Consider the following 52,557-nt stretch of genomic DNA (forward strand, 5'->3'; position numbering starts at 1 on the left):
TTAGATTTAATTATCTAAGAGGTTTTTTCAAACCTAAAAAATTAGGTGATTCTATCAATGGATGGTTAAGAATCAAGGGGTCAGAAATGTTGTTTTCACGTTTGAAACAGGAAAATATTTGAAATTCTCCATCTCTATCTGAATTATAAAGTTCTGTGATATTTGACAATGATCTAAGAAATTCAGGATGAAAATACATGACATATTTCAGTTATGAAGAATAAAACTGAGAAAAATGATGGATAGCTCTTATGTCAAGAGATAAAAAGAGGGAACAGTAGCAGAGACTAGCTCCTGGCAGTACTGACAAGTAGCATCCTCTTGGCTCACAATGCCTGAATGGCAGCCTTGCGTTGCATGGTGGGCTTTGTACATGTTCACTCTTCACATATGCCATCTTTATCAGCTGAACTCAAGTTGTGTGTTGAGATGCTGATCTGGGACTTAGAAAATCACAGGCAGCTGGCTTGAGATATCCCTTTGAAGTGGCCAAAATCTTCTCATGAAGGTCAGGCATTGCTGAATTCTGCTATTCCCATGACCAAGGACTTAATAAATTGTCACTGTCTGTGCTGTGAAGATTTTTTGTAAGAAGGGAAATGCTTTTCTTAATGATGCCATATATGCAGGTGATGTGGTCAGGACCCTTGAGAACAGCCTGTGCCTAAACCCAGCATCGAGAAGCCCAAATTAGAAGCTTAATCACACAGCCTGCCAATTTAATCAGTGAGAGAGACAGACGCCTCCAGAGAACGGTATAAATCTTAGTGCAAGCACATCCTAAAAATAGTTGTGAAGAATCACACCTGAGCCTGCTGTATGTAAGAGTAGCTTTTCTGAACTGGACAAAAGGAAATGTAGTGAGGAACTTAAAAACACAAGAAATTAAAATGACAAAAAGTTACTGCATATGCTGGGAACAAAATAATAGCATATTCAGAACATCCCCCCCCCCCCCCCCCCATTTTTATCTCTTAAGTAAATCCATGCATAAAATTTGGGGGAATTTAAATTTACAGAGTGATAACTGCAGAGTGGTATAATATAAATACACAGACCATAACAAAGGAATAATAATTTACTTTATTTTGAATTTAAGAAGTAATGAAGTATGACAGCTGTACTAAAAATGGGTGAACACCAGAGAATAACTAGGATATATATATACCAATGATAAGTTTCTGTGTGAGGATTTATGTGTGTGTATGAATGTTCAATCCTTTCTTCCTTCCTCACAAGATAACAAAGCAGTGAGGTAACTTTGAATACCAAACATACCTAGAAGAAGGCAGAATATAGCTGTACATGTGGCTGCAGATCCTTATAATCTTATGGCCATATTTCAGATACCTTATCCAGGTGAAGTGATTCTTTGAAGTCATAGGCTTTTGAGTTTCAAGAGGAAGTTTGGATAGATTTTTTTGACATAAAGCCCTCAGAATTTAGCACATTTTCCTTCTATTAAGTATAGAAGAATATTTTTATGTGCAAGTAGTGATGGTTGCAGACAAGCTAAGGCACTTAAAAGGGAATAACAGCAAGGTGCAATGAGCCTCAGGAAACCAGTGGTTTCATGTACACAGTTTTTGTGTTCTTGGAACATTTCTGTTTCATTTCCAGTCCTGGATTTCTTTTTTGTTATGTCAGTTAGTAAGCTGTTCTCAATCTATTATCTCTGTGCAGCCTTGAAAAGTAATGTTTTAAATTAGAATAGGGAAGGAGGGAAAGTATAAATGTCATCTGGTAGTGCAAATCTCCTGCTAATAAAGAGAATCTTTTCAAGTAAAAGGAGCACACTGCTTTGATATTTTTATTCTGAATGAGGTGTCAAGTCTGTGGCTGACAATAATACAGGAAGTTTCTTAAGGCTTGCGTGGGCTTCACAGTATTCAGGGAGTTAAGAAAGAGGAAGAAAAAATGCCATGTCATCAATGATGCATCTGACATTTGTTTATGCATTCCTGTGTCCAGTTTGCATGCAGAAAAGCTCAATATTCATTAAATAGCTTTTCATCTTACTGTCACTATTTCATCAGAGGCAATTTTAATGACCTATACATACATATATTTTTTTATTGTAAATAAGGAAATTATATAAACTTCTCTGACATGTTTTATAAATTCTTGAAATTTTCACACCTGTTGGAATTAAATAAAGCTGGATGAAGCTGTTCTATTTATCCTGTGTGTTTGTATTTTGTTCCTGAACTTCATCAGGGTTACAAAAACCCTTGAAGTATCAAGATAAGCAAGGAAATTTTAGGGAGTCAGAAAGAAAAATGCCACCTTGTTTTCCTTCAAAACTAAGATTTTCATATTTTTCTTGTAATACTGGTCTTCAAAATTGAAAATTATATTAACTAGGAGCTAATTAATTGCACCTGGACTTCATTTCTACATCAAGAAGATGAGGGTGAGGCAGAACAAAAACCATTGCCCTGGAAAAGCACATTCAGGGCTTATAAAATGAGCACAATCTAAAGCCAGGTGGCAGTATGGTGAGAGCATAGTGGAGGAAATCCAGCTATAGTTTGGGGATGTGGTGAGTCTGGCCAAGCCCCAGCAAAGCCTTGCCCTTTGGTACACAGCCTGGAACCTTGTTTTTGTTCAATGTCCCTCCTGTTAAAGGTTCATCCTGTTGTTAAAGGCATTGACTGTTGCTGTAGGGCCCTCATGAGAAGAACCCACTCAGTGGATTCCTTGCCCAGGCACCTGTGATCCCCAATGACACAGGAAGACTTTCCTCTAACACACAAAAATGTCACAAGAAAAGGAGGGAGCAAAGGCAGGGCCAAGCTTTCATGATTTTGAATGGCGTTTCACTTTTCTATTGGTACTGTGTTGGGTAGAGTCATTTGCATCCTCTCTCAGTTGTGTCCTTTCAACCAAAGTATCCTGATTTAGTCAGTATTTCCTTTCCTATTCCAAAGCTCTTAGGAAGCTTTCCTATCTTCCATCATTTCAGTCATCCTTTCCTCTACACTTGCCTCTTATTTTCAAGAGGAAGTGACAAAAGCTATGTGCAGTGTTCAGGAGAAATTTAAGAGATTTTCCTCCTTTTCTTCTCAATTATTTCTACAATAATTCCTCATCATCTGTTTCCAGAATGCTGCTTTGTTTGAGGAACTTATCTCAAATCATTGATAGATTTCCCTGATTAGAAATAGTAACTCATTAGAGTTCATTATGGTATGTTTATAATTACAGCTACAGAGAAACCGTTCCAGTCTGTCTGAACTTTTGTCAACTCCTCTAACATTCTTGTGCATCCCACCCAGACATGGTCTTCTTTACTGTTTAAACCAATCTTCTTTACGTGGTTTAAGACAGGGATTTAAATAGCTGATGTACATTATGTTTGGACAGAAACATTTATTCTGTAGTAAGGTTATAAGACAGGATCAATAGAATGCCAGTACTCTCTTGGTACCCTGAGGTAATTCCACAGAAAAAGGAAAATAATTTTCCAAGTCCTCTCAAAAACAGTCTAGAGAATCTTAATACACAGAACCAATGTCTAATCTGTCAGACTCTCATTTGCTAATGCAGAAAATAAAGGACACAGTTATTAGACAGGACTGTGCAATAGGCATCCATGTGAGCTAAGCTGGATACTTAGATTTGTGTGCCAAAAACAGATCCTGCAATTTAACAGCTCAACATATTAAAGAGTATTTTAAGCTGCCTTGGTAACTGTCTAGCTGTCTAGATGTAATTCATTGAATACCTGGTGTCTTTATCTTTTATTTAGAGAGTTTCAGTCTGAATAAATATCAAACATATCTCTGTAATCTATTATTTTAAGTCATGAACACTGTCCAATGATATGTGTTTTTGTGTGTTGTGGTTTTTTGTTTGTTTTTTAAGAAGGAATTGTTTTTCTCTTGATAGACCTCACCTGGGGTTTACTTTGGCTTTATGCAGAGCTCCTATTTGTGTAGTGGTATCATCTTTAAAACAAGAATTGAGCATTGCTTTGAACATGGGTTTATATCTTGCCTTAGATTTTATGATGACATCCAAAGTTTTTAAAGGGAAGTGAGATCCAGGCTATGGAATCAAATGACGAGATTTTTACAATGATGTCATGAGGCATGCTTGGAAGATTTTGTTGATGCAACCTCCTGTGGAATATTGGACTGTCATTATTGCAAGTGCATCAGTGAGCAGATACTAACTGCAGTTCTGTTCCCCTCCAGATTGGAAGAAGAGCAGGGCATCAGTCTGGCACCTCAAGACAAGTTTTCCAGGAATTTATGCGGCAAATGGGTGCAGACAAACATCTACCATGATGCTTAGGAGGAGTCAGGCACTTAACACCTTGTCTTAAAAGTACAGGTATAGGCAAATCTGGAAAGATCAGTAGGTCTTCAAACCTTTAAAATCCAGTCCTTGCTTGGTGTGTTTCACCCGTATCTGTGCAAGGGGGCGGTGACACCTTCCCACCTCTGGAGAGTAAGTGGCTTGAGAGGCCTTTTCAGTCTTTAAACTGGATAGACAGTGGAACATGGCATTGCAATACAAGATCAGCTCTCACATGCACCTGGCTCCAGCAGGTTTTTATCAATGTCTGTTTCCTTTACTAAGATCTGGGAGCAATCACTGACACTTACATTGAAACTGTGGATTTTGTGAAAGTTTTTGCATAAAATTTTCCTTTGTATTTTATGCAAATATATCCACACCTCTTCCAGCAGTTGAACACAATTCCCCTTATGAAAATCTTTTAACATAAAAACATGCACTATTCTTCTTCTCACTAGATGGAGGTCCAGTGCCATATAAACTGTAGCTTTCTTGATTTTTCCTGTTCTTGAGATTGAAATAATTGCCACCATGATCTAGATGAAGCCTTACAGTGTAACTGTGTTGTCAAGAGGGGACACTGATAAAGGAATGTATATTTATAAATACCTTAAAGCATAGAATATGCTCTGGTAATATATCATTTAGAAAAGAGAATGTAAAAAATGCCATAAAGTTGTGAAGATTTAGATGCAGATGTTTAGATGCAATGACGATTTTATAAAATCCAGTTGTACTGAATTAATTCATTTGGCAAAAGCAGAACTTTAAAATAGATCACATCACAGCCAGCACAGCCTGGCTGCTGCTGCTGCGTTAATTGTGACAGTAAATTGCTGTAACTAAACTGTTTTAATTAGGAAAAGTAAGGGCTGCCATTTCTTTTGCTTTTCAATTCTTTTACCAATCATTCTGCCGTGCCAGTGCATTTAACACTCATCAGTTCTGGTACTAGAACTAAAGGAAGTAAGACCTTTCTTGAGTGGTACTTCCCAATTGCACAAAAGACTCCCATTTAACCTCCTCCAATCTTCTTTTCAAGCTTTGTCTTTCACTTCCCAAAACATCTGTATCCCTTTTGTTCTCTTTAAACCTCTTTAATATAATGGTAGACTTCTCTGAGAATCATTTCCAAGACAGATAATGTAAAATCAAAATAAAGAATCAAACAAGTAGGGATTGGGTTGGTATTGTTACGATACTGTTTTTCAGGCTAGTGTGCTGTAAGGTTGGATGGGCCAGTGGTTTAGGTGATTTGAGAGAGAGGTCCAATTGCTTCCTTTTCTCCAGATGTTCTTTATGACAAATCAAATAGTTTTGGCTCAGGGATACAGATCTTCCTTAGCTTGTCAGTGATGAAGCCTAGTCTTATAAAATTCTTCATGTCTACACTCTCAGTGTGGGCAGTATCTTCCTGGTGAATGCTGGGTGAAACATGCACACTTCATGCCCAAACCCTAAAAATTTCACAACTTTGGAGTCCTTTGGTACTTTTTCTAATGTTCCTGCCTATTCTGGACTTAATTTTTTTTAGAAGATGTTTGAATCTCATCTATGCAGAGATTCCTGGTCTTTGTGAATTCCCCCATCTATGGTGGGACATAGGTACATAAACGTAGGTTCCAAGTGCCACTAAAGATGGCCTTGGTTACCAAGATGTCAATGTGGGGCAGAGGGATACAGCACAGTAGGTTTGGAGGTGTGTGTTTTCCTGGAGTGGCATCTGGAGACAAGGTGGGGTACCCTAACACATTTAAATGCACACTGTCTACCCCGGTGTGGGCACTTAAATTGCTCACCTTTGCAGAACAAAGTAATCAAGGACCTGATGAAGAATCACATCTCTTTAGGCACTAGGCATCTGAAAACTTACTGCGACGGGGCTAAAAGATTTTTTAGTCATCTCCCTTGGTGGAGGTAACTTCAACAAGTATCTTATGTGTAAACTAGGAGCCTCTGTGCTTCACAGAGATGAAAATAAAGAACTTGCAGTTTATGAGGTGCTGAACTACTTAAGAAATATTGGCTGAGTAAATATTGTCATTGAAACAACCTAGGCAGGCAGCTCCACATTTCTATCCAAGACATTTCAACCCCACTGAGTCCTGTGGGGCTTGCAACAGACTCAGACCTCACTGCAAGTCAGGGTTCAAGCTATGACCTGTGAAAAACTTGTTTACTTTAGAAATTAATCAACATCTCATTTTTCTGCATTTGGGATGGATAAATAAACCAACAATAATAAAACAGAGCATGAATGCTTCAACTTATAATCCTTTTAGACCTGAATTCCTAGAAAAGAAAGAAAGAATGAAAAAAAAAAGACTTTTATATAATTTTCACATTGGTCCTTTTGCCAAGTCTGTTCTCCCTCATTATTTGTGATGTTGGATAGTTTTAACTGGTTTTGAAAAATAGTGGAGTACTCAGAGATGTTTTTCTACTAGTCTAATGGAAACAAATATCAGAATAAAAGAGAAATTTATGACTCCTCTGAGGAAGGCACAGCTCAGTCATTGTATTCCTATTTCATAGCAACCTCCTGGCTAATAAGGCATGCACGTAACAGGTTGAACTATCCACATGGACCCTGCTCCAGATGAGTCATATTAACTGATATCTGTTTCCCAGAGCATGTGGATGAGCTGGGGTGAAAAGAAGGATGGGGGGGTAAGAGACACAATACAGATTGATATTTCCAGGCCTCTTGTGTCTCTCTATTCACGTAGCATTTTCTTTTGTTATTGCTTCAGCAATTACTCTCATAAATTTTCTCTCTCGCTGATTATACTGTATTTACTTATCAACAGTGAATGTTTTCAATGATTTAAAATGTAAATTTACTCTCAAAAATGCAAATGATGAAGCAACTACTTGATTATGAAGGCAGGCTCAGAGTTTTTCTAAGTAATAGCACAGTTATCCTTAGTGCTATATGAATTAGTTTTACCTGACATATACCACACACATGCCTTTAAAATAGAAAAATTCAGAAGTTTTTTTACAAATAATCAAGGCATATTAGCTTTTATGACCCATTTTCAAATGCGAAGATTTTTTTCAAAATTTTCCTGAGCTCATTATGTCCTTTTTCCAGATTTATAATGTAGCCAAGGAATATGAATTATAAAACTGTTTTTATTAAATAAATTAGTCATATTTTCCCAGCCATTAATTAAAAATAATCAAAATTTATGCAAATCAAAGCCTTCATTGTATTTGACTCAGCTAAATGAATCAGTTACTCAAATATGTGGGGTAGGACATTATTAGGATTAATATTAAAAGGACCACCTTAAACAAAAGTGGAAAAAAAAATCTGTGTAGTAAAGCAGATGCTGATTACTCCAAATATGAGAGTACAAGATTACTAATTTTAAAGATAAATTTTCAAAATCTCTTTAGGATATGCACCTAATCTGAGGTGTCCAAAAATTATTAGAACCATCCCAAAACTCAGATAAAATGCATGATAAAAAAGGGAGTTATTTCATCAAAGGCCATCTGAGATAAATACACCTACCACCATGAAACATTCTCCATATATAGAGTTAATAATAACAACCTTAAAAGGAGTTTTTTTGCACAAGAAGTCATTGCAGGGCACACACGTGGAACTTACATCACCATTTTCTACTGAGATCTGAAGGCCAACAGAAAAAATAAATAATGTAACTCATATTTCTGGAAAGCAAATGAATTTTCTTTCTGGCTTCTTTATGGCAAAGTTCAGCAGAGTGTTATGAAGCTAGAGGGAATTGCCAGAACGGTGAGTGGAATCCAGTCTGGAAACCCACACAGTAGCAATGGAGAAAAGGGAGATGTTTTTCTTTAGAAAGATAGTGCTATTATTTTGGCATAATTTTTGTCACAAAAAGGGGAAATCTAGAGTCTGGTCCCTAGTTTTGGAGTCTAGGTTTTCAGTACCCTTTAGCACACTCTTTGACAGATTAAATTCTCTTCATTAAACATTGTACATTTAAATGGATAAAAGAATGAAACAAGAAAAAAATTACTGGGGCTTTAACATACAAAAATTTTCTTGCTGTCAAGTAAACCTCCATATCCTGTGTTCCTTCAACCACTTACCAGGGAAATGCTAAAGCTGGAAAACCACAAAAAAAATTGCATTCAGATTTCCCTCATGCCTCTTACAATGTGATGAGAGTTACAGTAAAAAACAATGAAACACTTCATTAAAAAAAAAGAAGCTATGTGATTTACATAGAAAGAATCTTTTCATTATATGTTCTGTCATGCTGCTTCCTACTCTTCTTCAGTTCACTTTAGGCCAGAAAGGTTTAATTTTCTCTGTTGACACAGAAAGGGAGCCAGCCTGTCAATGAATGTGCAGGGTGAATCTCCAGAGGAGAAAATGCAATCATGCTGAGTAACACTGGTTTACTTTATTTGTAATAAATAGGAAGGTTTATAATGCCAAAGGACTGTGTTACAGTTGTGTAAAGATTGAGTATGAATGATAAAAGAAGTAGAAAATATAGCTGAGCTATATTCTGAGCCTCTGTTTTTCCCCAGTTGCTATAGTAATGTTTAGCACCTTAGTTAGCTATTCCAGCATGCTACGTCCCTGGGAGATTTGTCAGTTCTGGAAGACTGAAAATGATGAGCCTGCCTTGGATCTGGAGATACACCTCATTTGTTTCGAGGGTTAGACACAATACCTGATGCTGGCACACAAACATGGAGAGGAATCCCAGAATGCTTTAAATGAGGCCACCTGGCTGGGATATTGGATTGCTCTTGGCACTCCAAGGACAGGTGGTTGTAAGGCTGGTGGGTGACTCTGCTGAAGCTGTCCCACTAATAATAGCTGTTCATTTGTAAGTGCAGATCAACCAGCTCAAAGCCTTCTAGAACTCAAGGGAGGTTGCCTTGATACTCAGAGGACAACAAAAAACCTAAGTACCACTGAGGTTGCACTTTGGTACCAAATCAAGTCTTTGGGACATTTTTGCTCTGGCAAGTGTAACTTGCAGAGGAATTAAAAAGGAGCTGCTCTTTGCAGCTGTTGGTTCTTTCCTTTTGTCTGTTCACTGTCAACTAAACCATGAGAGTTTCCATGACTTTCTGGGAGGAGTGAGAGAAGTGGAATCAGTACTGCCACAATTCCCCATTTTCCTACCTGGCTTGCGGTGTATATTTTTCCTTATTAACCATATTTTTTGTTGATTCAGTGAGAGTATCAGATCTTTTACAAAAGATAAGACACATTTCAGAGTCTCTGTGCTATAGACAAGTATCCTCCCAACTGGAATCAAACTACTGGAGACTTTGAAAGCTGAATACTAACAAAGGCTACAGTAGTAACAAAAAGATCTTTTAGTTCTTCCTGTTGTTTTTAACTCTTTTTAATCTCATTACTGAGGTCTTACAATTCTGGACTCTTTGACATTGACGATATTTCTAAGATTTATATTTTTTTAGGTTCCTTGGCAAATTGACAGGAAGATCAATGAGGTAAAAGGCATTTTGAAACCCCTGCTGTCAGACCTGGCTGCAGTTCACTGCTTTCCCCAAAAACTTCCATCTGCTTTTAAAATTACTTGTGTGTACACAAACCTGCCTGAAGTCCTAGTAAATTTCTTGAGAAAAGCTGAAGTGTGAGGAAGTAGAACTCCATAATCAGACACAGTTATTAAGCACTCAGTCGCTCACGACACTGAACTTGAAAACCAATGCCCCTTTACAAATCAACTTCCAAAATGTGATTTCTTGTTGCACAGCCTGTTTAAAAGAGAAACCCATTTGGCAACTGAATGCTTCACATGTGTTGGATTCAGCTAACTCTGAAGATTCCTAACACCCGTTTGGAAGTTGGATTCTACATGACTTGGAGAGCATTCAAGAAAATGCAGGAGAAACAATGGATGGTTAGATATGGAAAGATATAGGAAGCTTAAGAACACCTGAGAGTGAGACTGGAGGAAGATGTGAGAGGAGGGCCAGAGAACTTTGGTGGATAATCAGAGCTGTCAAGGCTTTAGGATGAAAGTATCCAGTGTAGTCTGCCGCATTTGGTATAATTCAGCTGTATTGCTCTTCAATTTGTCTGAATGTTTTAGGAAGCCCATACATCTGGAAGGATGTGCATTCGTTCAGTAGAGCTGAATAAGGTACAGAATATCTTGTTTGACTGAAATAAGATTTTATGTTCTATTTAGATGTTTCCCTAGAAAAATGGTGACAGCACAAGCCTCATTTTTTTGTCCCAAACTAATAGTGTTTGGAAATGGATTGTAATGATATTGTCCCCAATCCCAAATCAAAATCCAGTTTAAAAACTTGGAAACACTCATAGGAACAAATGTTCTCATATAGAGAAGAACATGAATAAGTATTTTTCATTTTATTTTAGGTGTATTTAAAATACATTTTTATCGTGGCATTTTGTTGCATCTTTTATTAAGAACTTTCTAATAGAGCTCCTTTATTAAATTAGAGGAAATATCATTGTAGGTTAAAAGGCAAAATTCTTTGATTAAGTGGCTTTAAAATGTTCTTCATTAATTTTAGTGTGAACTGAACATCATTTGCCACTGTGAGTCTTGCCTGGAGCTTGGTTATTCTTGTCTTACACATTTTTCTCCTTGATTGTATTAAACTTACTTTACAATTTTCAGATATTAGTCACCATCTTCCAATTGTTATCATTTTCTTATTGTAACAATTATCTGATATTTGGGGTTTTTTTTTTGTTGTTTCTCTGGATGCTGGAAAAGACTTAATTACATTAGACTTTGAAGGGGGAAAACATAGACCTCAGATTTTAAGATAAGTATACCATTGCACTGCAACAGGTTTTTTTCTTTAGGTAATCTTTCTTATTCTTGATGAGAATGCCATATTGCATTGTGGGATGGTCATACTGGCTCTAGAAAAGGCCTTTTCCACTGTATTAGCTATGAACTCACAACTGACAGCTAGACCATGTTCTATTGCCTGCTGTAGAACTTTTCTGCTTTTTTTCAAAACATCTGGACTATTGGTTTAATGAGAGAGACACTGGACTTTACTGTTCTAGTAAACACAGGATTAACCACAGGACACTTATTTTGGTGATGATGTAGTCATTTTTCCTTTAGTGAGTACTTGGGTCCAACAAGAGTCCATTTTTCATATCTACTTTTCCAGTATATTGTGGGTGTTTTGGCTAAGTACAGGTACTTCTTGGTGTTAGTTCCATCATTCACCAGGCCTCAGATGTTTATTTCCCTGCAGTTTTACTTGGGATATAGCAGTGGCTCCAGGCTGTGGTTTAAGTCGGATCCAGCCAGACAATGGGAAATTTCTTTTGCTTTAGTAAATACTGGGGTTTGTTTACTCAATACCACATAAACTGCATCCAAGCAAAACTTAATTAGATGTTCTGCCAGGAAAAAGCTATGAGAAGAGAGGAATGGAGAACAGCTGTTTTAGTCATGTACTTCAGTCCTCAGACCTTCAAAGGTAAGAGTAGTGTGACTGGCTTATTTCCATCAAGGGAGTAAGTAGGTGAACAAGCATGGGTCTTTCACTCATTTTATCTTATCTAGTAAAACAGGAGGGAAGACGAGCCTGTTTGCTGGTAAGCCAAATTGAAGCTCATATGCTGGATCTAAATCCCTTGCAATGTTATTATATCAACAGATTTCTGATCACAGAATTTCTCCTATGTCTAGGACATTTATTTTTAAAATAAAATGTCTTGACATAAATATATTTACTAAATGGGGTTTTATTATTTGGGGTGTTGTTGTTCATGCAGGCCTAAGATGCATTGTATTATGGGGTGCTCATTTTTTGCTACTTCTGCTTTACATTTTTTTACTCTATTTGGAGCTTGATGACTGTTTAAAAGAGCTGTTTATATTTCAACTCCCTTTCCTCTTCTTCCCCAAAACTTACAATGGCAGCTGCTACTGTGACTTTTTTTTTTCCATGGGGACACATTTTTCCTGCCACCCCACCCATTGTTACTGCCATGGATAGCTGTCATTTGGCTCTTGCTATGTCGTACTGATCAGGTTTGTGATGATGTGTGAGACAGAGGATGACCAGCAAAGTGCCAGCTGGGCTTTTTCTCAATGGCAATTTATCACCCGTGGAATACTACAGCTTTCTGTCCCGTCCTAATTTACCATTACCTCACACATGAGTATTCCTTGTCACCCAAAGGAAGAGGTTGTATGCTGAGCTTGCTTCAGCCAGTTCCTTCACCACAGTAGAAAGCGAATGTCTAAACCAGGGAGAAGCTGTATGAAGAGCAGATGAGGTCATTTGGTCTGTTCAGCCTGGAGGAGACTGAGGGGAGACCTCACTTCAGTTTTCAAAATCCTCATATTGGGAAGAGGAGGGGCAGGCACTGATGTCTTCTCTGTGGTTATCAGTGACAGGACCCAAGGGAATGGCCTGAAGCTGTTACAGGGGTGGTTTAGGTTGGATTCTAGGAAAATCTACTTCAGCCAGAGGGTAGCTGGGCACTGGAATAGGCTCCCTAGGGAAGTTGTCACAGCATCAAGCCTGTAAGAGTTCAAGAAGCATCTGGACGATGCTCTCAGGCACATGGTGTGATTCTTGCAGCTGTCCTGTGCCAGGCCAAGAGCTGGACTTTGATAATCCCTGTGAGTCCCTTCCAATTCAGGATATTCTGTGATTCTATTAACTGTTTCCTCCTTTTTATTTATTCATCATGTCCTGGGTTGAAGTATATTCTATCACCATCTTCAAGAACTGTTGAAACCAGGTGAGGCAGTGCTCCCTGCCTCCTCCACTCTGGCTTATCTTCTGTTAATGGGCCATCAGCACCTTTGCTACACAGCTCACAGATAACCCCCTCCTGGGCTATCTCCTGTTAATGGGCCCATCAGGCCTTATCACATGACTCACCATCCCATTGTGGGATGCTCCGCCCAGAGGGAGAAACCAAGCATTCCAGCCTGGATATAAGCTGAGACTCTGAACACCAGAGGGGCGCTTACCCACTGGATTCCCAGAGGACCCGAGCTACCAGACCTTTCTACAGGATCACTGCTTCAGGAAGACCACCTCATCTGGACTGCTTCCATCACTACGCTCAGGTTGTATTCTGACTCTGTCAGTGGTCTTTTGTATTATTGCATCTATTTTATTTTACTTTCTTTCTTTTTTTTTTTTTTTTTCCTATTAAATTGTATCTCTGACTTGGAGCCTCTCATTTGTTTTGTCTTCAAACTACTACACATCATTATTAATCTCACTCCAGAATTAGCATTAGTAAGTGCTGTTCAGCAATGAGAAAACAAGTGGTTAAAACTCCATAATTTCTGGTGCAGTAGTGTCAGTGTAGTATTGACATTCTGGGCTGATGCAGAAGTTCAGCCTACAAGGCTGGCATAGCTGCAAAGCAAATGTCTCATATTGACAGACAGGCTATGACTGAGATTATCCCGAGGATGGCAGCTGAGAACATCCAATGTAAACATGCTACAGTGGTCCTAATTAAGGCTTGCCCCATTCTTCAGTCAATCTTATTGTACTTCTGTCCCATTTTGGTTGTCACAAGCAGCCTCTCGACTGAAGCTTAAGCCTTTGGTAATAAATTAATTTCTCCCACGTGTTTGTGCAACTGATTCACTCTACAGTGAGGTTTTACATTATTCTGCAATGTGACAAATATGTTAATGTATGCAGAACAATGATTCTAATTCTGGCAGACATTTGCTGTGCTCATGTCAATAAAGACAAATTTCTTTCATACTATAAAGTGCTCTGATAATGCTACAGCTCACTGAAATTGCCTTTAAATTGACTTTTACCCTATCGATGAAATTATCAAAACCCAAAGAATTGCTCCCTTTGCTTTCCTGTAGCAGTAATTTAAAAAGACTAAATACCATTAAGTTCAATGAGGCATGATTAACAAACACACAGAAGTGAGAAGTCCATAAAAATATGATCTTGCACTTAGTTGTTATGTCTCACAGGTATTTAGGTAGTTTGGAGAGAAAATTATTTGTGAGGCAGAAACTGGTCATCTTTCAGTTTTTCTAAAAAAATCTCTAGCTGATACTCTATTTCACAGCCAAATACTGTATTCACATATAGTGGCAGTATAACTGTCTCTGAGATTTTCTATTTATGGCCATATATGTTTATCGTGCCAAGCATAATTTATATCCTTGCATTTTGCATATTTGAGACAAAGTCAAGTTGACAAAGCCGATGGAAAAAAACTCAATCAAATTGTGTTTCTATGTTGGTAGAATAGCCCTCGAGGAGACAGAATGTTCCCAGAAGATGCTAAAACAAACATGCAAACAGAACTCTAAAATAGGACCAAGGCAAGAGTTCAAGTGCTTTATTTTCTTTCTGAGACAGGCAGCTTAACTGTTTGCTCCAAAGATACAGATCAAATAAATCTGGAAAGTTGCATTGCCTTGCTGAATCACTGCCTGAAAGGTTATTTTAAAGATGTTGAAACACAAGCTTGAGGTCTCATTCAGGGTAAGGTTTTCACGGTATGGATGAATGGCAAGGCCTTATACACCAGTAGAAATTAATTAGAAAAGTTTAATCATGGAAGAAAGGAATGTCCATATTAATGGGTACCAAATGGCATCACTTCATCTTAATCAATGGTGTTAAGGAAATTTTTATCATAGAAGACCACAAATATGGTGTTAGATGATGTTGACTGGTTTAGCTTTGCAGCAATGGCTCTTGAAAACACAGGAACTCTACATTGTCCATATTGAAGTATTTTGTAATGAGAGACTGTAGATTATGTTCAGCACAGAGTAGTGTTCATGGTCTAGTTTAGAAGTCATAGATATACAAGCAGTTTTAACCCTGTGAATTTCAGTGTATGTCTGTACTGAATGGCACCTGACAAGCTTCACCAACATCTATGAGAGCAATATATTTCAAAAAATATGGAAATGTAATGCATCAGCCTGTGAGGGCTAATACCATCTGCCAAAGAGGGTCATCAGACAGCTGCTGCATATTCACACTTGCTGTGTATGACCACATGCACATGTACAATGGTTAATCTGGATCAGAGTCAGGCCGTCTGGGAACAAACTTACTGCAGCAGTGCTGGCAACACTGAAACCATTTCTCTAAGCCTGGGCCTTGTTCTCAGCTTGTTGAGGGCCATGTATTGCTCCTGCCCCTCTTAGTGCATTCTCATGAAAGAATCAGCCCCAGGCTGACCTAATTAAATGTCAGTAGTGGGAGGCTGCTGCCTCTGAGATGTATCTGGAATGAGCTACTGGAGGAAATTATTAATCCTGTCTGTAAGCAGAATGTTGTGTGACAGTCATTGGTTTGTCAAAGATTTCCTATAGCAACTTCAGTTTGAGAAACAGCAGAGGATGTAAAGAGAAGGTTCTGGAGAACACCAATTAAAATTACATTTTCTTCTATGCTTTCTCCCTTACACTATTAATTTCATTATGTGACATAGTAATTTTTTTCTTTATGTAGAGGGAAGGAATCGAAGGAATTTTTCCATGCTGTTTCAAGTGTCTTAATATCTAGAGTCTATTTCAGAAATAAGGATGGGATAGAGACCCATTCATTCCAGACTAGAACGGTCTCTCTTGGACTGGGAAGCCCAAAACTGGGCACAGGGCTGTGGATGCAGCATCACCAATGCTGAAGCAAGGGCAAACATCACACCCCATGACCTGCTAGCAGTAGATGTTGTCTTGGCCTAACGCAGGCCAAGATGTGTCTGGCCTCCTATTTTGCAAGTATATATTGATGGCTCATGTTCAGCTTGATGTCTGCCAGCCCACCAGATCTTTTTCTACAAACCACGGTTTGGGGTGCACTCTGTACTGGTGCATGGGATTGTTCTGGTCTATTTTGCATTCCTGTTGTTTGATTTCATCAGGTTCCTGTTGGCACACATCCCCAGCTCCTATGGACTCTCCGAATGGCAATCCAGCTCTCTAGCATGTGAATTACTCCCTCCAATTTCATGTGGTCCAGAGATTCTTAGGGTGATTTCTTTCTTGTTACTTGAGTCATTAACAAAGTTAAGCAATACTTGTTCTAGTAAGTGTCTCAAAATGTGTCTACATGGTTAAATGAACTGTATTTTTTACACGTTGCTTTTAAGACTTATGCTTTAAAACTGTGCTTCTAAAGCTTTTGGTTTTGTTTATCTTGCTTGCTGGGGTTTTTTATGAAGATGAGATTTCTGTTTCACCACAGAATAAAGAACTGCAGTTATGTGCCCATTTCCCCCTGCTTCCCAACTGCCGATGACTATAAATACATCAATCATTTTATTTAACTGCTATTCTGTACCTTTAAAATGTGATTAATGTTTCTAAAGTGCTGTGAAATGCTGTGGTGAAAAACCGCCAGATATCATTAAATAAAGATTTGTGCTTCTGGAATTTAAAAATAAAAGCCTAAAGTTTCCAATATGAAAAAAAAAAAAAGAAAAATCAGAGTTAATAATTTTATGAGTATAACTCCAATTCTAAATCCATCAGTGTCAGAAAAGCCTCATCTTCTCTCTAATGAAGGTCCTAATAAAGCATTTTCTTTCCTATCCTTGGTGTTAAACTGATTCATGAGCATTTGCTGCTGATGACCTTCAGAAACAACCCCAGACCAGGTGGGCAGTACTGACAGGCCTAATGTAGAAATTGTCTTGATCTTGAGTAGTTCTCATCACATGGCCACAAATCCACAGCTTTTGAAGACAGTCTCCAACAGTATTTTTTTTTCTATACAAGCAGATTACACAACTAGATCTTAGGTGTGCTGACAGACTGTCAGTGAGGGTTCATCCTTGAAGAGGAGACGTACTCCTAGTCAGTATTAGCAAGGCAAAGCCAGAGCTCCTGACTCAGGATAAATTTATCTCTGATTTTGTCACTAGAGATGGTGAATGTTACTCACCAAGTGTTATTGATACCTGTGATGAACAACTGGCTTGATTGACAGTTGGTAGGCAAGTGAGAAATACTGTAGATTTCTCCACACAATGTCATGCATAAACCTGTCATGGCATTGTACTGGCTAATTACAGATGCTCTTGGGGCAATGGACTTTCTCTGACAGGATTTTGCCAAGGAACATGTAGCAACACTAAGCAACATGTTTTGTGAGGGATGACTTTCAACCAAATGTAGAAATGGCAGAAGTAGGTCACATTGAACTTCTTGTTTCCAAGGAAGTGGAGTGTGCCTTATGAAGAACTTAATGATGAACTTAGTGAGAGTTTCTTGCAGTGGTCTGAGTTTAAATGATGGGCTCTATGAAGAGCCCTTTGTGAGAAGTACCAGAGCTGACCTGACTGACACATGAATGACAGATTCCTGTGGTGGGAAAGAAAAGTACTGCACTGCAGGTGATGTTTAACCAATTCTGATAGACTATCCTTTCAACAGCTTTCTTTAGAAAGTTTTGCACTTGTTAAGGATAATGGCCAATAAGCTGCATTTCTGCTTCTTCATGCTGAAAGTTGAGTTTCTGGTCATTCCAGAGGGCTGAGCATAAAACGCACTTGCTCTGGTTTTTTGTTAAACCTGTCAGAACTGCCACCTCTCTTCCATGACCTGAAAGCTCAGGGGTTTGCATTCACTGGAGAATGCTCTCTGGAAGGCTTGTTCAGCACCAGTCTGATGTGCAGGACAGTGGGGGGCTGCTGTGTGAGCTTCATCTGAGCAGGTCAGGGTGGGTGTTCTTATTTCTGAGCCATCTCGTGTGGCTGGCACATGCTGTGTGACAGACTACATCTGTCACTGCAGTGGTAAATAATTTATCATAGACTCTTTTGAGCACAGAAGAGGATGGATTGCAAAGGAGGATTAGAAGTAGCTGTCCTATTAACTTTCACGCTTCTGTGGGTGCTGTGTAACAGCAGAGAAGCTGTTCAAGCTGCCTGTGTCCTGAGCATCCTTTCTTATGTGCAGTGAGGTAAGGCAGGCTTATTGCCATCTGGCTGAAATCTTCCATATGGGAATGAAGAAACCAGATCTTCTAAATTTTGTGAGTGCAATATCAACTTTTCTGCTGTTTTCCATGTCACATAGGACTGAATTTGTACCTGTGAGAGTGGCCATAAGGTAAGGTAGCCAAACTGTCTTTAAAATGTTGTCCTATTTGTGCTGGACATGACTAAAAGAAATTGAAGAATTTGCTTTTCATAGACTCACTTGAACAAAGAAACTCCCTTTCTTGTTTATGAAGACTATGGGACAAGTGAGAAATAAATATATGCACACATTTACTGTTTCTCTAGCTAACAAGATAAGGAAATCTGTGTGGTAACATAAAATGTTTTCATCAAGTGGAAATAATCTCAACTAGCATGGATTATAATAATAGGCTTTACACAGACTCAACTATGTGTGGCCTAAGTGACACAAAATACTAAGTATGCCAAAAATACATAAATTATTTATAAGAAGAAATGCATTTAAAATTGTCATGGCACTTTATTAACTTTTTGCTCAGGTGGGGACTGTTGTGACAAAACAATAGACTTTTCTTGGGGGGGTTTTGTGCTTTTTTTTGGTTTGGTCTGGTTTTTTTGTTTGTTTGTTTTTTTGTGGGGTTTTTTGGGGCTTTTTTTTTGTTTGTTTGTTTGTTTTTCTTCTTTGGTTTTTTTTTGCTAAAGATTACTGATTCATGTGGAAAGTCTTTAGGCTTGACATCATCTTTCCATGATTAAATTGCTACATAATTTTAAAATAAGAAAGTTCTGCTGTCAATACTGATTGATGCATTACTAATATTTTCCAATATTTAATTTGCTTCCTTTCACTTTTCTGTTACTATGCTTGTCACTCTTAGAATGTGTTCCGCATGTTTAATATTTGATATTCAAGGAATTGCACATATGCTTTTGGTTCAGTATTTGAAAGCATTATTCTCATAAATAAACCTGTAGCTAGCTGCAACAGACCAATTTATTTATCTTCTGTCTCATTCTAATAGCTATTGCTGAATTTCTTTTTCCATTTATACACCCTTCTTTTGTTGCTTACACCACACCCTTGTAGTTGGGAAGTTTTCATCCAGCAATTACTAGCTCCATCTCCATTAGTATCCATCAGGGACTTTAGTAAAGACAGTCTTTTATCCCATCATTCAACAGAGGAAAAATAATCCTTTTAAACCCATCAATGCCTTCTGGAATAGGCCAACTGAGAGTTATCCTTCTGGAATAGGCCAATTGAGAGTTATTCTTGAGAGTTTTCGTTCTATATCGTTTTAAAATTCCCATCTGGCGACATAGAATCAGAAGCAGAAAGTACATATGTTTGAATGGTTTCCCAGTTGCCTGATAAAAACTATGATTCGCCATCTCCAGAGTGCACATGGGAACTAGGTCTAAAAGGAGATTTTTTCTTTTCAGGTTCTTTTGTCACAGGACTCACCACCCCTTATCTTGTCATTGTCCCAGCCTCTGGGGGTCCAGCAGCATCTCTGCCAACCCTCTTCTCTCCTGCTGTTCAGGAGAGAGACAGTTCCCACCAGGACCAGTATTTGAAATCATGGTGTTATTGATAGTATCTATGAATGAGCTAAATTTCTTGCTTCCCATGTTTACTGTTCTGAGAAAATAAATTGCTCTGAGTATTACAGCAAATAATACTGGATAACCATGGCTGTGTACCACCATGCTGAAACTTCTCCTCTGTTCTTTTTTTGGAGAGGATTTCTCAGCTAAATCCATCCCGAGATGTCCACAGTGCAGCCTTGAGAGGAGAGAAACTAAACATACCCTCACCCTAGTGTATGGATGTCTGCAGAAGCAGCCTTTCCTCTGGAAAACTGCATCCCAACTAATCAATGTCTGATTCTTGGGGCTGGTAGACACAGTCACATAGAGAATTGTCATCTGGTGCAGCTGGAATTGGATACTCCAGATTTCCCAGCTAAACAATATGATTATGTGTGGCGGAGGTCTTCTCAAATTGTGTATGGTAGATAGGTAATAGGAAATTTTCTTCAGCAGGAAATGTGGTGCTTGTCTTGATTCCAGAAAGCATAAATAACCAGTGCTCAGGACAGGACAGTTTCTTAAGGAAGTTCAAATCCTTAATTCAAACTGGACAAAGAAGAGACTTTATCACATTCGTGGTGGCCATGCTCGCTGGGACTCTCAGCACGGCTTCCTGTGTAGCTCCATGCTGAACAGTATTTTAATGACAGAATTGGGGGTTCAGCCTAGACATTGACCTCATCAGATTGGTCACCAGCAGCCTGCTGTGGCAGTGCTTCAGATGGATTACTTCTCACAGTTATCTAGCTAGATTACTTCAAGATAGGAACTGGGACATGTACCCTCAAATGCTTACAAGCAGCTATCACTGAGCACATAATAACTGGACCACATATTTTCCCTGGAAAATGGGAAAATGTAGTTCATTAATGCAGAAGAGATTCAATTGGGACAACTGGATTTTTTGGCAAGAGATATCTCCATGAAAGGAACTTTTCTGTTATGTTGTCAGTTAGGTTCCTTAGTCAAAACCAAGTGAAGCACCTGAACTCTTCAAAGAAAAGATTCAGGACTCTTTAGTATAGGGAAAACATTATATTTTTCCTATGTTTTGTTTTGTGAAAGGTAAGACGGTTTTGACTGAAACCTTCTGAGGATGAAAAGCAAAAATGTGAAGAAGAAAGCAGGAACCGGCCTGAGAAAGACTGGCACAGGGCTCAGTATAAAGCATTTAATTTTGACAGTGCTTTATGGGCAAGTGAAGACATACCCTGAATTCAAGATCTTGATAACCAATAACAGAAATTTGCCTGCCGCACCACCCCCCCCCCCCCCCCCCCCCCACTCCACAGTCAGTCAGGGAAGGTTTACTTTCCAGTGAGTCAAGAGTTAAGATTAAAATAAGAATTCTGTAGCAATTAAAAAAGAATCAAGCTTACAGGGAATAAAATGGCTATTGTGAGAAATTCTTCATGTTAGTAGCCTTTTACAGTCATCTGCATTCAGAACCATAAATTTCTACTCAGATTGCTGTCCTGCCAACGAAAATGTTTGACTAAGAGCTTGGTTTGCTTTTTTTAAAGTAAGGATCTTGTTCTCAAGAAATAAGTAGTAATTTTTTTCATTTGGGAGAAAACAACAAAAAATGTAACTCAGCAGAACTGGATAAACTGTTTGCATTACTTTACACTGTATTTTTATTTTTATTAATCCAGGTGAGTTGGGCTTGGATTGAAGAGATTTTATTTATTTATTTGATCCTATTTATTTGATACTCAGTCTAGCAAAAGCTATTCCAAAATCCAAGATGAAAACAGAGATGTTAAATGAGGACTTTCATCCGGGAACAATGTGGATATACCTACCTGAAGTATGTCTTTACTGTGAACATACTCCTAAGATGAGCACTGACATTTAAATGTGAGCAATTATCTAAGGCTGGTGGGACTTTTGTTACCTCTAGCTAGACCTATCCTCTATTGAATATGTCATCCATGAGATTCCTGAGGCTGTCATTGTGCCAAACTGAGATCTTTTCCAGTGGTCTGTTCTCCTGGTCACAATTGGAAATGATGAGAATGTCCTTGAGGGCAGTTAGGACATGAGGTGCTGGGTGTGAGCTAAGAAGTGACTTGAGAGAGTGCTAAGATACTGGAGTGACGCATCTCAACTCCCAAAAACTTGATCAGTTGTTTCCTGATTTTTCTAGGTAATCTTCTGCCTGACAGTTCCTGAAACATCTGAGGCCATGCTCCTGTGCTTGCTCTGTAAGTGATCTTATCTGAGTATTTTCATGCCTTTGTTTCTGCCTAGGCTACAGAAAGGAGCTGAGTGGGGTTTTTTTTTGTTTGTTTGTTTCAAAATGTGATTTGTTCTCAAAGCTTCATACACATTAGCATGAAAGGGATTCATGGCTCCTGTTTTTCAGGGATGTGGTGGTTATACAGCTTCTTTTATTCAATAACTTACAATTCAGTTGGTGCTATGAAAAATCTGTAGTGAATCAGGTGAGTGCCTACAGTCTTGAAAATCTTACTGGAGAGGACTGTAAAAAAAGTGCAGCAGAGGCTCAAGGTAAATAAACCAGATATTGAATTGTTTCCAGGACAGAGATAAGGTTTATTAGCTCAGATATAATGTTGTGAAATGGTTCTTCTGACATGGAATTAGTTTACACTGAGAAAAATCTAAGTTTTTATGGGCATTGTGCTGGTCTGTGTGACTGTGCTTATGTCTGGCCTCATCTTTAAGAAGCTCCAGTGAGAATCTGGGTGAAAAATGCAGATGAAAACCTACGGAAATGTTTAAGTGGATGCTACCGGACAAATGTTTTTGCTAACAAATTAGGAGAAGTCTTATGATCTAGGCCAAAGCTGATATCTCTAGGTCCTCCACTGAGCTGTGTATTGCCATTTGGATAACATACCTGTACTATGTCCCTGAGTGCAAACTTGTCTGTCCTCCAAACCACTTATCTCTTGTGTTGAACTACTCATACCTGGTACTTTTGTCTCTTGTACTGAACTACTTGTACCTGATACTTCTGATCAAGATAATGGTACTTTTGAATCCAATGAACTGAAACTTTGTGGTTATAGTAGTCTATAACCATGCTAGGTGTTTTGTACTTTGGTTTAAATTGCCAAGTTTCCCATGACTCGGTTCATCCAAGCTTTGGCAGTTACAGGGTGCCTGAACATTCAAAAATATACACAAGTTTCATTTGAGGTATTATTAACAAGAATGTAGAGAATTTATTGCAGCTTTCCTGCTTGATTGATAAACAAGTTTGTTCTGGCCATACATTTGGGTCCCATCCAACTTTTTTGTTTACAGAAATGATCTCTCAGTTTTCACTTAGGCAGTCATTCAACATTACTTTCCTTCACCTATTGTTATCTGTCATTGTAAAAAAAATCATTGATTTTACTTCCTAAAATACAATGCACTGCTTTACACCCAATCTATGGAATCAAGTGAGATTCATAAAATTCACCTTGGAGCAGGTGCTGAAATTGCTGGTCAATTCACTTGGGTTGAACATGTACACAACCACAGACACCTCCCATCAGCCCTTATTGTGACAGGCCAGGCCCAGGAAGTGTTTGAAACCACAAGTTTAGAATTCCTTGCAAAACTTTACCATCCCCTTCATAAAGCTCCTTTGGTAGCTCCTTTGAGCCATGGGCAGCATGGAGAAAACCTGGTACCTGTCCACTGGTAGAGTACAGGAACCACCTGAGATACTGAGATACTGCATGTACTGAGATACTGCAGAAAAGCTGTGGTGTGACATCCAGTTCACTAACATGGCCATGTCCTAGCTCTTCCCCAGTCTAGGCTCAGGGATTTTCTCTCTGGATAATTAGGGGACAAGAATAGAGAATGAAAAATGTCTGTGTTTCATCACAGACATAGGCCACGACTCTGGAGTGCATTTTGTTTGGGAAATGCAAAAGTGGTCCTGGGTTCCAACATTAGTACTGCTCTGTGTTGCCTGCAACAACATCTGCCAAAAACTTGCCTGAATTTTAAAAGTAATTGTTCAGGAAAAGGCTGATGCGTTGCTCTCATAATATGACCTTGCCTCAGAGTAAAAAAAAAGTGACATTCAGAAACATGGATAGAGAAGGGTCACTAGATAACAATACCTCAGGGCTTGTCTCTCATGTATTTTAAGCGCATTTGTCTCAGGGAGTTCTCTGACAATTAGGTGATGGAAACTTTAGCCTGAAATGTTGAGGGAGGTAGTAGGGCACCTATTCACTCTTATTTAGTCCCTAAGGGCAGCCTCACTCCTGGTCCCCTGGGATAACTACAAGTACAGCAGATATGTGAACAGGGCATTAGAGACATCACTTCACCTCGGGGCATTTTAGCTTGATTGTAACAAAAGCAATGTGATTATCTTAGAGCTGGGCTGCTACATACACAGGGAAGAACTAGACATATTCTAAAATCAAACAGTATAATGTTAAAGAAAAAACATATGGCATTAAAAATGTACTTAAAAATAAATCTCACAAATTTTCCATCCTCTGAAGTTTATTAAAGAAAATTGAATTGTGCTGGAGTCTGCATCCTGGTCATCCTGCAGCAAATCCAATGTTAGCAACACAGACTGAAGTTGATCATCAAGTTGATTTTTTTTCTCATTGTTTTTCTATACCAGGCAATCATGTTCTATTATGACATTTAACACACGGATCAGGCATCACTTTAAAACTACCCACATGGCTGTTTCCCTCTCTGTTCTGGAAAGAGGCTCTCCTGCAGCATCACTGCTCAGCAGCAGACATCACCTTTTAATTTCCAGTTTCCAGTGCTGAGCCTTTGTTCGTGAACCAAATGTAGTCTCTTCGCTTCTAGTGGCCACCTGTCCCCTTCATGATCTACAGTCCTCCACAGAGACACACTGCTCCTCATGCTGCCCTTCTTTGCACCTATTTGAGTTGGTTTTATGTGCCCAAAGTATAAAAGACCCAAACTGTGCAAAGATCCCTTGGGTTTGTGTGATCAGGTTTTGGTAGCAAGGGGCTCCAGGAGGGCCTGCTGTGAGAAGCTGCCAGAAGCTTCCCCTGTGTCTGACAGCACCAATGCCAGCTGGCTGCAGGCTGGACCCACTGCTGGCTACAGGTGAGCCCTTCAGGGATGGTGGTAGAGCCTCTGGGATGACAGGCTGGAAAAGGGTGGGGAGAGAAAGGAGAATAGTTGCGGAAACAGCAGCCAAAGAGAGGAGTGAGAACATGTAAAAGAAACAGCTCTGCAGACACCAAGGTCAGTGAAGATGGAGGGGGAGGAGGTGCTCCAGGTGCTAGAGCAGATTCCTCTGCAACACAGGGAGGTCCACGGTGGAGCTGATATCTGTTTTCTGCCCCCAGAGAATCCCATGCCAGAGACATGGTGCCTGAAGGAGACTGTGACCCTGTGGGGAGCCTGTGCTGGACCAGGCTCCTGGCAGGGCTTGTAGACCTGAGGAAAGAGGAGCCCACACTGGAACAGGTTTTCTAGCAGGACTTGTGACCCCGTGGAAGACCCACTGGAGCAGCCTCTTCCTGAAGGGATGCACTCCATGTAAGGAATCCCACACAAGAGCAGTGTTTGAAGAACTATAACCTGTGGGAGGCACTTTAATTGGAGCAGTCTCCCATGGGAGGGACCCCATGCTGGAGCAGGGAAAGAGTGTGAGGAGTTCTCCCCCTGAGGAGGAAGGAACAACAGAGACAATGCGTGATGAACTGACCACAGCCCCCATTTCCTGTCCCCCAGCATCACTGTGGGGGAAGCAGGTGGAGAATTCAGGAGTAAAGTTAAGCCCAAAAAGAAAGAAGGGGACGGGAAAAAGTGTTTTTAAAATGTTTTATTTCTCATTATTCACTCTGATCTGATTGGTAATAAATTATTTTTCCCCGAGTCAGGACTGTTTTACTGTCACAGTAATTGCTGAGAGATGTCTCTCTCTCCTGATCTACACCCACGAGCCTTGAGTAATGTTTCTTCTCCCCTGTCTGACTGCAGTGGGGAGTGATAGAGGGGCTTTTGTGGGCACCTGGTATCCAGTCAGGGTCAGCCCACCATCAGAGTACTACTGTATTATATTCAGGCACTGGTAGCTGGTGACAGAGACTAGGAAATAGCCATTTGCTCTCTAATATAACTTTTATTCAGACTATTTTTAACAATCACATTTATTTCTTACTATTATTCTGAAGTGAAAATGCTCAGTGTCAGATTTGACTGTACTGTATTTACTGCAGAAGAAATAAATAATTCAGTTGGTATTTCTAAAAATATAATTAGTTGATGAGTCAGAGAAGAATTTCATTTTCATAAATGTTAAGGCTGGAAGACTGGGATTATCATGATCAGTGTGTCTGACCTGTGACTCTGTCATGTCTTAGGAGGCTGCCTGGTAATTCCTGCATCAACTTGTAATTAAGATGTATGATTCTTCAGAGGAGACTGAATAAAAGGCCTAAACCACATTCTTGAGATGCGCTGAATGTTATTTCACACAAACAAACAAAAGGTAGACCCACAGACAAGCCTGAATATGGTGATTCATCATTTTAATTAAAAAATAAGGACCATTAATGTCGGGTTTGGTCTCCTCACCCGAGCTTAAAGATGGTAAAAAGTCTTTTATCCCTTAGAAAGCCCCGAGCGGGGTAGCAAGAAAGAAGCGGAGTCCTCAAGGTCTTGTTCTCTTGATATTTCATGTTGTTTATTGTTTCATATCTTAAAATGTTCTCTGTGCCCAGCCGAGATCTGAACAGCAGCTAGGACACGAGGCGACTCCCCCCACAGTGGGACGTGGCAGAAAGTTACGTATCACCTGTTTACGCTTATATTCAGTGTAATATACTGAATATAATATAATGTAATATAATATAATATAATATAATATAATGTAATAAAACCCTTTATACAGAAAGTTACGTATCACCTGTTTACACTTATATTCCAATACCTATCACCTATACTGAAATGGTCAACTTTACTTTAATCCAATCTCCTTAAACTACTTTGTGCCACCGTCACCAAAAGATGGAGGCTGGGGGGAAGAAGGAAGAACTAAGGGTAACACCCTAAATCCTCCATCTTGTCCCCCCATGCACCTATATTCTAAAAACTCAAAACTACATCATTTCTCATTCTATACCAAACTAAACTACTTTTTTTTCACATCTTTGTGATTTGTAATTCTTCCCTCAATGTTGGAAGCCGTTCCCATGGACTGAAGTCAAAGGCAGTGTCCTCCTGAGCTCTGTACCAGGGTCTCCAACCCCCCTGTACAGCTCCAAAACCCCCTGAACAGATTCCCCCCTGTACAGATCTCAAACCCTCTTGCTCAGGTCTGTGGCCTCCCAGGGCATCCAGAGGAATGCCCTGGACTCCAACACATTAACATTTACTAATTTCTGATAGCTCAGTGTGAATTTTTAGAACATCATACATAATAGTGAACCGTGAACTATGTGTGTTTGTATGTATATATACATTTATACATTTAAGGCAATAAAACATATTTCTATTTATGGGAATCTAAGCCTTACCAAGAACCTGTGTCAGCCATGGTAGATGTGTAAATAGAAAAGAAAGCAGCTGGGATAAAATGGAAAACATAAAATAATCAAACTCTAGACTTCAATAAAAGCTACCATGGAAGAAGAAAATGAAAACCAAAAATTAACACCACATAGAGAAAAAGATCAATATTTTATTGACTGACAACACACTGCTATGTACTCATTGGTCAGTCATTTTCCACACTGATTTTGTGCCACTGCAGTTCAGCCCTGGCTTAGCCATGCACACCTTTTTTTTTTTTTTTTTTTTTTTTTTTTTTTTTTTTTTTTTTTTTTTCTTCTTTTTTTTTTTTTTTTTTTTTTTCTTCTTCTTTTTTTTTTCTTTCCACTTTTCTACCTAAAGTAATGGCTGTCTTCAATACAAATAAAGGCCACTCAAGTTAGCCAAAACCTCTGTTATTTGCACTCAAGGTCAGAGTCTGAAGAAGGATGACTTAAAGACATGTGAGATGAGAACTCAAACTGTTGGACAGTGCAGAACCTGCCATTCCTAATGTCACTGCTCCGTCCACAGTGGCCCTGTACATGAGCCAGGCCACTGTAACACACACTATGGAAGAAGAAAAGAAGATAGATGTTCGTAACTCAGCTCTAGATGACCTTTAATAGTAGACATTTGAGTGCTGGGGCTCAGCAAGTAGATATAAAGGCTGGCTACCTAGAAACTAAGGCCCTGTACTGCAAGCAAGAGCTGCCTGGCTTGCAATGACAATTACTAATTCTTGACATACTGTTAAAAAACACGTGGCTAATGGTGAAATGAATCAGGAATTGGTTCTGGAGAGTTTATAGCCTGCTGTCCACAAGCAGAAATTTGCAAGCAGAGGAATGAACTGTGAATCAAAGGCCAAGCAGGTAAGCTCTTTAACAGGGCTTCAACTGCAGGCAAAGCGGTTCTGAATGACGGAAAGTACAAGGTTAAAGGGACAAGTATGAGTAGGCACTTTTGTCAACTAATAAAAAGACATATTTTAGGCCTGTGTTTGAAGGTGTAGCAAAGACAGTAGAAACAGTGTCTTAAGGCATATTAGTTATTGGAAAATGTATGTCAGTACTATTCAGTCTTGGGCAATCCTTACCTCCTGCAGTAGCTGAAAATACGGGTTTATTTATGTTCTAGAGCAGCTATGCCTAAAAAATTACCCAGTTTTGGGAAAGGACCTGTACTATAGTGTTTTGGGTGACTTCTTTGGGTAACAATCCCAGTAAGGGAAGGAAAGTGACCTTTTTTTCCACTGAATTGGCCTTTGGAATGGGCCTCTGTCTCTGCGGTCCTCGATATGAAAGCATCTCCTGCTCACAATTTCTGCCTGCTTTGTCAGCATCTTTTTTGCTCAAAGTATGGATGAATATATTTACAAGGTGTTCTCTTCAATGTTATGATCCAACAGAAAAATGCTTGTGCCCAGCTTTATATGTCAAGATCTGCATCTGTGAATCACTGCTAATGCCTCATCATTATTCATATGCCAAACAGACTTTACACAACCCTCCTTGGTTCAGAGGTGATAAAAGATAAATTTTTAAGCTTCTAACAGTAGAGTGCAGTGTGTTACAAGGAAAACATACTGGAGTTAGGCTTAAAATATATACAAATCTTTTCTGCATTGTTTTATTAACCAGTTTGGGATGGTTGTGTAATTTTTATTTATAAGCAGTTGAGAACTCTGGTGGAGTTAAACTGCTCTTGGAAAGTTACTTGAATGACTAAATTACTGCAGTACCTTTTATCTGGTTTTCTTTTAGCAGACCAATGAACTACGTTGTTACAGAATAATGCAGCTGTACAGCTTTCCACACAGAACTATGAAGCAGAGCCACATTTGTGGCAAAGGATGTCATCCTGCTGAGTGAGGAATTCCTGGCCCACCAGGGAGGCCGAGCATCTCGCACAGTTAAAGCATTCCCCGTGCCACTGACGCTCCTCAAACGAGATGTATTTGGCACCTCCGAGAGCTGAAAGAGAGTGTCACAAGAAAGAAGATCTGAATCCAGTACTTCTGGACATGGTTCAGTAGTGCAACAGATGACTTTCTGATGTGTGATCAGGTTGTCATTCATATAGCAAATGGAAGAATTAACAAAAATCCATAGTGTGAAATATTCTATATTGGCTGAATCGAAAAATAACTTTAAAATTTAAACAGTGAAAAATATTTCAAGCAAAGCCACAAGTCTCTTGCTTGTATATCCCATTATGAGATCTGAACACAATGGGTTTATTAGAATGTCCATTCAGGTTTGCTGATCTTCCCAACAAACTCTCATTAAATTTATTTGTAATATGTTGAAACATACAGTTTCTATACAACTCTGAATGAAATGTAATAATGAAGTTTCTTCAAGATGGGTTCTTTTGGAAATTACCAGATAATGAAATTCCTAGGAGAATTATCTGAAATAAAATCTTGAGGATTGCAGGAATTTGAATAGTTTTGGTTGATTTTTTTTTTGTTTTGTATTTTTTTTTTTTTAAATCAAGCACATGTGATTGGATATTCATCCATTTCTTTGTCCAATGACATATGCAGCATGCATCTGTAAGAATCAAGCAGTACTTTTCAACAGCTGACTCCACACATGATAGGATTAAAATGCAGAACACCAGCAAATGCTCTCAGAAAACTCCAGCTATCACGGACCAGTGACATGCATGTCTAATTAGAAATCATATATAAATATAGAAGGATGCATGAAATAGAGCCCTGCTGCATTTGGCAAGCTTTCTAATTTGACAGGTGTGCCTTACCAGCAGGCAGTTAATCTGCATTCAGTTTGATCACATTTGCATTTAAAAACAAAACTGAAGAAATCACAGGGGGGCTTGTGCGTACTGTCCTGGGAAGAGCAAAAAACTCCACTTTTTTAATATTCTTAAGGAGGAATTTCACTACAGAAAGCACTACATCACATAATGGAGGAACTGCTTTGGGCACATGAAACAACTCCCATCAGTTAGGGAAGATGTGTGATAAGTATGGCCTAGCAAGATACAGGACATACGACAGAGAGAAAGTCTCTCTGATAGCTAACTCCTTCAGTCTTTCATTATGATGAGGGTATTTTTAATGTTTTTTTCTAAAGTGAAAGTCTTCTTTGAGAGGAGACCGATGATTCATTTCTGTCTGGTCCCCTCTAGAAGAAAAGACTCACCTGTAATAGGTTTCTTGCAAGCAGCACACTTCTTGGCATAAAATTTGCTGAAACAGTCAACACAGTATGGGTACTCATCTTTGGAAATGAATCTTTGTCTAGATAGCTGAGTTTTACACACAGCACACACAAGGCATTCTTTATGCCAAGGCTGGTCATCGTAGGTCACTCCTCCAGAAGTTATAACCTAATGTATTGACAAACAAGGACAGAGCAAAGAAACAAAGGTGTGAATAAGCACTTCCACTTGTTTTCTCTCTTCCAATATGCACAAGAGAAGAGAGAGTGGTCACATCAACTTTTTTTCGTCTGGATTATCCATTTAATTAATGCAGTTGAACTCCAAATGCTACTGGTTTGTTATCCTCAATTTTCTATCCCAGTATAACCTCATAATTTGTAATAAATATCTTATCTTTAAATGAAATTTTTCTATTATACTGTAGATAAGTGTTTAGAATCAAGCATGCTCTCAGAAGAGAAATTCTCAGTGATAGGCAGTGGGTGAGAGAATTGATGCTGACATAATAGTTAATCTCCAACCAGCATTTTGCTGTCTCTCAACTGCAACAGTATTTTAAATAGGAAGAAAGACTTACTATTTAAAGTAAAGAAAGACTTCCTATTAATAGTAAAGAAACAGAAGTAAAAGAGAAAGGAGATCTACACGGTCAGAAGAAGAAAAAAATCATGTTTATCAATGTTATCCACTTCTCTTTGCCAGCAATTCACTCACAGCTCTGCACTGGTTATTTCTGAAGAGGGAAATTTCCAGTTGTTCTTTGGCTCCCATATGTGTGGTAAAGAGCTGATTTCACAGAATTTGTGAGAGACTGTACAGAGAAATTTTTATAAAGACAAAGATGAGCTGTAGGATAGTGTTTCTACTATCAAGTCACATGAAAGGGAATGAATGAATGAATGAATGAATGAATGAATGCTGTTGGAACAGGAGGAGAAAAAGTTGAAGAAACTTAAGTAAAAATAGTGTATCATCAAATTTCCCTGAGGAATACAGTTTCAGGAAAATAAAGAATAATACGGGGTCATGTCAAGCAATAAAGGGATTTAAATAGTTTCTGATCCCTTTAACATTCCAGTTTTGGGCTACTTTGTGGTTCCGTTTGCTTTTCCATTAATATCTAAAAATTGCTGACAAAAATTCAAGATTTGGTTTGGCAATTTAGTCACTTTGGGCTCAATTCTCATGTATGGGAATTGATGCAAGTTTCTGAAATAAAATGATTTTAGCTATTATGTAGGGGACTATTTGCATTCCCAGGATTTTTAAGAAGCAAATCCTGATTGTTTCATGTAGGAGTGTTCATTTAATGCAAATTGAAGGCTAAATGTAAAGACATGGGAATATATAAAAGTACTTTTGAAAGTTCAACTACTGAAGAAAAAAGTAGGCAGCATATTTTCCTGCAATTAAAAGCTTTTGTTAGAGGTAGAGGTTTACAAGAAATTATTACATAACTACAGGAAATTATAAGTTATTTGATGAAGTGAAAAAAAATAAATGCTTCCAGAGTGATGCAGGTACTAAAGAATAAAATTCTGCCATAAAAAGCAGCTTAAAACATTTCCCTAGAGAAAAGTATCACACTAGAATAGTATCATGCTTTGAGTATTTTCTTTAACAAGAGACAATCTTAAAAATGAGAAATTGAGGGAGGGAGGAATTGATTCATCTGTATTTGGGGGAAGAAAGAAATCAAATCAAGCTTTCTTGATACCCACAAGGGTATCGTCATAATATTGCATCAGTGGGACTCCTGACTAGTCTTATCACAACTGAATGTTACTTGAGCTGCTAATTGCCTGATGTATTTCAAGAAAAAATAGCCAAGATTGTGGATGATTTGCTCAGTTCAGGTGGCTAATTATGCATATGAATACATCTGAAAGATGATGGAAAGAGAGGCATGTTTACCAAGGCAAAATCAGAGATTTTCAGGAAAGAAGGGTTTTATATAACTTAGAACTTTTTAATGATTTTTGATTTAACCTTTGCTAAAAATCACAATCAATAACTAAAGAAGCCCAAAGCATTTGTTTTGGCAAATAAGTTTATTTCAGATATAATCAGTCTTAGATTAACAAGAGTGGACACTGTTGCAGTTGGCTTTCAGTGTCCAGTGTCAATGGGAAGACTCTGATCTTACCCTTAGTTCACCACACATTTCACATGAGCCAGCCCTTTCTCCCATGAGCAATATTGTCTCATTAGGGCAATTTTTGCATTGTGTGTTTAATTACCTTTTTGCAAGCATAGCAATGGTGAGCAAATTGCTTCTCAAAACAGGGCACACAGTAATTCTCATTGTCTTTGGTAATTAAAGGTTTTGTTCCCAATGGTTGCCGGCAATACTGGCAAACAAAACAGGATTCATGCCAGGAACTTCCCTTGAATTCCATTTTACGTGAACCTGAAAAAAAACCAAAGTGGACAATCCTCTCAGATATAGCCTTATAAAGTAAGTTTTAAATGTTGGGAATGCTCTTGTTTAGAACCTTCTACCTCAGCATCAGATTACCCAAGAAAACAGTTATCTTCAATTTAATAGAGCTTCTAAGAATGCACTTGAAATTTCAAGAACACATTCAGTGCCATATAATAATCTGGCAAAAGATACCTGAATTGCTTAAGCTGTGATTTTTAGTCTGTTCTTCTATGAATCTTTTGGGGTTTCTTCTTTGTGATTATGCTCGAATTGCTCAGCTTCTCTCAAACCAGAAATCTCAGTGATACTGCTCAGGCACACAGCACTTTTAAAAATTAGAGATTAATTTGTTGGATATTTAGTACATTTATTATTGTCCTGTCTTCTGTCTTTCTTAAACTAAGGCACCTTCACTTATAAATGCATTATTTATCCTAATCAGCCTAAACTGGCAAAATAAAAGCAAAATGAAAGCAGATTTTTTTTTCTGGGATACAGCACATTACACTGTCTTCTCCTAACTCACCATTGCTGTTCTAGACCAACAATTCTTTTTATCATGTTTAACTAAATACTTTTGATGCAGCACAAGGACAGAAAGTTGCTCTGTTAGATGTTTGTCAGAGGAGTTTCAGAGGTTTTATCTCTATGTACAACTGCCCTATCTTGATGTAGAAACGTAAGTCTACGGTATGCGCATATACCTGGGAGCAATTTTTCCAGTGGATCTCCATCCGTAACTTCCTACCTGTAGGTGACATCAGACTGCACAGAGAGGTGCAAGGTGCTTTACCATCCTTTCCACATGAAGAAGAGGATTGCTGCTATAACTGATTAATCCCACTGTACCTGTTCCCTGAACTGTGGGGCCAGTGAAGAAACTACTGATTGTATTTAGACACAAAAGGTTTGCAGCTTCATCCCAGTGATCAGAAGGCTAATTCTACTGTCTTTCACAACTAGATCTTCTCAACAGAGTTAGCAAGCTGATGAGAAGGAAGTTTATGAAACAGAGTCTGGCTGGCATTCCCATACCACTCTTGCGCTGTTTCTCTCGCCTTCAGGCACTTCCTGCAAAGATTTAGACTCTGTGACAAAACAAGCATCGTGGATATACACCAGAAGATAATTTTGCAAACCTGAGTGTATTCTGGCCCTTTTTTGTTCACATCTAGTGAGGTGTGCCTATTTGACAACATTTTTGTAAACTATTTAAGCAGTTTAAAATTCCTAAAATGTTTCAGTATAATCCTGTAAAAGTTTAAATTTAAGCAGTTTATAATGCTTAAAATGAACACAACTATATTGCTACGATATTTTTTTTCCACTAATGCAGATTTTACTTGTAATGAAAAGGAAACAAACTAAAGAAACAAACTAGTGTTACAGGTTGAATACTGCATGAGTAATCTAGTATCAATAGTAAGACTATAATTTTGCACAGTCTGGATCTTCCTGTTTGGCATAAAGATATACTGAAAAATAAAATTCCAACATCACTGCCAAATTTACTGATGTTTTCTGTTCCAAAAGTTAGGGACACACTTTCCTAAGCAAGCAGCTTCCTTTTGCAACAAATGGTGCTGTGACTTCTCTCTGATGCCTGTGAAGAGGCAGATTTTGGATAATCACTCTGCTGTATGAGCTTTACTGATGTAGTAGCAATGAAAAGTCTAAAGCATGTCCTGAACAGACACAATCAAAAGCTGAGAAGCAGTTTAGTGGAAAGTGCAGAATTTTCAAGGTTGCTAGTGGCAGGAAGTAAGCCGATTGTAAACATGGACAATATTGTAAAATGGACTTGTATTCATTTTAGTAAAAGTGCTGCTAATGATCTGAAGGTAAATTTTCATGCTTTGAAATTTAAACAAAAAATATTTCTGAGTGAAAGCGCTAGCATAAAAAACACAAGCACAGGGTAGGGTCAAGGTGGAAAACGTGCAGATGACTTGTCTAATCTGGCACTCCTGCTCACAATAGCTCAGTTTGTCTACCTTTGCTCTCAGCTGGAAATGCTTCCTAAGAACTGCAACAGAATGAAGGACATCACATGAACACATTTTACCCTGCATTGAACTCTTAATATTCTTATAAGGATTCATAAAACCTGTCAGTGATAGATCAGAAGTGTCTGTCTGCCTTCTTCCCACTGCTGGGAGAGTGCTACACACAAAAGAAGAGTAGTCACCTCAAAGCTGCTCTGAAAGTCAAGGACCTTGTAGCTTGGTTATTCCAAGAGGTGGTTATTATGGAAAATGTGGTTCCATTTCTCAGCAAAGGCCCCTGATGTCTTACCAGGCATAATGGTCCTCTGGCAGTGAAAACACTTGGATGAATACTCATCAGAGTAGCACTCGGTACACAGCAAGACCTCGTCCTTGGCAGCAAATGGTTTCTCCACAAGTGAGCGACTGCACTTGGCACACCTGAAACATCCCTCATGCCAGTGGCGGCCTTTGTAGGCCAGATCCTTGGAGAAAGTAAATTCATGTTAATGAAAACATTTATTTGCAGTGTTTTTATCCCTCGGTTCCTTCCAGAGCTAAAAGGAAAAGTGAAGAGCATTGCAGCGGTGGATCCAAGCAGAGGTGTGCTTGGAAAGATGTAGGTACTCAATGTCACACTGTTGCGTAGATGCCTTGCAGAGGCCATTCGGAGGTGCTTTGGCAGAATGTTCTTCTTTATGTAACACAGAGGTATGTTTTTATTGGAAGAATCACATTATATATAACAGTTGCCTTTCAAGGAGAAACAGGTGATTGACATTTTTAATGTGCACAGACCACTGGACAGGAAGCCCATATTCTATAGAATTCAAAATGAACCTTATGTATTTTCAATGTTACTACTTCTTCCAGCTGACATGACATGTCAGAAAACAAGCAATTAAAATCTCATTGAGAACAAAATTATTATTAGTAAGATTAAGAAAAAAATCATTGCTTTCGTTTACATCTAATATAAATCCCCCTGAAAACTTGGCAGAAAAAGAAATGTTTGTTTAAGACTCAGTGGTCTTAAGGGATGAAAGCGCTAACAGTATATGTATGAGAACCTGACTAAGAATTAAAAAAAAAACCCAAACAGCAGATTTAATTTTTCTGAAGTTAGAAAAGCAAGGGAAAAATGCACCTTCAAAAAAACTCCCCCAGCTAAAAAAAAAAACCCTGCCAGGGCTCTTTTATAAGAAACATAAAAGGGCACAGATCCAATGTCATTGTTCTCCTTTATTGTGTTCCTGCCTTTTAAAGAGCTAAAAATAAAAGAAATACCATGCTTTGTTTCAGGAGGTGCTGAGCACTTACCACTTTCATTTGCTTTGGTTGGCACTCTGAACCTTACAGGAACTAGGCTGTCAGCCCTGAGTAGCCTGAGGCAAAGACTGGGTGAGGAGGAGAGGAAGAAAACCAAGCTCTAACCCCTTGGCAGAGGTGAGACAATCAGCTGTAGATCTCTGTGTGCCACTTTTCTAGATGTCTCTAGCCAGGAGCACTCCTTTCTTACCACATCTGCTTTTTTCTCCCATTTTTTCTTCCCACTCAGTCCAAAGACATGACTTTTTGTTTATGATCTACAAAAACAGTAATCCTGTCACTCATTTAACTTTTGATTTTAAAGGTGAAATTAGGTGAACTCAAAGTATGTGTTCTCCTGGTGAACCTGGCTGGTGCAATGTGTTCTACATTACTGTGAATGAAATGCTGATGAGAGTTTGAGGAGTGGCTTCATCCAAATCAGCATTTTCCTAGCTTGATTCCTGTACTCAGACAATGTGCTTTGAAGTGCTTGGGCTGAGAAAGCCTTCCAAGAGGTTTATTTTAATAACTTTCTGTCCCTTCTTTTCTAAGGAACATAGGCAAAGAGAGCATGGGGAGAAGGTGACCAGTACACACTGAACTTGGCAAAACAAATGCTTTTTGATAGGTTTCATTTGACCTTAAAATTCAAAGTCAAATATATGTGCTCTGAATTGAAGTATGGGGTACTAGAAACCCTGTCAAAGACCACAGAGGAACTTGAATTATTAATACATATTGTAAAAAAATAAAGAGGTAAAAGGAAAGACAAGGTCAGAAACACTGTCACTAATACCCCATCTGTGAGATGAGCAAGGTAAGCATGGAATTAAGCAGAAATTAAAAAGTACTTAATTTCCAAAAGAGAGAGAATATGCAAATTATAAACATGTTGTCTTGTCAGCTTGGCATCTGCTTGTCAACACCTACAGTCAAAGTAATTTATTCAATGCTCAAAATATTTTTTCAATTAACATCATAGAAGTTCCAAGGTGTCAATAAACCTGATACACTCAATTACACCACCCACCCTATCACCCTTCCAGCACTGTGCAGCCAGTGAGTGACTGGAGGTAAAGGATGGAGCCTAGCTGAGGTCCCCACATACTCCACAGCCTTGCTGTATGCTTGGGGGATATGCATGTGCAGATTTCCTCATCTTTGATCCCAGAGCTTTCCTATTCAGGGAAAATAGCACTGTTTCACTCTGCTGTATGTGGATGTACAGCAGCTAACTTAGGCCTCTTCAGCGCTACAGGGATATGCAAAGCGGTGGATATCAAATCCACCATTAAAGAAATTGGATTTGTGTATGATTTAACAAGGAACACAAAGTGCAAGCTGAATCTTTACCTTGGAGCTGCACTCAATGGGTTGCTTGCACTCTTCGCAGGGGTTGGCATACAGGCTGTCATAGCATGGAACACAGTAAGCATTTTCTTCTCTCAGTGCATATTTCTTGCCACGGAGAGACTGCAGGCAGAAATGGCAGTCTGTGTGACTGCTGGTCATCCTGCTGGGGCCCTCCACGTGGTCTAAAAAAGATGGGAAAATCGTGCAATTCAGTGCATGACCATTTGCTTGTTCAAATACTACATAATGCTGCATTACCTGCGGAAGTTAGGCATTTCCTGGTCATTTGCAATGCCCTGGATTTCTTAATGCTGGGTTGTTCTACAATAAAATGGTAGCCGTTAACAACATATACTGTGAATTGTATTATCTACATAATGGGGAGCAAGAGGGGTGCTTCAGCTTATTGTAACACTGTTTCAGGTCATCCACCTGAAAATGAAGCCATCTTCACACTCGCTACGTACAACTACTGGCATTATGGACATTATGTACAGGATTCTGAGATATGGTTCATCTAGAAACAAGGTAATGGAGATAGAAGCAATAATTCAGAAATGAAACCAACTGCGGAGTTAAAAGACCAAAGAGAATAGGCAGGCACTTTGTAGTGTGTTTCTGACTTTCTCTTGATAATCCTGTCTTTCTGCTCATTCCTTTTTTTTTTTTTTAAATACCCCCACGTCTACCTGACCCAACAGAAGGAAGACAAGCGGTTCCAGGATATATGACTGTTTTTGCATTATCCAAGCTGTGCTGCTAATATTTGGCGGCATTGTAAGGTCATACAAATACCCCTGGAGAGCAAAAGAGTATAATACAAAGAAAAAAAAAACTAAATCATAAGTCAAACACAATCAGAACTCAAAGAAAGTTTCCCTTGTTGTTATTGGAAAAGATTGTTTTTTCTTACATATTTCTTTATTGCCAGATTCCATGTTGGCAGTACCAAAATAATGTGAGATATTTTATATTTCAGTGCCAGACAAGTGCAGGAAATACCACAAATCTATTGAGAGTCAGTTGTATGAATTTCCCATCCTTCAGTTTTTCAGGCTAAAAAGGCTTGGACAAACATCCAAACCTCAGCTGCTTATAGATCTGTAACAGTGAATTTTTTAAGGATTGTGGAGACGAAGACTTATTTCAGTCTTCTTATTGCTGGTTGGATCACCGTCACTTCGCTAAAATTGGGTCTTGATTCTTGGAAATGAAGGAAGAAGAAACCAGAAAGTCCACAGTGAAACAACCCCAAAAACATCTGCTGGACTCGTTGAATTGCACTCCTCATTAAATTCAACGGGTGTAGCTAGAGCCAGCACCAGCAATCATGAATTTTAGAGGAGCTGAAAACAACTGGGAAGGTCCCCTAAAATATTTACATATCAGTAAATTTCAGCAGCTGAAATTTTTGCACTTTGAATAACAAGGCAAATTAGGGGTTTTTTAACCAGATGCAGAGCCTGAGAATAAGGAAGAACATACAGAAGACAAGATTCAAGGGAGTTCTTATCCATGACAAGGCCTGCATCTAGTCCACTTGAAGTCACACCCTGGTACTTTGTTTTTATATACTCACTGACTGTCTTACACCCATGGTTCAGTTTTAAAAATGCATAAAATCTTTTTCTGGGTTTCTGCTTCAGTAAGCTCTAAACCAAAGTGGTTGCTTGAGCTGTGAGAAAAAACCAATTACTGCAGGTTTCCACTGTCACCAGTGCATGAGGTCAGGAATTTATTAATCTGTTCTGGGAGGTGTAGTAGTAAAACAGTGGAAAAGGGGCAGGGAGAGAGGCTGCCATACTTATTTCTGACCAAAGGTAATTAATGACTTGATTGGAAAACTTGTTGCTCCTGCAAATTGAAACTCTAAAGAGTTGAATTGATATATGATATTTCTTACTACCCTTAATATTTGTGTCAGCCAAAACAGGGTGTAGTAAGGAAATAAAATAATCTGGAACTCAGATCAGTGGGGAACATGCTTTCTTAAAAATATTTCTGATCTGTTTTATGTGCTATCCTTGGAAAAATAATATAACAGGGCTTGAATCTGAATCCATTTCCTTAAGATCAAACTGAGATTTGAATTTGTAAAAAATAAACCCATTTATACGAGAAAATTATATCCATCAGCTTGTACATTTACAGAGCATGAAATATAAAAACCAGGCAGAGCTCAGTGCATTTAATGCACAATCACAGTCATGACCAAAGTCAAGGTTAAGTTTTGTGCATTTTGGTCTGCATCAGGGAAGAAATAGAAACTGGTGTCTGAGGACACAATCAAGGAGTGTTTGTGATTAACTGTGCTCCATAGTCAAGGTCACAGGACATGCTTGAAACTGGGTTTCAGAGGATTTTAATTTCTTTTTTTTTTTTTTTTTAGTGGGAATTAAAGTTATGAATTGCCTTGGATGATAACCCAGAGTGACCCACCTTTCTGATCCACTCCTTGCAGGATCAGTACTCCTGCTTCCTGACAGTTTCATCTCAGCCTAAAAGTGGCAACGGCAAAATCCAAACAGAGAATTCATGAAAAGTTTTGTTACTTAAAGCATATTTTTGTTGCACAAAGTCCACCAACAAAGAGCTTCCCATATCTTTACAAACATCTGTTTTCTCATTCTAATGAATGTCAATCAGGTTTTTAAGTTATCAAAAACTCTGCATACCAAGTAATTTTCTTTAAAAACCGGTTCTCTTGATTATTGCTTTTTCTCCCCCAGGAAGTCTGTCTGTTCCAGGAAGCTCAGGTTGTTTGCACAAACAAGACTCACTACTGTAATACTTCAGTACTACTGAACTTTTAATGTAATCATACTCCTAAACCCCTATATGGATATGGGAGAAAAGTGCTATTAATCCTGTTCTACAGATAGGACCTGTTGCTTGAGAACTTTAAAAGAAGTAACCCCAAGAACAGAGTCAGAGCTGGAGGGCTGCTCCTCTAGTAAAATGCTCAAGTTGCCCAAGACTTTTTCCAGAAAGTCTTCAGAATTTGACCATGAATCATCACAAAAGACCATGTTTGGGAATGAAGCAGCAATGGTATGCAAAAGAATGAAGATTTTTGAAAACCTTTTGGCTGAGATATGCATAACCTTTGAGAACTACCTTTACTATTACAAAATGCAACAAAAAAGGCAAATCCCTTCTCTCCCAGCACTACTTATCCTAGCTACAATGAAAAAGTAATGGCATGAACACCATGAAGTTAAGTAGAATGTTTTTCTTGTGCTTTGATCCTAATCTCTAGAGAAATATGTTTACTTTAAGTTTGCTGGAAGCTAGACTTTGTGTTTTGAAGGTCAGTTAAGAAATCTCTGGAGATCTGATGTTATTCACTCTCATGGAACGAAATGCTGACTCCAGCATTCCAGCTGCTAACTTGAGTGATAGGCACAGGGAAAGTTTGCCATGTTGCCATTCCTTGGGAAAAGATGATTTTACTGTTTAAATTGGAACATTTTAAACTGGAAGCTAAAAACTGTTGATTTTTATGTACCTGGTAGGCAGGGATATGTGGTATCAATTTTAGTGTTAAGAATATTCCAAGGAGGTGCAGAGAGACGTTGCCAAGGACATGAGGATATTGTAACTGGAGTACCTGAGGCCAGATTTGAGAATGAAGCAGTTTCATGGACTGAATGATAAAAGAGATGAACATTAAAAAAAAAAAAACAACAACAAAAACAACAAAAAAAACCACCAGACCTGGCTAGTCAGCCTGCTGTTAAAGCAGATTAAGATAGAATTTAGCTACAACAAATTAGGACAGGGACTTTCTGGAGAGTCAAATGATTTTCTATAAAATGCAGAGTACTAGAAAACTTCCAGTGAAGAAAGCTGTAAGAACATGGCTGTGAAGTTGTGAATCCTGATAAACATGGAATCGTCAGGAAAAGAATGCTTGTTTTCTCACTGGAGCTAAAAAGCAGAACCAGAAGGTTAATATACCTCCCAATAATTTATCTTGATGTTTTCTAGAAATATATGTTAATCTTCCTCACATCATACAAGAATAAAAAGCCCAGAAACATTCATACTACTCAGGAAGAAATTAGTATATACATATGGATGCAGATATGTACATAGAGGTAAAAATTTTCTATCTTTCATTTTGTGGCAATTCTAATGGACTATTTCCAAATCTAAATATACCTGCCATTGAACTTCATCATATTTTTCTTTAAGAGCATACAATTGTTGGAATAAGGCTCTTTCTTAGAGAGGCATAAAGAAAGAAAAAACATGGGAAAAAATCCTTTGAACAACACTGAAGGATAAGAAAAACAATTTGATCTCTTACGAGGAGGACACAAAGCTGCCCCAGGCGCTTGTTCATTTTCAGGTAAGTGCATGTTATCTTTTAAAGCGATTTGCCTTATTTGCATGAATTTGCTAACTTCATTTTACTTATTTCTATTTTTGTCTCATGCATTTACATAAATTAAGGGTTCTGTAATACTTGCTTTTCTAAAAATGGCTAGGGAAGCAATAGCAAGTAGGGGCATATATCACAGATCAAGTCAAACCAAGAACCTACAGGAAAAAAGACACAGATATTAACTCTGAACTATCTTATTTCTGTGGCACAGGACAGTAATACAGTGTCAAGTTCTGGAAGCATCTGAGTGAGTGCAGACCTCTCACAGATGAAATTCTCCTTTAAGCAGTCAGGATGGGTGCCAAATGGGATGCAGTTGTCACAATCCAAATATTTTGCATCATGGTCCACAAGTGACACTTTTGGTGGAGTGTCAAGGCAAAGCAGGTATTTTAGAGGTTGGTCTGGTAATTCGTACTGAATTGTACTGTGTTTACACACCCCATAACTACATGCAAAAAGGGCAAGAGCTGTGGCTTAACTAGGGGATCAAGCATCTCAGGAATTTTGTAATTTTTTCCTTAATTGGTATTGCTGTCTGCTTTGTTTACACCATACAAACTCATACGGTGTCGTCATCTAAATTCTTCCCCTTTTTTATTTTTTTATTTTTTTTTTCTGAAATAAAACCAACATTTTTTACAGGTTTTCACACAGTCTGGTAGAGCGAGAGTTTTCTCCTGGGTCATTATGGAGCTCATTCCTTTCTGACTACTGTCAAATGTATGAAATAAAATGAAGCAATGAAAAAATTCAGCTGTGCACTCTTGTAACTTTTAATGTAAAATCCTGTCAGTATTCTTAGTTATACTTCCCACACTGAACCATAAAACAGGTTTGAGGATTGCATCTGTTACAAAGGGCTCATCTGATAAAGAATACTCAAATTAACTGGTGAGTTAGATGGGACAGAATGGCACCCACAACAAACTGGCAGATGGCACCATAATGGGAGGAGAGGCTGATATACCACTTGGATGTGCTGTTATCCAGAGGGACCTCCCCATAACCAGAGATGTGGGGTGACAGGAGCCTCATGAGGTTCAGCAGGGGCAGTTGCAAGGTGATTCTGTGATGGACTACAGAAAATTTATCACTGCTGAATGGCAAAAGAGGGAGGGTAGAAGTTTCCACAAACCCTCAATATTCTCCTATGGGCATTAGAACAGGAGTGGGGGCATTCTCATAACAACAAAACAGGGCTCTTGTACATGCCTGTTTATTTTAAGTACCCTTTCTTGCCTTGACACTCACCTACAATCCATGATTAGAAAATCATGAATGATACCTCAAAAAGTGTTTAAATAGAAAGTGGAAGTTACAAATGAAGACATGCACTGAAGTCCTGATCTGAGTGAGCTCATCCCTGTTGTGCAAATCATAGACTCACAGAATTTTAAGGGTTGGAAAGGACCTTGAAGATCATCTCCAGTGCCACGGGCAGGGGCACTTCCCACTACACCAGGTTGCTCAATGCCCCATCCAATCTGGCTGTGAATACTTCCAAGGCTGGGGCATCCATAATTTCTCTGGGCTACCTGTTCCAGTGCCTCATCACCCTCACAGTGAAGAATTTCTTCCTAATGTCTATAATAAATTTTCCACCTTTCAGTTTGTACACATTACTTCTTGTCCTATCACTACAGTGCCTGATGAAGAGTCCCTCTCCAGATTCCAACTAGGCCCCCTTCAGATACTGGTAGGGAGCAGCTCCAGTGGAGCACTTTGGAACCACCTCTGCTAGAACAGCATCTGCACAAAATGCCTGCACAGCTGGGCAGAAGTACCCCAAGGAAACAGCAGCACCTCAGCCATACTGACACCAACACCACCAGGCAGGGACACACCTCCCTGGAAGTGATACAAGCCTGGCTTTGGGACTGAAAGATTTCCTGGGGCAAACTGTAGTAAAAAGAAATGATACCTGTAATACAAGGATGAGTGAAGTGCCCAGAGGTCACCAGACAAAACAGTCTTGCCACTAACAAGAACTAACAGAACTTCAATAGGGAATGCTGATTCTGATAGTAATCTTTAAGGTCTTAAAGAAAAATATAAGTAATTTTTTGTCTTTGCAGATGTTTTAGCTGTAGAGACCAGATTTCCCTACCCTTATATTTTATTTCAGGAACAGCAAGGTGGATGAAGATTACTCTATTGTGTGAGAAGGAGTGCATCACATGAATTACAATCCTTTTTTTATAAAAAATAACAACAACTGACTATACAGCTCAACTTTTTCTAGAATGGTTGTGACCTACTTAGAACTGCTTTAACAAATAAAATGAGCAAAAATATAAAAATCAGCAGCAGCATTGTTAGCAACAAGCTAAAATTGGAAAGGGTTTTCATTACTCTATTTAAAAAAAGAAAGACTCGCTTCCCCCAAACCCAAACGTAAATCCCCAAGTGATGATCAAGCATCTGCTGCAGTGCCTTTTCCTCTAATCTCCAGCTGTGCTTGGCCAACTTGACCTAATTTTCTGAGGAAAAATATAAACCAAGACACAACACTCTTTTAATAGAAGGATGACACCTTATCAAAATGAACCAAACCTAAAATTTCCTAGTCTCAGCCTTGTTAAGAGATTGTGATGAGTTAGATGGCATTACAGCTTTGGAAAAGCAAAGGCTACTGTCAGTAGTACCAGTATGTAAGATCCCTACTTCAATTATCATTGTTCCCAATGATAATTGGGATTTGGTATTTTGATTTGCAGGCCAAATATTCCATGGGCTAGTTTTTCTGCTTGCAGTGTTCCATCAGGCTTGGCTGCTACCTTCTTATCAAGCTCATCTCTGAAAATACGATGATGTGGCTCTGCAGAAAAGCCCTGGGCTGCTTATTACACCAACAGAAATCATTGTTTGTAAAGCCACTGCTCTACAGTCTAAGAAATGCTGGCTACTGCAACTGTAGCACTGCAAATGTCTTTCCATTATATGCGAGATGTTTGGGGTGACCACTGCTGTGTCACTCTCCAATCCTTCCCTAGGGAAAACAGGCGTCAAGATGGGAAATTCCAAGAGGCAGGATCAAGTAATAATGGAATGGCATGGGTTGGAAGGGACCTTAAAGTCCCTGCCATGAACAGGGACTCCTCCTAGTAGACCAGGCTGTTCAGAGCTCCATCCAGCCTGGCCTTAAACACTGTCCAGGATGGAATGTCCACAATTTCTTTGGGCAACAAGGACAGAAGAAGGAAGCAGAAATATTGAAGAGAGATAGAAACAGCCTGATCTCTACCTATGGACTCTGGATTTTTGATGACAACACAGTAGGTATGGGTATGATATTTAGCATTAATGATGCTCTGCAGTTGCACTGTTTTTGGAATACAGACATAATAATAACAGCAGAAGCATATTAAAATACATATATATATATATATATTGCATCTGCTAGGCAGACAGACCTGGAGCAAGTAATCTGGTAAAAAAAAAAAAAGTCTTGTAAAGAAAACGTGAAACAAGTGTCACTCTTTGTATTCCACTGTTTTTATAGTAATGAACGGGTTATTCGATACAACTGAGACAGATGGCAAGAAAGGTTTCTAGGACAGCGCACAACAAACAACCAACATAAAAATATGCTGTAGGTATTCTTCAACAGACTTACTTGCCTTCCTTCTGCTTCCCTCTAAGTGTTACATGACCACCTGCTGTGTCTTCTCTTGAAATGCACCACTTAGAACACTGGTATCTGAGTGCAAATTAATGTAGCTGAACAATTTATCTCAATTCATGGATGCCAAATTAGGTGATTTAATATTTCCTCAATTAGGGTTTAATTCTGCAGTTTAGGGTTGCTGTGCTCTTATCTGTTGGGCAGTTCAATGCACAATTCAGTTATGAAGTCTCAGCATCTGCACCAATGTTGCAGTTACTAAACAGTGCAATTCAGCTGTGCATCCATATCATCAAAGACATGGAAGTACAGCAGGGTGGCTTCTTGCTTTTATTTCCTGCCCTGGATGCTTTAAATACAATGTGGACAGGAAAACCTTATTAGTTTACCTATGTAGGTGCATCAAGGACATGCTACTGACTTTTGGGCTGGGAAAAAAAAAATATTCAGATATACACTTTCTTTTACATCATGTCCTATATTAACTGTTGATAGTTATCCATCAAATTTCATTCTAGAATAGTCAAAGGATATACAGACTCACAATATGGAAAGTGTTTTAGAAGTGGTCTCATAAAAGGAATTTTGAAGGCACTGAACATTTTTAGGAGTGAGGCTGGTAGAAAAAAGAGCAGGGAGTGGAGGTCTTTGGCTTTTTATTTGTCCTCTATCAGGGAAGAAAAATAACAGTGTCCCTAGGACAAATATGGGAAAAAATGTTGGTGGTTTTCCTTTTTTTGCTCTTTAAATATGTGACTTTCTGTATCATCCATTAAGCAGGCAAAAAATGTTAATTAAAGACTTCTGGAGTCTTGAACATTTGAGTAGATAATGTGCTGTCAAACAAGATAGGGGACAACATGGCACTGACTCCATTACCTTGAATCCTCACATCCTGTGGCAGCGACAACAACCAGTCCTTACAGAGATTCAGCCCTGGGTTCCTGCCAGTAACATTTGCCACCTATTTGAAGCCTTTGTGACTCTTACACTACCTGTTCTGCCTTCTTGGGAGATAAAATCTGCAGAACAATTATGTGACTGGGTATCCTAACATTTCCTTTAAGCCTTAAAAGTCTCTGCACCATACATTAAACCTTTTCTTTTTATTTAAAGTAGTCTAAGAGTGGCTATGATTTAAAATTAGTAGACCATGGTATTCTGTCTTTCTTTATTATGATGTGAGGTTACTGACCCTGAAGTAACTGCTCTGCTGGGATTTTTATAATGTCCTGATATGTGAGAAAGATTTTTTGTGGTTGGCACCATGATTTTCAGAGTGAATTTCTCTCTATGATTATAAATACACACTATCTAAAAATCAGTTCCAGCATAGGATTGACCTTATCTGATTGAAAGAAAATTAAGGCTAAAGTTTATCTGAACACCCAAGACAGTCAACATTTGCATCAAAATAAAACCCACCACTAAATCTTAGAACGCTGGAGGAAATTTGGTAAGAATGAAAACATTCCATCCTAACATTACGGAACATTTTAAGAACATGTCATTTAACTCAAGGATATTGTGGAACAGTGAGCCCACTGATACCAGTAGAGTCTGGCTGATGTGGACTTATTCTAGTGCTGATGCGAAGAATATAGCAACAACCATCTTTGCAAACCTAGAATGGAGTTGACCAGTTTTGGTAGAGGATGCTGTTCAGAGACCGTAATTCTGACCAGCTGTGGCGAAAAAGGTTGGTCTGAGGAGAGGGAGAGTGGAACACAGTGGCAGAAACTGCACCAAGAAACAAATACAATCCAAAGCCTTTTTGCTAATTTATGTAAAATTTATTAAAAATTTTCAGTAAAAAGTCTAAGCAAGTGATCAAACAAATTAATAATTCTGCTACTGATTTTTTTTAAAAAAATCCAACAAATCCAAACTGTTTGAGCTCTTAATTTGAAATATTGCTTGATGCTCTTCAATTTTCAAGCACCAAACTAAACAAAGATTGCCAATTAGAAGTGCAGCATGTAATAGTTTTTACTCTAAACATTTTTCCCATGCAAGTTAAATTTTTGAACTCTAACAATGCCACAGTTTTGCATGTTTTAGTACATAAATGAATCATGATAGGCTGAATTTGAAACTTGAAGAGCTCACTTGAGAAAGACTGAGCTCGATAAGCATGTTTATGCCTAATACTATTACGGCCTTCTGATAAATAAAATTAAAACCTAAACCTCTGAGGTATTTTTCAGTCTTTCTTTCAAAGGTTTCTGAATGCTTTTCTAACAGTAATAATCCCAAAACATGTTTGTGAGTTACTTGTCTACAAAAAAGGTTAATACTTGCCAAAGGAAAGTAATTGACTTCGTCAAGGTCAAAGAGCAAACCTGCAGGAGTGGGAACAAAAGAAGCCATTCACTGCACCTTTGCCATTAGACGGGGCTCCTCATCAGGCTGTACCCATGGCACTGGCCTGGGATAGTTAAAAGCAGTGTACAAAGTTTGCCAACTGGTCAACTCCCAGTGCTAGAGGTAGAAAACATTTCCAAATTTAGAGGAAGTAATAAAATGTTCCAGTGGCGCACTTTGAAATTGTCCTTTATGACTCTTGAGGTTATGATGAATATTCTTATGCATAATGTTCTGTCAACAACTACACCATCCTCTGGCACCTGGACATTCTTGCTATTAATTCTGCAAGCCATGTACAAAGACACATTACAGGAAGATTAATATTTTTCTGACTGATGAAGCCTCTTGAGTGTGAGGCCAGCAACCAGCTAGGACAGCCTGTTCAGATCCATTACCCACACTAGGCTGAGATGTGCAAGAATTAACCATGAACCTTGAACAAATTCAAAGGCAACCATAGCTGGGAAGAAAAATAGCATACTAGCATGAATGGAGTAGAATCAAAGAAAACTCTTAAGTGTAAGAGAGGGGTACAAATAGAGGTGATAGCTGACATACTACATGGCAACACAGAATGGGGACAGTCACAAAAACTAGCTAAAACCTGCTGAAGTCAATGAGCGAGGTGGTGTTTTTAGCTGAAGGACAGATACATCTGTCCTCTCCAGGGTGATTTCTAGCAGAAATTAAACTTAACCATCATTATGAAGGAACTAAGGCAGCGTAGCTTCTCTTTTTGAGTCTTCTCCTTCCCTTTATCCCTGCTACAGAATTTATGTCATGGGTTTTATTAACTTGTTTTCTCAGAGTCATGTTTGTATATTTCCACAAAAATGTCCTTACTTGATCCCTCTGACTTTTTACAGGAAAATACAAATGTATGAAACAAGGAGCTCACAGCCGCCGTTCTCATAAGAACTGCATGCCCAGTTCCCAGAGGAATGAATTCAGCTGCAGCAGCCCAAGTGTAGCATCAGCAGCATTTCACCACACCAGCTTCCAAACCTAGGGCACTAGAGATTTTAATAGAACAGTTGAACTAGAAATGAGCATCATTTACCCTAAATTGGCAGAGAAGTGTGGAGGAAACCTCAGCTCAGATTTACTCTCCAGGCGATCTAAAAGCCTTGACGGCACCTAGAGCTTGACTTGGCAGGAAGGCTGTTCCTTCCAACAGGTTTGAAATTTCACCCTCTGAGTTTGGGCTTGATGTTTGGAAGCACGCTGGTTAAAATATTTCTTTCTGTCTGTCCATGGTTAGGCAATACTGAAAGTTCTTAGCTGTTCTTTCGGAAAATAAAACTCAGGTAGGGAAAATAAATGAAGAAAGCTGGGATTATCGGTACAGAGGCAACAGAACAAATGCCTTACCATGTCAACCGAAAAATACATGCCTTATTAATCATGACTGCCTGCAAATTAATTGGAGACACCATGCATCAGAATCTCTTTCAAGCACCTTTTGAGTCAATTTTTCTCTAACCCTGCAAGTTAGTTAGCATCATCTCAATATTCTACCAAGTAACCATGCTTGAGTCAAAGTGACTTTCCTGATCCTGCAGTAAAATTACATAGGATGACCATCAGCAATCTGTTATAATGTCAATATATCAAATCCACTATAGTTTGTTCTGTTATTGTACAAATAGCAACTTGTCGCACAAAGAGAAGAAAAATATTAACACAAACAAACAAAAAAGGCATCTGAAACTTAATTTCTAAATGTAAATTCCAAAAAAAATTATGATCCTAAAAATAAAGAAAGATAACACAAAATGTCTTATGGAGGGAGAATTTGGAGATGATACTTGCTGTTTACAGCAATATTTTGACTTATTATAAAAATCAGCTTGGAAACTGTTTTACTTCCAAAATCAAGAACAATCCACATTAGGTGTTAAAATTACTTATGCCAGAAACAAGTGACTTAATAGAAAAGACACCATCTAGTTGTTTTTCTTGCAAAAGCAAATACCTACGAAAGCTTGCTAGGAGATAAAAATGCAACGGGAAACAAAATACTCATTTTTTGTTGGATGGTTCTTTGGAGTAAACAAAACTCATCCTCATCCCTTTACAAAGGAAACTCCAAACAATCTTTCCGCAAATTAGTGGGTGAGCCAATTAGTACAATGAAAAGAATTAATAAGAAATTAATTTTATTTATTAAGCATGGTATCTCTTTAGGTACACAAAATTAAAAACATAATATATATGTGGAAGTCTGCATCTAATTTATTCAGCAGTTTTGTGAGGAAAAACTTCCTGCATACTTGCTCAAAATATTAAATTAAGTACCTTCTATACTAACATGTTTAAAGATTATCAGATAAAGGAACAACGGAAAAAAACCTCAATACTCACATTTAGTTTTAAGCTGCTTCTCTTGGTAACTCCAGCAAGAAAATAAAGGAATAAATAATTACACGCCTTCACAGAAACAAGCATCCATCAAGTCCAAAAGAAACAGGACACTTTGCCAGAGCTATTTGAGGGTCCCATCAGAATTTGCCTGGATGGGGGAAGGCTGAGGGTCAGTTTGTTTCCCTTAGACCTCATGACATGCAAATATCTGGCTGCCTCACCACTGAATCAAATCATTCTTTGACATACTGTGTTTACAAATTGCAAATACATACCATGTAGGAGGTTCTTAAAGAAACATATTTCTGAGAGTTCTCAAAAGGAAAAAGGCATTTCTGTTAAAAAACAAAACTGTTCAGGGCAAGGGAAAAAAGAAAGTAAGATGGAACATTATTCATCCCCAGATACACGCTGGTTCATGCATAATGAACCCAAAAGGCCTCATGTGGGCTTGTAAGTCAGAAAAGAAGAGAAGTTGAAATTACTAAAGTCTGATTGCTGTGTACAGGAAATGGGGGGGGGGGGGGGGGGGGGGGGGGAAGGGGGGGCAGGAAAAAAACCTCTTCCAGTTTCAGGAAAGACATTCAGGGACACAGCAGATCTCAGAAGTTCTGACACATCTTAAGCATTTTCTGGGCTCTAACAATTTGATGCTTTCCAGCAGGTAGGAAATTGTTCACATGGAATTACCATCAGTGTGGCAGCAATGGGCTCCTCTATGTTCTCTCTCAGTATTTCCCAGGTCTGGCTTTAGAGTCACAAGCCACCTCTTTTACTTTCTGCTTGGACCCAACAGGGGCCTGCTTTCACAGACAGGCTCCTGCACACACACAGTGTTCAGAGGTCCTTATACTTTGCATAGGACTCTATGCAGACCCTCAGTCAAATGCAGCTGAAAGTAAGGATTGTGTCCATTTAAAAAAGCAGGCTGAAGTTAGGCAGAGTGAAGAAAGAAAGGATGGCTGCTTGTGGTATGAACCACAACTGACCTCAAGGCAGATTTTTCCACAACCAAGAGCCAATAGATCTGAATCACTCGGTCTGTAACGTCAAGGAGGTGGGAGCTGTTTATCATCACAGATATAAGAAAGAAGGAAATGTTTGAATGGTTTAAATATGTATTATGTTATCTGAGTACTTTGGTAAAATTGCCAAATCTGGACATGTTCTGGAGGTTATGTGTGTCCAGATAGTGTCTCACCGTTAGAGAGTAATCCTCTGACACCTATTGCCAAGACCTGATGATCTCTGCTTGTGGTCTTGCTAAACCTCTCCAGACATGCAGTCATTACTTAAACAAGATTGATTTCTTTCCCCCTCTTTTAATTTGCGCTATAAGCTTTATTTATACCAAGCACCTTTCATTTCAAGGCTGTGATTTTAGCAGATTGAGGAGAGAGAGGACAATTTAGGTGTGAATTTGAGTGTAGAATGAGAATCGTAAATAGCTTTCTCTTGTCATTCCTTCCAGAAAGAAAAAAACCTGATAGTATAGTTCTTAACCAAGTACCTTTTCAAGTTCATAAATCAGATCCAGACAGAAGTATTTCTCAAGCAGATCTTTTGAGAGAGCTAATGACACTTAGAAATACTAACACAATTTGTTCTTGCCATCAAGCATGAGAAGTTCAGACACATCCTAGAGCACATCACTTTCCTCATGTTTCCGAGACTACTCCCAAATTTGTCTAAGCTGTAGATACATTAATAGAAGACAGTGCTAGAGAAACATCTAAAACAGAACCAGAGTTTTTCCCAACAGGTACAAATTAAGTACAAATTTGCTGAGGAGGTCAGCAAAATCCTATTGTTTCTTCAGACTATCAGGTGAATGATGCCTCTTGCAGCTCCTACAACACTTCCTGAAATACAAAGCAGCTTATTTTATTTGTCTCCCAACACAACGTGTCTTACCAACCTATGTTTTCATGTTGAGGGTTTGGGAAATTCATCAAGCAAATGGTGGTTCTCCTTAAACTACGCAAATTACTTGTTCTAATCGAGAATATTCCATTTTTAAAGAACAAAACCTCAAAGAGATTGCATTCCTTAATAATTCCTAAAGTAAGACTGTATTTTCCTGACAAAATATCTTTGGCACTTACTGAATAGCTTCTGTTATTAGGGCTAGCAGACAGTATCTATAATAAAGTACAATTGTTGTTCAAAATGTTTGGGCAGCATGGATTTGGAGGCTCAGAAAGCACTCAA

The 52,557-nt window shown here is 38.7% G+C and overlaps 1 protein-coding gene across 4 annotated transcripts; it reads right to left on the reverse strand.

The window, feature by feature from the left end:
- Positions 1–27,459: 27,459 nt before the first annotated feature.
- FHL5 (four and a half LIM domains 5) lies at positions 27,460–50,789 on the reverse strand. 4 transcript variants are annotated; one of them, XM_066179526.1, is made up of 6 exons: positions 50,622–50,789; positions 37,598–37,779; positions 35,244–35,418; positions 32,764–32,933; positions 30,502–30,688; positions 27,460–29,304 (listed from the first exon to the last, which is right to left on the reverse strand). In XM_066179526.1, exons 2-6 carry the CDS (start codon positions 37,754–37,756, stop codon positions 29,153–29,155), a joined length of 843 nt encoding a protein of 280 aa, XP_066035623.1. In that variant the 5' UTR covers positions 37,757–37,779; positions 50,622–50,789; the 3' UTR covers positions 27,460–29,152. The 4 variants fall into 4 exon arrangements, with proteins under 4 accessions (XP_066035623.1, XP_066035622.1, XP_066035624.1 ...); XM_066179525.1 differs by lacking the exon at positions 50,622–50,789 and adding an exon at positions 50,347–50,436; XM_066179527.1 differs by lacking the exon at positions 50,622–50,789 and adding an exon at positions 40,037–40,494.
- Positions 50,790–52,557: the final 1,768 nt, after the last annotated feature.

This window comes from Chamaea fasciata, unplaced genomic scaffold, assembly GCF_029207755.1.
Source record: "Chamaea fasciata isolate MVZ Bird 193981 ecotype frontalis unplaced genomic scaffold, bChaFas1.0.hap1 SCAF_3, whole genome shotgun sequence".
Classification (NCBI taxonomy): domain Eukaryota; kingdom Metazoa; phylum Chordata; class Aves; order Passeriformes; family Sylviidae; genus Chamaea; species Chamaea fasciata.

What these genes read in the sequence shown, in the direction of transcription:
- FHL5 (XM_066179526.1), bottom strand. Translation starts at nt 37,756, where the DNA reads ATGACCAGCAGTCACACAGACTGCCATTTCTGCCTGCAGTCTCTCCGT. An exon ending in CCATTGAGTGCAGCTCCAAG is followed by an intron (nt 35,419 to 37,597) that starts GTAAAGATTCAG and finishes ACTTTCTCCAAG; the next exon opens with GATCTGGCCTACAAAGGCCG. An exon ending in TTGCAAGAAACCTATTACAG is followed by an intron (nt 29,305 to 30,501) that starts GTGAGTCTTTTC and finishes ACTCTCTTTCAG; the next exon opens with CTCTCGGAGGTGCCAAATAC.